This window comes from Vipera berus (genome assembly GCF_964194415.1).
Source record: "Vipera berus genome assembly, chromosome: 3".
In the NCBI taxonomy this organism is placed as follows: Eukaryota; Metazoa; Chordata; class Lepidosauria; order Squamata; family Viperidae; genus Vipera; species Vipera berus.
The window spans coordinates 78,898,181-78,970,269 of record NC_138204.1 but is presented as its reverse complement, the minus strand read 5'-3'; positions in this window follow the sequence as shown (position 1 = coordinate 78,970,269).

Genomic DNA, 72,089 nt, shown 5'->3' with positions numbered 1-72,089 from the left:
TTTCAGCTTGCAATTTTTTTTTACTCGAAAGAGGAGAGATTAATTGTTGGACAAGTTTTTGGAATTTTTTGAGTTTTAGTTATACATCACCCAAAAGACATTACTCTGCTCTTTTTGTGGAGTTGTTTTTTGTTTTTGTTTTTTTTGTTTTTGATGTTTTTGTGTCTGTGTGCAGGACACATTGATGGAAGGTGATATCTGGGAGAATTTCCCTCCCTTAATCAGCACTAACCTGTGGATTTTATGCCTTACAACAGGCTCTGAGATTGTTACTACAGGAAAGGAGGAACATATACACTGACTCCAAATATGATTATGGAATCTTCAATACTTTTGGAGAAGAGAAATGTAAAGGATTGATTAATAGCTAAGGGAAACAGTTGGCTCATGCAAAAGTTGATAAAAGCTGTGGAAGCAGAAAAGACAGAAGTTAGGCCAGAGTGGCAGAAGGGCAGTGAATGAATGGATAATAGAAGGGAGAAACAGAAAAGTGGTTTTTAAGTTGGTTTGCACAGATTTGTGAATTGCATGCATGAATTGTATGCCTTAACACAAGCCTTAGAATGCTGAAGGAACAAGAATGTACTATAGAAATATGGAAAGGGAGAAACATGGGAAGTAGAAGAAAGTGAGAGGTGGATGTTGCATGATGGGAGTCACGCCTGGACTATTTACTGCTGCTATTGTTTAATGTGCTAACCAATTGAAAATTTTGGAGTGGATTCATTTATCCCATACGCCCAAAGTTTCTATTTTAACCAGAGAAGCACAATTGGCTCAATTGATTTTTAAAATCCGTCACCGAACGAAAGCCTTGATTGGGCTGGAGATAGACACTCTTTTTGTGCCTATGTCTTTGCAAATTTGGGAATCATTTTTTCAAACCTTGAGTGAATTGCAATTTTCCTTAGCTGATTGGCATGGCAAGGTTTCTTGCCACCCACCACCCGATTATCATTTGCAAATTGTTCGCACTGTACCCATTGACTGGTTGTCACCCTTGTCTCCTCACCCCCTACATTCTGCTGTTACAGTTTTTGCAGATGGGAGCAAGGAGTGTAGCGCCTGTGCCTGGTTGGAAAATGGCCAATGGATAACCAAGCAAACAACACCCCAGCGGCCAGCTCAAAAAGCTGAACTGGCTGCTTCAATTTTGGCCTGTCAATTTTTTTCATTTCAACCTTTGAATCTTATTGTGGATAGCTTTTATGTTTATCACACAATTCAAGTGATTTATGGATCTTATTTATCCCCATCCATTCAACCAGATTTGTTACAACTTTTTTTAACCTTGCAAAATTTGCTTTTTGAACGCCAACATCCTATTTTTATTGCTCACATTCGTAGTCATCAGCCTTTTCCAGGTTTTTTGCTAGAGGGAAACAATGTTGCAGATCAGGCTGCCTCCGGACCTTCAGCCTGTTCTTTGCAACCCCTCACCCCCTGGGAAAGTCATTCATATTTTCATCAACATTCCAAAGCTTTGCAAAAGCAGTTTGGTATTACCGCTGCAGAAGCTATTGCAATTCGCCAGCAGTGTCCAACCTGCAGTAAACAAGCAACTGCAATCCCTATGGGTGTCAATCCAAGGGGATTGGAGCCTTGCCAAATTTGGCAAATGGATGTTACACAATATGCACCATTTGCCCCATGGAAGTATTTGCATGTTTCAATTGATACCTTTTCAGGATTCATCATGGCTACCCCCCAAAGGGGAGAAGCCACCAAACATGTCATTAATCATTGTATTCGGACCTTTGCAGTGCTGGGATGTCCAAAAGAACTCAAAACAGATAATGGCCCTGCTTATAGCAGTCAAGCCATGGCAGAATTTTGTCATCATTGGCAAATCACACACAAATTTGGAATTCCATATAATAGCCAAGGCCAAGCCTTGGTGGAAAGAGCTAACCAAACCTTGAAACATGCTTTAGATCGTTATAAAAATCAGAACGGGGGAAAATGAAACCCCAACCTCCCAGCAGTGCAAGAAACTCTTAATCTTTGCCTCTGCACTCTAAACTTTTCCAACTTGACTGGCTATCCCTTAACCACAGCTGCAGAGCAGCATTTTTCATCTCCAGTTGCAGATCAGCCTAAACCCAAAGTGTGGTATCGCCAACTTCCAGACCTAACTTGGAAAGGCCCTGCAGACCTTCTCACTTGGGGAAGAGGCTACGCAGCTGTTCAACTGCCAGACAAAGTGCTGTGGATCCCCGGTCGCCACGTTCGTCCGTATCATGCCTCCACAAACACAACTGCAGAACCCATTAAAGATGACAGCATGGTTTGTGACTTTTTTCAGCTTTAACACCACTGACTGATGCCACTAAAACACAATTCCATCTGAAAGCTTACCCCAGACGTCAAAGTTTTGCCGCCTACTCAGCCTGCAGCATTTCATTGTGCCTCCACTTCACCAGCTATCCCATCCCGTTCTTTACAATGGCTCACACCTTTGACATTGGTTCCAGTCAAAAATGACTCTTTTCACACTGTTTTTGCCCATCGCATGGACCCAGAAGGAACAACCTGTTGTTAACAACGAGTCTACCATCATCATCTATGTGAACTCTGTAGCTCATGTTCCTGTCCAAACTTGAAATGGTTTCAACTTTCAGGAATTACTTGGCTCCTGGTTTCCCAAATTACCTGGTTTACAAGCTATTGTAGCTTTAATTGGTATGATTGTATTAGGATGCATTATTTTACCTTGTGTCTTGCCTATACAAACATCCTCTTTTAGAATTTACCTCTGACTCAGAGACTGATGAACCCTCACACCAACACTCTTTGAAAGGAACACTGGCGCCGGCACAGGAGGTATCGAAGGATTTCTCTTTTTCCCGCGTAAGTGTCCTAGAAGAGAAAGTTCTGGACTACATTGAGGGGCCTTCTCAGTAATTGGCCTTAAAAAACAGAAAAGGAGGAGTTGTAGTTATCCTAGACTCCCAAAGACCTTTTTGCCTTCTATATTAAAAGTTGTAAAGTCCTACATTCCTGTCTCTGGTGATAAATCTCTGCCTTCTTCATTTACAATTGTATATAACAAGACTTGTCTCCTGTAATTGCCCTTGCCTCAAGATATGGTTCCTGTCTCCTGTAATTGTCCTTGCCTCAAGTTATGCCTTCCTGTGATAATCCTTGTCTTCTCTGTTAGCATTTGTATACGATAAGCTATGCTTTATTGTTTCCTGTGATGACTTTTGCTCTCTTCATTAGCAGTTGTATGCAATGAGTTATGTTTTCCTATGACCTTCCATATGTTGCTCTCTCATGTGTGTACTCCCCCCTCCCTGATGAAACTGTTCAATAAAAGAGTGCTGTGCAAAGCTGTTCGGGGGCAACACCATCCACCCCGGGCACTCTGTGCTCTCTCACCTTGAACAAACTTGTGTTGGTGCCTCAGTTTGTCCTAGGATCCTGTTCCTGCGCTATCGCAGTTCCCAAGTGTGACCGTCGGAACGTCCGGCACACTGGGTCGGTGGCAAAGGGCAAAATCCTTCCATATTCAAGGTGTTCACCCTTGCGAGGGTCCCTCTAAATTCTCACCCCTGTTACGGGGCTCTAAGAGTTGAGGCCGGAACCCTGACCGGTCGCTCGACGCGACAACAGAACTAAAGTCATTGTTCATTTTTATGAAAACAAGGCATGGCATCAGGCACTGTGACTTCCTTGATTGATTTTTGCTTCATTTTAAATCTGTCCATTTCCACATATTTTGCTATGGCATTCTGTACACTGAGTGGCATGAAGAGGATAGCAGGCCGTTGTCTATTATGATTTGGAACATTTCAGTTTTATGAAATGTTAACTTCTGGTTCCAGCTGCTTCTTACAGTCACACTTTTGTGAACCATCCCCTGGCTGAATTAAAACCATAACATTTTTCTTCTTCTTTCCTCAGGCAAGTGAAAGGCCTGGGTGCATCTGTGAGTTGAACAATATTACTTTTAATTGGGATAATAGTCTGCTGTATCTTTAGTCATGCAGGAACTTCAATGAAGTTTTAGTTATAGGAGAACCTCTGGGTCAATATCACAGTGGTCCAACAAATTTGCACATTTTCCTGCTGCATAGTAAATGCAATGCTTTGTCCTGTTTAATCAGTGAAAAAAGCTTCACACTGTGGTTATTTATAGAAAATGGGCTGTCTCCCCAAGGAGCTTTTCTTGAACCTTGATTAGAGTTTTGTTCAAACGTGGTCAGACAAGTACAATTTCTCATTTGGGGAATCAAAAATGGAATTTAAATGAAGTGAGAGTCATCTGAAGAATTATTTCTTTATTCCATTGCTAGTAAGGTAAAAACTCCTTTGAGTTTTTTAACTTCAGTTCTTGGTGATGTCTATGTTGTTTTCTGGGCAATGATAGGAAAATAGATTGCCATTGCCCTTTTCTGGATTGTTTCAGATTTCCCAGTGATCTACAGTCCTGGGTTTTCCTGATACTTTCTCAACCAACTATTAACTCTTTTTTGAGATCAGCCACAATCAGTGTTATGACCCAGGTGGTCAATGCAAGGCAGGCCTCTAAAGAGTTCTTTATTTCTGTTAAACAGATGTTCCAGCCAATGGTCTCCAACAACTGGTAAGGCTCCACCTGCACGCTATCTTGAAGGCAGCTACCTTCAGTCCCCCAAACAAAAGCCCTTATAGTACCAAGAAAGCCCATAGAGTAGGAGCATGCTCACAGGGTTAGGCACAGGACAAGAAACAGGTCCCAGAAAAGAAGTGAAGCAAAGGCTAAACATAGGCCACAAGACAAGGGAGAGGCCCAAAACAAAATGTGAAGAGCAATCTTCCAAGTGAGGCAAGGCAAAGAGCAACAAACATGAGTAAAAGCCGGGGGAGTGTAAACCAAAGCAAACAACCATTCCTGGCAAAGACTAACTCCCCATGGCTTTTCCTTAAGTTATTCCCCTCCAGGTGTTCTTTGTGAGGATATTTTTCTATGAAGTTCTGGAGGAAGCAACATAAATCTTTCAGAAGCTTCAAATTTTGCTTATCATCAGCTTCAAACAGAGCAACCAATGGCAAGGGATTGTGGTAGCTCCTCTCCAAAATATTTCCAGCAGACTACATTGCCTATTCCTAATGCAATCATTTCACAAATCGTTTCTGACAGAAACTGAGTTTATCCTCTCCAAAACTGTTAACTTCAGCCATCATGATCATTTCTGAGTATTTTGAGTCAGAGTCCATGCATCTGAAGAGCAAGCAGATTGGGAATGGTAAAACAAATGTGAAGGCTGCCCTTTGGAGGATGGGAGGTGGGCAAAAGAATGTACTCTAACCAGCCAAAGCAGTTGAGAAATGTGAGTGGAACAAACTGTGTTGACAGGCAGCTTAATCCTTTCCAATTCTGTAAAGTACAAAAGCAATCACCCCCTAGTCTACTTTTTTCACCTTCCGGAAGAACACTGTAGCTTTTTAATCACAAATAAAAAAGGCAGGTTCAGAAGGGCATCAGCACTGTAAACTAACAAGCATCCATTCTAAATCTCAGCTCAAATATGAAAAACAGTGGAAAGGCTTAAGCAAATCTACTTCCTCTCCTAGCAGGTTACTGAAACTGCCCTAACAGTTCTCCTCAACTGTGGGTTAAGCTCACCGACGTATGGACAACAATTGGAGTTTAATTATAAAACATTTATGGTTCAGAGTCATCCTTCCTTCTCTGAAACACTCTTCTGCTTTGCAGTTCCTTTGGTCCTTTAGGTGAATACTGGACTTGCCTTGTTCCTTCCATTGCCCAGCCTGATGCTGCTAACATTGGGAATAGAAGAATGAGATGGAGGAAGGATATGGTTGGCTTTCATCATAACCTCAACTCGACCTGTATATCATACCTTAATGACAAATGGAGATGTGTCACTCCCCATCATGGCACCTTTGGTACAAAAAAAACACCTTTCTAACTTCTCACGAGATCTCGCGAGAAGTTAGAAAGTCTCATGGAACTTTTTTTTTTGACCCACAAACATGTGGCGAAGGCTGAGAAGTGAATGGAGAAACGGAATGCAGCTGAAAGGCAGGTTAGTAAAAAAAAACAGTTGGGGGAGGCGAGGGCATCTGGGCGGGGGCAGCAACCTTAACCTGCGTGGCTTCGTCAGATGTCTGGCAAGGGGAGGGAAGCAACAGGCCCTGCCCCACCTGTTGCATGGAGTGCCCTGCTCCCGCCACTCCCCCCTAGCACCTTTTTTCCAGCTCCGACACGTCACTTCCTCCGCCACTGTGTGGGACTGAAAATAAAGTTCAATCAAGCAATTCCAACTTTGTGAGATCTTTTTTTTCCTGCAAGAAGTTGAAATTGATTGATTGATTGAACCTTTTTTTTTTTGCACATAGCAGCGGAGGCCTAAGACTGGGGCGACAGCACACATGCCCACAGAGAGGGTTCTGTGTGCCACCTTTGGCACGCGTGCCATAGGTTTGCCACTACGGCCCTATAACATTCCAGACAAATGGTTGTCCAGTGTCTCCTTAAGCACTACATTATTGTGGTTGTGGGGCTTGTGTGCTCCAAGGAGGATGAAAGCTATGCCAGAGGTTCAGTCATACTGGACAGATCTCATCAGAGGAATCAGAAGAAGCGTGTCTATCCCATAAGTAATACGGTGAGACATAATTTACAGAAACCCACACTGGATCAGTCATTGCTCAGGACAACAAGGACTGCACTAAGTGTGGAGTTTGTAGACTTTGGTGACAATGAACTACAAGACTCAGGGTTATTGGCTGAGCAATCAAAGCAAGCAGCAGCTCCTGGAAGAAAAATTGCTAACCTGTTGCAAACATTCAAAGACTGAAAACAAAGAAATGATGATCTGTTATTATAAATAAAATCCAACAAGAAAAGAATATCTGAAAATAGTATACCAACATCCAAAATTACAAATAATCTAATGCAAGAAAGAACTGGTGGTACCACAAAACAGAAAAAATACAAAACGAAGAAGCAAAAAATGTTGTGGAATTTTAAAATTTAAACAGACAAGCACGTGCCGCAACACTCCCAACTTAACAATTGTTGATAAGAAAGACAAAGAAGTCTGGCTACTGGGAATGGCAGCATTTGGAGAAAGCAGAATAGAAGAGAAAGAACTGGAAAAATCACAACAGACAGGGTTCTGCAAAATAGAAATAGAATGACTTTGGCAAAAGAAGGTAAAATAGTGCCAATAATTATGAGAGCTTTGGTAACAATCAAAACATCTGGAGCACCACTTGAATACCATTGGCATGGGCAATATTACCATCAGTCAATTGCAAAAGGCAGCTTTACTTGGAACAGCCTATAGTATATCCTGCAACAGTACCTTTAACATCACCAAACATCCACTGCTTATCCCAGGTCTTGGAAAAGACTGGACAAAAATGCCAAATCCATAATAAGAGCAAAAATATTGGTAATTCCCTGAAAATAAGACCCACATTTATTTATTTATTTCCTCCAAAAGAGGCACCAGGTCTTATTTTTTTTTGGGGGGTGTCTTTTCCATTCACCTTACGGCAGCGGCACTGACAGCCCCCTCCCAGCCAGCCCACCTCTTCTGCAGCCAAAGGAATAGCTTCATTCTGCATCTGAGAATGGAGCTCCAGCTTGCATCTTGCAGTCACAGGCCTTTCTGGAAGGCCTCTGCAGCCAAAAACTGAGCTACAGATTAAATCCATAGCTCAGTTCTCAGTTGCAGATGCCTTCTGGAAAGGCCTCTGACTGTGAAATGCAGGCCAGAACTCCATTCTCAGATGCAGAATGAAGCTGCTCCTTTGGCCACAGAAGAAGTGGCCTGGTGAGGCAAGTATCAATCCATGGGAGGCCTGCTGTAATGGTACGCTCCACCCCCACATCCTCACCTTAGCTTGAGTTTTAGGCATGCGCCTCGCCCCAAAACTAGGGCTTATTTTGGGGGTAGGGCATATATTAGGCTCACTCCTAAAAATCAAGCTAGGGGTAGGTCTTACTTTCAGGGAAACATGGTAGGTAGACAAATGCCAAATCCATCTAAACAACTGGCTAACTGTGTAACTAACTAACTAACTAACAACAACAACAATAACAGCTGCCTATCCCAGGTCCTTGGGAAGGACTTGATAGGCTGATAAAAATGTCAATAACCATTCATGTTGGCTTGTATTGAACATAAATGGCTTTGCCTTCAGGATGAAACCAATGACTACACAAGGTGAAAAATTGTGGCTATTTCATTTCCCCCTCCCGTCTATTACTTCTAACTTCTTATAATGCAAGAATATAATTAGAAGATATAATATGATGCCACATTACTACAATGTAATGTGTTCTTGTCACATAATAGAATATTATAACACTGTATTACAATGCTACATTTGTCTCTCTTTGTTTACTATGTACTTAAAAAATTTTGTCTTCCCATTGCACAGGCTGAGAGATTATTTCAGAATGCTGGGTGCATTTTCCAAGGACAAAATCTACGTAACCAGCCTAAGGGCACTTGATAAAGATTTGCCCAATGTTGTCAGTGCATTCTTTGACAGTAGAGGTGTGAAAGCACAATTCTGAATGTGTTAGTCTGACATGAGGATGTTGTGGTTTCCTTTCCCTACTCTTTTGCCCCTGGGACCTGTAACTTATTCAGGATAAATGCAAAAATGAAAGTAGTGGTTTTATCTGAGTTCCTGAAATAGTGGTAATTTATCACTATTGGTATAACAGCAAAGACGATATTGAACTATGAAATAACAAAATAAACAGGAGTCAATATTTCTTCATTTCAAGCTGGGAAGTACATATACAGGATTTAAACACCATACTAGGTTCAGAATATTATGTTGTTCACAAGGCAATAGTAATGTTGTTGGAACCAAGACAGAAGGGATATTGCTTTTTTCTTTTTAATATGTATGATTGCAAAACAAACAAAATCTATTTATCTAGCTATAGTATTTCACAGGCTTTGTGTGTGTAGAAAGACAAACAGATGCTATGTTAGTGTGTATATGTGTATAAATACATACATACATACATACATACATACATACATACATACGATAAAGGTAAAGGTTCCCCCGCACATGCGTGCTAGTCGTTTCCAACTCTAGGGGCCGGTGCTCATCTCCGTTTCAAAGCCGAAGAGCCAGCGCTTGTCCGAGGACGTCTCCGTGGTCATGTGGCCGGCATAACTAGACGCCAAAGGCGCACGGAATGCTGTTACCTTCCCACCGTAGTGGTCCCTATTTTTCTACTTGCATTTTTATGTGCTTTCGACCTGCTAGGTTGGCAGAAGCTGGGACGAGTAACAGGCGCTCACTCTGTTACACGGCACTCGGGATTCGACCCGCCAAACTGCCGATCTTCTGATCGACAAACTCAGCATCCTAACCCACTGAGCCAGTGTCCCTCAACATACATACATACATACATATATGTGTGTGTGTGTGTCTGTGTGTGTCTGTGTGTGTGTCTGTGTGTGTCTGTGTGTGTGTGTGTGCATAGCTGTGCCTGTGTGTCCACATATGTGTGTATACATTGTATATGTCTCTCTCTGTGTGTATGTATGTATGTATGCTGTATTTCCTTCAAAAGCTCGGTCTGAAAACTGCAGCAGTCCTTCATCCTATGTTATCTATAAGAATTATGGGATAATTTGAGCCTGGTTATTTGTGTCTCAGGTGTGAACTCTGGGTTGATCTGCTCGAGGATCCATTGGTTAGTTTTTTTGGTTTTCCACAGTATTCTCCGGAGTCTTCTCCAACACCAAAGTTCAAAAGCATCTATACGCTTCCTATCCTGATTACAGAGGGACATCTGAGTATCTTTTCAAGGCCTTCCTAGCTAGTCTGCTGAGTCCTTGTCTACAGTGTATTTCCTGACTATTTGTTTCTTCACTGTTGATGGTTGATCCTAAAAGGTAGATCCACCACTTTGATATCTTTAATGTCAATTCTAAGGTTGGATGTTCTACCTGTTGTTGTTAATTTGGTCTTCTTTATATTTAACTTTAGTCCCATTATTTTCACTATGATCTGAGTTTTAGTATCAAAGCCTGAAGATCCTTTGCATTTTTTTGGCTACCAAAGTAGTGTCATCAGCAGAGCACAGATTATTGATATTTTTCCCTTCAGTTTTAAAACCATGTTAATCTTCAAACCACACCAGCAGTGTGTGGCAGCAGCCAAAAAAGCTAATAGAATCCTTGGTTATATAAACGGAGGAATAGATTCAAAATCATGTGAAGTATTAGGGCCGCTTTATAAAGCCTTAGTATGACCACACCTGGAATACTGCATCCAGTTTTGGTCACCACATTACAAAAAAGATGTTGAGACTTTGGGAAAAGTACAAAGAACAACTAAGATGATTAAGGGCCTGGAGACAAACATGTATGAAGAACCGTTGCAACAATTGGGTATGGCCAGTCTAGAGAAAAGAAGGATGAGGGATGACATGATAGCAGTATTCAAGTATTTGAGGGGACTGCCACAAAGAAGAGGGGGTCAAATTATTCTCCAAAGCACCAGAAGGCAAGACAAGAAACAATGGATAGAAACTAATCAAGGAGAGAAGCGACCTGGAATTAAGGACAAACTTCCTAACAGTGAGGACAATTAACCAGTGGAACACCTTGCCTTCAGAAGTTGTAGAGGCTTCATCACTGGAGGTATTTTAAGAAAAGACAGGACATGGTATATGGTCTCCTGCTTGAGCAGGGGGTTAAATTAGAAGACTTCCAAGGTCCCTTCCATCTCTATTCTCATTCTTCCAGTCCAGATTCCATGGATATATTTCACATGTAGGTTGAATAAATAATGGGAGAACATGCAGCCTTGTCATACTCCTTTGGCAGTAGGGAGTCAGTCTGCTTTACCACACACTGTCCATTTTGTGGCTTCCTGAGCTGTGTGAAGATTCTCATGAGAACAATGAGAGGTTTTGGGATTCCCATTTGAAATTTATTGGGGAAGGTTGTGTTATCACACAAGATCACATAGAGGGGCTTAGGCCTTGGAAAGCTTGCTGAAACCTGCTGATGACAATAAACTAAGCAAGCACATAACTGGATGGCAACATTCCTGCAACTATGAGTAATAAGAACTTTCTGTTAAATAGACACTGAGAAACTAGAGTAAACTAAAACTAAAACTAGATAATCAATGAAATATGTACAGAAAATAAGATTTACATTTGCATGTAAACATATAAAGATGCTTATGTAAACTTAAGTGAAAGTGGGTTTTGTTTTTTGTTTTGATACTGGTATTTCTTCCATTACTGATTTGTTTTGCATGCATAACAGGACTCTACATGTCAAGATTTGAACAACATGCTTGTGAATCTCTGTGTGGAATCTAGACTGCCTACCACAGGGTATATTTTATTATTTGAATAGTAGAAGAGTGGAAAACATATATGCCTCTCCAATGCAAAAACCCAAATGCAAGGCTCTTAATAAGCAGGGAGACAACCTAATATTGTGGTTAGTGGTCCTATGCCTCAAGCACAAAGCCAGCTGGGTGACTTTGTGGCAGTATCTTTGTCCCAATCTTAGGAGGAAGGTAATAGCAAACCACTTCTGAAAAATGTTGCTAAGGAAACTGACTCAAAGGCACACATGCATGCACACAAAGACATACAAGCTATAATGACAGCTATGAACTGTGCACCATTTAAACTCACATACACCCCTCCACACACACTCATGCAGTTCCAGCTTTGGAAATTAACTGCTGATGACAATATTGGACTTTATTTCTTTTTTATAGTCCCATATTTTTATGATAATGACATCTCTTGATATACTCTTCCAAACAATTATACCTCGCCATCCCTGGAATTATGTAGATTCAAAAGTCATCCTTCCTTCTCTTGGTTGGATTTTGAAAACAGGGCTGGCGCATAAACAAAGATAGTGGGAAAACAGCCAAACAGATTAATTTACTGTAAATGTTTTTCTTTTTCTTTCTGGAAATGGGGTGGTGGGGGAGAGCAAATATCAAAAAGCAGGCATTTAAGTTACATACTTGCCCCAGGCAGGTCTAACATGCATGCAGAGTCACTGCTACTATCATAAGCACCACACCACAGGAAACTACTAACACTACCAATGTCCAAAACAATCTCATCTTTCCCGCATCCTCGGTATAATTGCTCTAATGAACTCACACAGCATTAGAAAAGTTTCCAGCGTACTGTAGTAATTCACTATTAAAAGCAACTGGCTGCATACAATGGAGTCCTGTGTTTCCATCCTATTAAGAAACCATTTCATCACTACCTGGGTAGTAATGGACAGTATGGAGTAAATGACAGGCACTTGCAGGTGGAAAGTTATCTACAGCTGGCCATAAAATAGGATATAATTCTTGTCAGAGACAGATTAAGACCAGAAGGTATACTTCATTCATAGTTTTAAGTCTCCCTGAAGGCTTATTAAAGATGACTAGTTTTGCTCCTGCATCAGGTTTAAAGTCTGCTTCTTGAATGGTGTCAACAAACCAAGTGGTCACATTAGAATAAAATTATTGCAGTAACCTCTGGCTTGAGAGAGTTATATGTCTGTATGTGTACATTTCTATCTGACCAGGATGAAACAAAACACCACATTCTAAGCTTGGAAATGAAATCTAAATGCTGATTTATTTCTCTTCATCTATGTTCAAATTCACATCTTTGCAGAATCCTGAATCTCCAGCCATTCTCTTTCTTTAAAGACCTTGTATAATGACAAAGGTTGGGATCCAAAAATGTATTTCATGAGTGGTAATACTTTGTCTTCATGGACTAGGAAGCACTATTCCTTTCTCACTTATATGCTCCCTTGTTCAGTTTTTAAAACTGTTCCTTTGTGTCCCCCAATCCCTACAGACCATTTTTAAAATATACCTGGAAATTTTAAAAAAATAGCATAAGAATGATGTCCTGTTTCAGAAATGAAATTCTGATTGTATAATATTTGATTATATTCAGTGCTTTTCCTGGCTTTACTCTTAATTTTAAACACCAGTGCCCCTTATTTGAGTCAACATTGGACTTAAAATGAGTGTTTTTTTCAATATACAGTAACTTTTGCTGGCAAGCATTATTCACAAATTGAAACAAAGGGAAGAGAAGAAAGGTGGAAAGACAGATGAACAACTTAGTGTTCTTTTCACATTTTCCTATTTTTTGGAACTGCTTTTCCTCTGCCTTTTTCCTAAGACTGAGAGAATGGGACTGGCTTAAGGTAACTCATCTGGCTGCGTGCCTAAGGCAGGACTAGAACTCACACTCATTAGCGGACTAGAACTCACACTCATTAGCGGATTAGAACTCACACTCATTAGCGGACTAGAACTAACACTCATTAGCAAACCAAATGAAGCTAAGACTGACTGGGAACCAAGGGCAAGCATCCCGTTTAGTGTTGTGCCAAGAGTCAAGAGGTGCTGCCATATGTGCCCAAAGGATTGGAATCTGTTTCTGAAGAGAACTAGATGAAGACTTGAGAAAAAAGCAGGAGAAGAGCTTAGTCATCCAAGACCCTGTCAGGTAAGGATCAGAATGATTGTATTACGACCTTTAGATTGTGAGCAAACTAAAACTGAGAACTAGGGGGAAAAAGAAATGTGAATGGTGAAACATAGGTCATAGGCACAACACACAATACTGTGTCTGCATTTGGGCCAAATGAGGAACCGACATCTACCAGGTTTCTATCTGATTTCATTCAATGGAACATGCATATAACTATGCACTTATGCTTGAAATGTGTGAAACCTACGACAATTAGGTTTTCCAGTCATGCACAGTTGTATGACTCTAATGTTGCTATATTGTGCTCAAACGTTGGGTGTACAGACTTGTAGTACCCACCAATTAAAGGCTAGCAACTAGCATGACTCAACTGCATTCACAATACATTTGAAGAGCAATATGGGATATAGTTTAATTACCTAATGCCTCTGCATGCATTATAACATGGTGAACATCAAAATACTTTGCACTAAAGACCAATGGCCTTTAGCTGATGTTTTCCATGCATATAGCTGACCATATGTCAGGCTTATATACCATTTTATATGTATTAAGTAGAGAACTGAAAGCAAAGCACTCTCCCTTATTTGTGCCTCTTTCTACTTCAAATGTTAGCTTAATATGATCTAGCTTCCTCTAAAAAGACCTTTGAGAATAATGCCATTAAATAAATGGCCATCATCAGTTTATGCAGTAAGTGGATCAATTGATCTGTGAGGTAGCAGTAAATCATGACCCTTGTATTACAGATAATACATTTATTTGGTCTTCAGCTTTCCCCTCTTACAAAGATCCTGTGTCAATGGGCTGGATTAAACATCTTATGGACCGTTCACTGTTGAAACACCTGCTGGGAGATAGGTGATCTGGGACAACTCTGGCTCAAATAATACATTGAACATTCTCAATCATCCAGGTAGAGTTGTCTGGAAGTTGAGTCATGGCAAGGGGACTTTTTTTTTATTTGAAACATTTCACTGCCTATCCGACCAGTTTCTTCAGTGAAACGGAAGTTCTGCCAGATCTTTATTGAGTTATAGGAATTGTAAATAGTGTGGTTGTACATAAATCGGTATAAATTTATTATAATATTGAGAGTTTTCTTTGACTGTTTGAGCCAGATCTGGAAATTGATTCATGGCAACTGGACTATTCTTTTCTTTTCTTTTCTTTTCTTTTCTTTTCTTTTTTCTTTTCTTTTCTTTTCTTTTCTTTTTTTCTTTTCTTTTCTTTTCTTTTCTTTTCTTTTCTTCTTTTCTTTTTTCTTTTCTTTTCTTTTCTTTTCTTTTCTTTCTTTTTCTTTCTTTCTTTCTTTCTTTCTTTCTTTCTTTCTTTCTTTCTTTCTTTCTTTCTTTCTTTCTTTCTTTCTTTCTTTCTTTCAATGTTTTGCTGCTTATCTCAGTAACTTCTTCAGTGAAGCTGCTTGAATAAGCAGTGAAACGTTTCAAACCAAAAAAGACAAGACCAGAAGTTAATGACTCAGCTTCCAAATCTGGCACAAACAGTGGACTTATCCTATTACTGTAGAAGACGTCTCCATGAAACAGGACATCAATCTCATTTGCAGGAAGGAGCAAAAATCATCAGTTAGACTTTGTTTTTGATGTTTACAATCTGACCACTTTGAACAGATGGTCAGATTATACTTCCCTGCTTATTCTTTTACAGTAAATCTTCCTTCTTTCAAAGCCTGGATTTGAATTCCAAGAAGAATGAATCACTTGGTTTCTTCTTGTATCTTGCTGGGTTATGGGGTTGGTATCATTTTATAATGAGAAGGAAGGACTCACTGGAGAAGAGCCTAATGCTGGGAAAGATTGAAGGCAAGAGAAGAAGGGCATGACAGAGAATGAGGTGGCTGGATGGAGTCACTGAAGCAGTAGGCATGAGCCTAAATGGACTCCAGAAGATGGTAGAGGACAGGAAGGCCTGGAGGAACATTGTCCATGGGGTCGCGATGGGTCGTACACGACTTCACAACTAACAAGAACAAAATCATTTTATAAATGTCAAAAATATGAGTCAGCAATTATAAGTGATTCATTGCACTTTAAAAAACAATTGTAGTTTATAAAAACTATATTTTTTCCTGATGTCTTATTTGTATTGCAATGATTTGACTGTGATCCCAACAGTGTGAACATACCTAGAATGATATTTGACTGTTCCTCTACCCTGTGATAATGAGTTTGTGAGATCTTCTTCAATTTCAAAATTAGTTTGTCATATGCTCACTTATCACATGCTAATTAACCAACTTCTTTTAATCCCAATTTTTAAATTTGGCCATTTACCCATACAGTAGTAGAGACTTTCTGTAACAACAGGGCCAGATTAATCATTAGGCTTTGGATTTTACAGTAGCCTAGTATAGCATTTGTATTGAAACCAAAACTTTACCTACATTTAGGCAACATATTTGTTTCTTTGCCATGCAAAAGAGATATTAGTAAAGGTAAAGATTTTCCCCTGTCCAGTCATGTTTGACTCTAGGGGGTGGTGCCCATTTCTGTTTCTTAGTTGAGAGACCCATCATTTTCTGAAGTTGCTTCTCTGTGGCCATTCATGACTATATGCTGAGGCACACAAAATGCTGTTACCTTCCCACCGAAGTGGTATCTATTTATCTACTCACATTTCCATATTTTTCTGACTGCTAGGTTGGCAGGAACTGGGGCAGGAACAGGAGTTCATTTTGTCATATGGTACTTGGGTCTTGAGCTACTGATCTTCTGGTCAACAAGCCCAGCATCTTAACCACTAGACCACCACACTCCTTCTGAGAAGAGATATAGCTGAGTTCAAATATATGTCAGGATAAGGCCAACCAAAAGGGTCAGAGTGCTTTATGCACTTATTTCTAGTGTAATCTTAACCAAAACCAAAACTTCATTTAACCAAACTTGCTTCTTCGCAAGGGAATCTGAACACAGATAGCCTCACTTTGTTGCTGTAGATATGATTACTCTTTATTTAGGTGAGAAGTCTGTGTCTGGAAGTCTGTGTCTGAATTTCCAAGTGGAAATTCAAATGACTGGTTTTTTTTAATCTAATAAAATTAGCCAAAATAAATGGTCAGTGGAATAGAGTTGCAATTATGCCACTTTCCTGATATGAAAAATATTGTAAAGTAGAATGGAATTTTACTGGAAAATTGTTGTTCTTTCATGCCTTAATATCAAGGAAGAAAGCAAAAAAACCGCCTTCATCTTTTTCCACATCATACATCATTTGATGAGCCATCTTACTCATCTTTGCTTTGAGCGAAAAGATCTGAAATATTATACCAGTGCTGTGTAAGAGAATTGTGCCATTTTTTGTTATCATTTAAGTTGTCCATATCTACTCTTTACTGAGTTACAGGAATTGTATGTAGCACGGCTGTACACAGATTTATGTAATCTATGGCACAGTGATAAGAATGCAGTATTGCAGGTTAACTCTGCCCACAGCCTGGAGTTTGATCCTTCTGAGGTCAGTAAGATGAGGACCCAAATTGTTGGGAGCAATATGCTGAAATATTTCACAGTCCAGAGAGTGCTGTAAAGCACTATGGGGTGGTATATATGTAAGTCTAAATGCTATTGGTATTGCTATAATATTGATAGCTTTCTTTTTCTTTCCTTTCTTAATGATTTCCACAATAGAATTTGACTTTTCAACAACAGTGGTAGACTGAGTCAACATTTTCATTACACCCCATTTACAAACAAAGAAACAAACAAACAAATGCACAAACAAACAAAACAAATTCTCTTCTGAGGAGCTTGCTGCTTCCAAATCCTGATCTTCTCATTTTTAATTAGATATAGATTCCAAAGAGGACTTCTCCTCTTAATCCTTAAGGTTCTCTGGAATCTTTAGTCAAAGTTAAAAGTTCTGCTCAAGAATTTCTACCTGAACCCTGCTAACTACATACAGTATTTGTCAACATTATCTGGAATATTGGTAAGATAGGATTTATTTACTATTGCAGAAACCACACTGATTCTATACCAGCAAGATTTGCCTTTTTTACATTTGATTATCTTACTAATTACAAGGGTCTTTATCAAATTATTGAAAACTAACCAGCTGTATAACTTTCTGGAGTTTATCAATCAAACTACAACATTACTTGTTACCATTTGCCTTATTTTCTAAAGATTTGCTTCCTGCAAGTATCCATCCAAATACTAGCATTTAGCCTATATCTTCACTAAGGAGAGACATGATAAATCAGTTTAGCTTACCTGAAATTCTCTTTCCTTCAATGCTTCTTTGCTTTTTATATTATCCAAATGTCCAATTGCCTACTTGGCCAGTTTCCAGTTTGTAATATATATATTTTTAATTAGTCAATGTTATTAAGGTCATGTGATCCTCAAAATAGCAATCTTTCTGCTTTTCTTTAATATTGGCTTACATTTATATAGCACATGATTTGTTCCTTTTATTCCAAAACTATTTTTTTTTATTTTCTGAGGGAAGCTTTACTTTATGTAATAACTTCCTAGAGACTGTTTAAAAAACCATGGATTTAGAAATTTTTCTATCTTGGCAGTTGGCCTTATTCCCAGGTAAGTATGCATAATACTGCAAACTAAATTTCCTTACTAATGAAACGTATTAATTGTCTTACACATTTCTCATAATTAACCAAACATCTTTTTCATCCCGGGATCAGCTCTCCTTGATACAGTAACATTTTTTATAGACATAACGGAAGTTATAAGTAGAAGTTGCTCAGTATTATTTAAATTGGCTCTGGCATTCCAAAGTTTCTAACATGATTTTTTTTTCCAGAGGCAATAATGATGAGGTATCTGAGAAAAAGCCACCCAAAATCACCACCTTTATATGCCACCTCAGCGAAATGAGTGGCATATAAATTTAATAAATAAATAAAAATAAAAAGTATTCCTCAGCTAAAGGAAAGATGTGTAAATTAGTGCAAGAAGTTTTATATCAAAATATATTTTACTCTTTATACTGTTTCCATCTTCCCTTAAATTATTAACAGAATACACAATGGACTGAGAATCAGCATCTCCACTTGATAATTGATAGTGAAGCTGAAATGAAATTAATCAAGCAAGAATAGAAAATCCTTTACCCAAACTTCCTCAAACTCCAAAAACAAGTTACCCAGACCCAATCCACATATCAAAGGATAAGGTCTGCAAATATAAATACAGTTAATTAAATTAGGTCATCCAGACGAATTGAATGTTCACAAGAATACATACCTACACAATCACATGCACACATACCTGTGTTTCCCCGAAAATAAGACCGAGTCTTATTATTATTATTTTGCCTCCAAAAGAGGCACCAGGTCTTATTTTCGGGGGATGTCCTTTATACTCACCTCCAGGATCGACAGCCTCACCCAGCAGGTCCACTTCTTCTGGGGCCGAAGAAGCAGCTTCATTCTGCAGCTGTATGCCAGCCTGCATTGTGCAATCAGGCCTTTCCGGAAGGCCTAGGCAGCCGAGTACCAGGCTGCAGAAGTGTTGCAGAACTGAGCTATGGATTGAATCCATAGCTCTGTTCTTGGCTGCAGTGGCCTCCCAGAAAGGCCTGTGACTGAGAAATGGCTGCAGAAGACACCGCAGAAGAAGTGGGCTGGCGAGGAGAGACCTGGCTGCAAGATGAGTGGATGTGGGGAGCATGGGGCAGCTCTACACCCCCACCCATGCCCTAGCTTGATTTTTAGGTGTGTGCTTCTCCCCAAAACTAGGGCTTATTTTTGGAGTAGGGCTTGTATTAGGCCCACCCCCCCAAAAAAAATCAAGCTAGGGCTTATTCTCGGGGTAGGCCTTAATTACGGGGAAACACGGTAGACCTGCCCCTCAAGTGGCACCCTAGAATCAGCACACTTCCAAACCCCAGACAAACTCCCTCTATCAAAGTTTGCCGCTATACCCCACTGATCTGCAGATGTCCCTAAAGGCAACTTCTTTGCTTTTAGGGATAAACATTTCTTTTTTCCTCAGAGCTTTCTGGATCTCATTTTTATTTATTCATGCATAAACCCAGCTCAAGTTGGAACGTCCAATTATTCTTCTGATATTAGATATAAACTTAATTTATTCACATGACAGGTGGACTGAACGTCATGTCAAACAAAGTTGGTAGGTACGTATTCTTGGGTCCTAATTAATGAGTTTTTGCATATTGTAGTTCACTCTCCTTTAATGTAGAGAGTGTCTAGAGCAGGGGTAGGCAACCTTGTCTCTTTTATGACTCATGGACTTCAACTCCCAGAATTCCTGAGTCAGCTGAGTCATAAAAGAGCCGAAGTTGCCTACCCCTGGTCTAGAGTTTCAACAAGAGCTACTGTCTAGAACCAGAGTTAGTCAGCATATGACCTTAAATATAACTTCTTTGAAGTAGCCGAAGGACCGCTCGGGACGACAGGCTAGTTAAACAACAAGTTTATTTGGAGCAAGACAAACAGAGAATAACTTGTCCGGCTTTTATAGCCGGCAGCTGGTAGCGAGGACCAATCAGATGTATTTATTTTGGCGCCGTGTCAGGCAGGGACCAATCAGCGACGTCTTCTGTTGACAGCTCCGGCTTCCGCGTGGTGTGGTGTTTTGACAGCCGCGAGCTGTCAGTGGCTGCGCCTGCGCAGTGTGGCGGACGCTTTGACAGCTCAGTCTTCTTCATGGTCCGGAGTTTGACAGCTGCGAGCTGTCAGTGGAGGCGCCTGCGCAGTACGGGGAACTTTGACAGCTGTCAAAGTTCCCGCGTGTATTCCTGTCAGGCGGCTTTCCTTATATATGCTTTGACGATGCTTTTGTACTGTTAACATATACACTCAAGGGAATGTTTACATCATGTTACATCATATATGATACACCCCTTACCCCTCCCCTGGTGCGTTCCTTTCCTCTTGGATGTTTGACCCTGCCCACTGATAGTCCTTTAGGTAGGTGGGTGGTCTTCGATTCCTGGATGATCGGCGAAGGGGTGGTGGATGGTCTGGTTCTGGTTCTTCGTTTTGGTGTTCAACTTCCTGGTTTGGGATAGGCAGCATTTCCGGTGGGGGTTGTGAGTCGGCGTTGGTTGGTTGCTCGGAATTGTGTGGCGGTTGTCTGGGTCTGAGCTGGTCAATATGGCGGCGTATGTTGCCCTGTGCCTGCGTAGCTATGAGGTATGAGATGGGTCCTGTTTGTTTTATTACTGTCCCTTGAACCCACTTGTTTTTATCTGTGTATGATCTTGCCCATATTAATTGACCAGGGTTGAGTGTGCGGCCGGGGTGGGGGTGCTGTTTTTCTTCTGGGTATGTGTCGGGGTGCAGTCTGTCGAGACGTGTTATTAGCCTCCTCCCCCATCTTAATTCCGCCGGTGATTTGCCCATCGTGGAGCATGGCATTGTGTGTTGTGACAAGAGGAACTGGCTGAGTCGCCTCTGCCAGTTCCCTTTAACGAATTTTTTTAATGCTTCTTTCGTGGATCGTACCATAATTTCAGCCATTCCGTTCGACGACGGGTGGAACGGCGCCGACGTGACCAGCCTAATACAATTCTTCGTAGCGAAGATCTGAAATTCACGAGAAGTGAATTGAGGTCCATTGTCGGAAACTATGGTGTCAGGTAGGCCGTGCGTTGCGAATATTTTTCTTAAGGCTTGAATAGTGGCTGCGGACGTTGTTTTTCTAAGGGGCGTGACTTCCAGCCATTTGGAATAGCTGTCTACTGCTATTAAGAAACTTTGGCCCTGGATAGGTCCTGCAAAATCTATATGTATACGTGACCAAGGGTTCCTTGTAGTCTCCCATTTATGGATCGGTGCCTGGGGGGGTTCGCTCCTGGTCTCCTGACAGGTATAACACCCACCCACATACTTTTCAATTTGTTTATCTATGCCAGGCCACCATACATAACTTCTAGCCATTGCCTTCATTTTTACAATTCCAGGGTGCCCTTCATGTAAAATGTGTAATGTTTGGTCTATGTTTTTCTCTGGTATGATGACCCTATTTCCCCATAGCAGGCATCCTCTATGTGTTGAAATCTCGTTTTTCCTGTTATAATAAGGTTGGAATTGGGGTTGTGGGTTTTGAGCTGGCCACCCTGTTGTGGCCCATTTGAGGACTCTGGCAAGTATTTTATCTTTTGCTGAATTATTAGCTATAATGTTTGCTGTCAGGGGGCATTCTGGAAGCTGAGAGATTGCTAAAATTAGGCTGGCTGGGGCTGGATCTGAGTCCCTGGTTTGTATGGGCAGTCTGCTGAGGCAGTCAGCATGTCCTAATTCCTTACCTGGTTTATGTATTAGTTGATAAGAATAGGCTGCTAAGAACGTTGACCATCTTAAGATTCTCGGGGAGAGAATTTGTGGTGTAATTTTATTCCAAGTAAATATGCCTAGCAGGGGTTTGTGATCTGTAAATATCGTAAATGGTCTTCCATACAGATAATCATGAAATTTTTTGACCCCTGCTACTATCGCTAGGGCTTCCCTGTCAATTTGTGCATAGTTTCTTTCAGCTTTGGTCAGAGTGCGGGAGTAGAAGGCTATGGGTCGTTGTGTGCCATCCTTGAATAGGTGACTTAAGACTGCCCCAATTCCGTAGGGAGAGGCATCGCAAGCGATGCATATTGGGGTGTCTTCTCTGAAAAGGGTGATGGTTGAGCTTTGACAGATAATCTTTTTTAACGATTGGAAACTATTTTCATGTTCCTTGGTCCAGGACCAAGTTGTACCCTTGTCGAGGAGCCTATGGAGAGGCTCTGCAATAGTGGCTTTGTGGGGAATGAAAGCATGGTAAAAGTTTAACAGTCCCAAAAAGGATTGAAGCTCTTGCTTATTCCTAGGGCTGGGTGCGGTTTGAATAGCCCTTAGTTTCTCAGAGGTGGGGTGGATGCCCTGGCTATCGATTTTATACCCTAGGAATTCTGTAGAAGTGACTCCAATGGAGCACTTTTCCCGCTTAAGTTTGAGACCGGCTTCTCTGAGCCGGATCAGCACAGCTGACAGCCTGTCAGCTAAACTAGCTTCATTTTCTCCGGCGATGAGAACATCGTCGAAATATGGGCAGACCCCGGGTATTCCTTTCAGGGTCTTTTCCATGATACCCTGGAAGATACCCGGGGCTGCAGATATGCCGAACTGAAGCCTCTTAACTTTAAAAGCACCGCGGTGGGTGACAATGGTTTGCGCTTCCGCGGTGTCGTCTGTGACAGGCAGCTGTAAATATGCCTGCGAGAGGTCAAGCTTGGCGAAAATGGTGCCAGAGCGGATGGAAGCAAATACGTCCCTTACCGCTGGCACCGGGTAAGCATGGGGGCTGAGGGCTAGGTTGACTGTCGCCTTATAGTCAGCGCATACTCTCACTTCGCCATTAGGTTTGATTGGGGTGACAATAGGGGTCTCCCAGGTTCCCCCATCTGTTGGCTCCAGTACCCCTAGACTCACGAGTCGGTCAAGCTCGTTTTCAATTTTTTCTTTGAGGGCAAAGGGTACCCTCCTAGCTCTTATTTTAATTGGTTGGATTGCTGGATTTAATTGCAGGGAAATGGGGGGACCTGTATATTTCCCTAAAGTGCCCTCGAAAACGTCGGCGTACTTTTCGCAAACGGCTTCCAGGCTGGGTGTTTGAATGGTATTAACCCCAGATAAGGCGATGCCTAGTGGCGTGAACCAGTTAAGCCCTATCAAGTTGGTACGGTTCCCTGGCGTAACTAAAACCTCCAGGGTGCCTTTGAACCCCTTATACTGTACAAGGACCTTGGCTTTCCCTTCCAACGGAATAGGGGTTTTCTGGAAGTCTGCAAGGTGAACCTGAGTTTGTTTCAGGGGAATTTGTCTTCGGCCTTTCTGACAGATCTCCTGATAGGTAGTTAGCGAAATTAAGGAGACCGCTGACCCTGAATCCACCTCCATGTGGCAAGGCACCCCCTGAATTCTGACCCAGACCTTAACCTTGGAACTTATGCAGTTTACCCTATCGATTGTCTCAACCCGGTTGCCTGGTGGGGTTTCCCTGTTGGCCTGGGCAGCTGGCCTACCTGGGGGGTTTGCCTCCACCTCATTGACGTTGTCCCGGCCCTTGCTGCGGCACACCGGCTTGATGTGGCCAGTCTTCCCGCAGTTGTGGCATTTTGCGTTCCTAAAGCGGCAGCTTCCACGGGCATGGTTGCCCCCGCAGCTGGCACAGGCGGCTCGTTGCACGTAACGCGGGGGTGGCGGTGGAGGGTCCCTGACTCCTCGGCGGTCCGACGTTTTTCCCCTCCTCGGCTGTCGGTGCTCCATCCTGCGCTGTAGGGCTTCTCCATCGGTGAAATCTACCGACTCTCCGCTGTCGCTGAAGGTTGCGCTTTCCTGGTAGACGGTCGCCGGGGTCTCTGGGGTCGTGTTCGTCGGCTTCTTTTTGTGGCTGTGTTCATATGCCATGATCTCCCTGGTCAGCTCAGCCAGATTCATGTCAGGTTTGGACGTCAGTTTTTTTTGTAGCTTCTCGTCCCTCAGACCGATCACCACCTGGTCCCTGATGCGGTCTTCCAGGTCGGGGAAGCAGCAGTTCCGCGCGGCGTGTCTGACCCCGGCGATGAACTCGTTGGCGGGCTCGTCCTGCCGTTGTTTCTTTTGTGCGAATTGCACCCGCCAGTACAGTTCCGAGCGAGCCGGCATGTAGTACTTGTTCAGCTGGTTCACCAGGTCCGCGTAGGAGACGTCCGTGATGGGCACTGGGCTGAACAGCCCGACGGCTGCGTCGTACACCGGGGGCCCGCTGATGTACAGCAGGGCGGCGGCCTTTGCTCGGTCGTCAGTAATTTTACTGACGAGGAGAAATCCTTCAACTTGGCCGAGGTGTGATTGCCATCTCTCGGGATGGCGGGTATCAAACTCCCTCACACGGCCGAAGTTTGCCATGTCGTCCGGTCCTGGGTTGCTCCGATGGAAGTTAGAACTTCCGTGTCAGCTCTTGCCGGGAACTCTCTTCCTCGGCCGTGACTTCAGCTCCGGAGCGATCCCATCCTCGTCGCCAGTGAAGTAGCCGAAGGACCGCTCGGGACGACAGGCTAGTTAAACAACAAGTTTATTTGGAGCAAGACAAACAGAGAATAACTTGTCCGGCTTTTATAGCCGGCAGCTGGTAGCGAGGACCAATCAGATGTATTTATTTTGGCGCCGTGTCAGGCAGGGACCAATCAGCGACGTCTTCTGTTGACAGCTCCGGCTTCCGCGTGGTGTGGTGTTTTGACAGCCGCGAGCTGTCAGTGGCTGCGCCTGCGCAGTGTGGCGGACGCTTTGACAGCTCAGTCTTCTTCATGGTCCGGAGTTTGACAGCTGCGAGCTGTCAGTGGAGGCGCCTGCGCAGTACGGGGAACTTTGACAGCTGTCAAAGTTCCCGCGTGTATTCCTGTCAGGCGGCTTTCCTTATATATGCTTTGACGATGCTTTTGTACTGTTAACATATACACTCAAGGGAATGTTTACATCATGTTACATCATATATGATACATTCTTACTTCTTAAATTTTGTGTAAAACTGATTTGAACAGTAAGAACATTGGTACAAAGAATAATCTAGGCGTTCTCTGTGTATCAAGAATTTCTTCAGCAAGAGGCAAATTGAACCAGTTGGTATAGGGGTTTGTAAATCAGGGCAAACACAGATAATTAATTTTCAGTGACTATTTTGAAAATAATACAGAACTGGAAACTCTCGAGAGACTAATACCAGCATCACTACCACCTCTATCTCCTCATTATTTTTTATTCAAACATTGATCATTTATATTTGTTGTGGAACCCAACAACATAGATTGTAACTATCAAGTCTCCCACCCTACCCCACTCTCAAAATATAGCTTCCAGTTCCTTAGTGTCAGTTATATAAATTAACATGTATTTTTTTTTAGCTTTTATTGGTGGACAGTAAACATACATACAGAGGGACGCGGTGGCTCAGTGGGTTAGAACGCTGAGCCTGTTGATCAGAAGGTCGGCAGTTTGGCAGGTCAAATCCCGAGTGCAGTGTAACAGAGTGAGCGCCTGTTACTCGTCCCAGCTTCTGCCAACCTAGCAGTTCGAAAGCACGCAAAAATGCAAGTAGAAAAATAGGGACCACTACGGTGGGAAGGTAACAGTGTTCCGTGCGCCTTTGGTGTCTAGTCATGCTGGCCACATGACCACGGAGACATCCTTGGACAAGTGCTGGCTCTTCGGCTTTGAAACGGAGATGAGCACCGGCCCCTAGAGTCAGAAATGACTAGCATGCATGTGCGGGGGAACCTTTACCTTTACCTTTTAAACATAAATAGTAATATAGAAAAACATTTCTGGAACAAAAATTGATAAAAAAATATGTAAAATCATTTTTCTTTTCATTTGTAGCATGGATATGTTACAGTGCTTTGAAGGGGCACACGTGCTTCCAAAAACTTCCATTTTCAGATTTGTTTTTCCTTTCTTCTAGCAAAAAAAATGATTATGTTTCCATTATGAATTTGCCTAAAAGAATGAACCTGCAATATGGATTGTGCTAAACCTTGAAGCTAGAATTTTAAATGGATCCTTACCCATGCTTGGAACTGAATTCTGATTTTAAAACTTTCACAATAAGGGCATGCACTCAGGTGGATATATTTTAATTTCATAAATAATGGGCAAGGAATGTTATAATTATCCTGTTTTGCGCCTCTCTCCTAGCCCTCAAAAAACACCACCAGTCATTTAAAGCAGTATTTGCAGGATTGCTATTTTATTTCCTGCTAGATGCAGACTAACCAACACAACAACCAATGACAGTTTAGGAGTTATAACCATGGTTTTCTGCTACACAAATGAGGCATGACAAAATTCAGGCTCCCCATCCATCTTCCCCTTTTGCATTAGAGATGAGATTAGAAGCATTCTCCTCAATATAAAACCATTGTATTTCCTATATTTACTTTGAATGTAGGAAACTGGGATGTATTTAAATTATGGCTTCAGACAAGAAATGATTTCATCCAGGCATATTGCTACTAATCATATTTTAAATCAATTGTCACTTGCCACATTTGGACATCTATGAAAAATGGGGTTTGCAAAAGTTGTCATTTTCTGCCCATCAGAAAAAGGCAATAAAATGGATGATAAGATAACATAATAGAAACATAATGGTTTCTTTTACTTCTAAACTGGGCCACTGCTGCATCATTATACTGTAAGCAGTGCAACTTTGCTATCTTTAAATATGAAAACATTAGCAGCAAGAGCTTACCTCCCATTCAGACAGGCTATACCATGAAAAATTCTTGATCCTTCTCTCTTCTTTGGTATGGGTTTTGTAATCTGTCAGTCAGACCACCCATATTCCATATATAGTAATAGCAATAGCACTTAGACTTATTTACCACTTCACACTGCTTTACAGCGTTCTCTAAGTGGGTTTACAGAGTCAGTATATTGTCCCCAACCATCTGGGTCCTCATTTTACTGACCTGGGAAGGATGGAAGGTTGAGTCAACCTTGAGCCGATGAAAATTGAGCTGCTGGCAATCGACAGGATTAGCTGCAATACTGCATTCTCTCCACTGTGGTACCACAGCTCACTATGCCGTGTTGACCTTAGAAATGACCTCCTTGGGTAGAGTTATCAGATGTCTGGTGCTTCATGCCGTGGTGGGATTCAGATATGTGAACAACCGGTTCTCTGTGTGGATGCTGCTTCCAGAAGTCCGTTCTGGTCCTCGGCAACAAAAAATTAGCTACCAAACTGGTGCGAACCAGCTCAATCCCACCACTGGCTTCATGTCAGAAGCACCAAGGCATTTCTGGGTTGAAAGGATTCATGGGTGACATCACCATTGCCCAGAGCGGTTGCCCAGTCATGGGCTTCTTTCATGTCCCTGTTAATATGCCTACTGGAAGTGGTACCTATCTATCTACTTGCAATTACACGTTTTTGAACTACAAGGTTGACAGGAGCTGGAGCAGCACTCAACAGGACTCATCTCTCAAACACAGACTTGCTGATCATCAGCTCAGAATCCTAACCACACGAGCCCCCCCAGCTACCACCAGATGTCTGGCAAAAGATGAGCATTTTTTTTTCCTTTTTGTCCTCATAGTCTTTATGTGGAAGGCATAGCCTTAAAATCAAATAATATCCAATTTTTGATATTTCATCCTAAACAGCCTTCCTTCCTTCCTTTCTTTTTCTTTTTTCTTTCTTTTCTTTTCTTTCTTTTTTTTTTTTTTTGAGATGCAGCTCTTTCCTATTACAGGTAGTCTTCAGCTTACAGCCATTCATGTTACAACACTGAATAAAATGACTTACGACCGCTTTTCATACTTATGACCATTGTAGCAGCCTCATGGTCCCATGATCAAAATTCAGGTACTTGGCAACTGGCATGTCTTTATGACAGTTGCACAGTCCCTGGGTCATGTGATCACCATTTGTAACCTTCCCAGCTGGCTTCTGACAAGCAAAGTCAATGGGGAAACCAGATTTGCTTAACAACTACATGGTTCATGTAATGGCTGCAGTGATTCAGTTAACTCTGGCAAAGAAATTGTACAATGGGGTGCAACTTACTTAACAACTGTCTTGCTTAGCAATGGATATCTTGGACACAACTGTGGTGAATAGAATAGAATAGAATAGAATAAAATAGAATAGAATAGAATAGAATAGAATAGAATAGAATAGAATAGAATAGAATAGAATAGAATAGAATAGAATAGAATAGAATAGAATAGAATAGAATAGAATAGAATAGAGAGTTGGAAGGGATCTTGGAGGTCATTTAGTCCAACCCCTTGCTCAGGCAGGAAACCTTATATTATTTCAGACAATTAGTTGAGGACCCAGATTGTTGGGGGCAATTAAGCTGACTTTGTAATAATGCTGCTTCGGGGGTGTATGAAAGCCCTAATAAGCAGGCATATACATAGAATGAAGGCTACTGCTAAGCTTGTAAGCCGCCCTGAGTCTTCTGAGAAGGGCAGGATATAAATGGAATTAAAATAAAATAAAAAAAAATAAATCTCTTCTTAGTTAGAAGTTTCTCCTTAGTTCTAAGTTGCTTCTCTCCTTGATTAGGTTCCATCCACTACTTCTTGTCCTGCCCTCAGGTACTTTGGAGAATAGCTTGAATCAAGGGCTGTCTGTAACCCATGAGTGTGAACTCGATTGTGTCACATGATGTATTATGATGTATTGTGACATTTTTTTTGCCTTTATGGAGCTGGGGTGATGCATCTGGCACACGGGCTGCCAGTTTGACACCTGTGCTGTAACCTGTCACCACACATTAACAAGCTCAACTTTTGACCTTAATTAGTTGACTAATATGCCTTCAGACAGGTTTGTGAACCTTAATCAGTTACAACTGCAGCCTTTTATCTCCTAAGCACTCTAGCATATGCCTGACATCGAAAAACCAGTCTTTCTGATGGCAGAAAACTTTCATATACAGGTAGCCCCAAGTATTTTTTATATCTTGTTTCTCACTGTAATTTTTGCCATAGATGCCAAGAATGTTATGCAGGTAGTGTGCCCTTCTCACTCACCTCTCATTTATCCTTTGACTGCTCAGACATTTGGTTGTCTTAGCAATGGAATGACGTAGCCAAATCACTGATTGGAATTCATCATCCTTTGCCATATGGCAGGGGTGTCAAAGTGGCAGCCCACAGGCTGGATGCATCGTACACAGGCCACGCCCACCCCGCCTCCACAAAGGCAAAATACATCATGATACATCACAATACATCATGTGATGTGATTGAGTTTGACTCCTGTGCCATCTGGGAACAGGTTTTGTAAAGCGTCACTCAACCATTTTTATTATAATAGTATGCCACACAGGTATCCTGGTGACATGCTGTTTTGTACATACCTTGTAGATACTATAGCAGGGGTCTTCAAACTTGGTCCTTTTATGACTTGTGAACTTCAACTCCCAGAATTCCTTAGCCAGCATGCCTGGCCGAGGAATTCTGGGAGTTGAAGTCCACAAGTCATAAAGGGGCCAAGTTTGAAGACCCCTGTACTATACTGTGGAATGAATAAACTCTCTGCAGCTGTGTTAAGCTGTGTTCAAGGTAGTCCAGACAAGATGCACAACCAGGAGCCTCAGCATTATTTTTATGGTAAGGTTACATTAAATAGGGTTCTGCTAGATTGAAAATATTTCTCTCCTCTTTTTTTTAGTCTCTGGAAAAGTAGGGAAGTAGTTTCCTTCTGAAATCTTCCCATGTTTATTCCTCTACCTGTAGATTGAGATGCCTCTTATCAGACCATTGCCCTGGCTGTAAGACTGTCTTCCATCTCTCAAAGTCATTCCTTGATATCATCATATGCTACCCCACAGGTTAAAAAGGTAGGCATGTACTCCAGGCTTCAATAAAATATGATGGAATATCATGGTATTCTATCATAGCAATAGCAATAGCTCTTAGATTTATATACCACTTCATAGTGCATTACAGCCTTCTTTAAGCAGTTTACATATTCAGTATATTTCCCCCCAACAATCTGGGTCAACCTTGAGCAGGTGAGAATCAAACTACCAAACTACTGGTAATTGGCAGTCAATAGAATTAGCCGGCAATACTGCATTCTAACTGCTGAGCCACCACGGCTCACAAGTAGTACTGTAACCTCCTTTATTGCTGACTTTTATTCATATCATATCTCAGTAGTGTTTTGAATTTGGGCAATTGCTCAGGGCCTGTTTCTGGCAACTCACTACTGTATTTTTTGATCCCACACACACCAGTTGTATGCAATCTTTCATCACTTCCTGGCCTCTGCACTGATAGAAGCTGGACACAAAATGGAGAGGTTTTATTATTGAGACCTGCAAACCTTTGTTTTCTGTCCAATGTTGTAAAGAACACATTGACTCCTGCCTATTGTAGTTGTTGGTCTTTGATTTGTACAAAGGTAATCAAGGCACATCTTCACCAATGGTGCATGTTAGTTTTCAAATGAATGAAGTTGTGCTATTTCCTGGCATGCTGCAAATTATTGAGAGAGATGGGGAGAAACCCTGCAGTTTGTTCAGAGCAAGTTGTTATGATTTGGAACAGTTTTTGGAACAAAGGATGCATTCTAAAGTTTTTATAACTGGCACATTCGAAAAGACAAACTGGGAATTCTCCATCTGAGATTGCAGAGATCTAGCTTCTCTTAGTTCATCTCTCCTTACATGAAAATTATCTTAGCATATTGGGGAGGTGCATACAATGCCTTTAGCCTGTTTTTGTATTGAGAAGTCATGTCCATAGAGAAAATAATAAATGCTGTTATTAATACAGTGCATAAAGTAATTGTAAAGATGATTTACAATAGTGCCAAAGTTTCCCGCTTTTCTAAATGAAGAACAAAATAAATAATTGTGCAAAATACAAGGACAATATGTAACTCTTGTTTATTATGTTATAGTTCTAATACACCATCCACTAATAGCTCCATCATTGCCTTGACCTACAGTAACAATGTTGTCATGTTTTCATTGTTTTTAGTTTTTATTCTAGTCATCAAGCTAACCAATGATCGATCTAATTCTGAAATCCCTCCAAATAACCTCCGGAGTCTTTATGCCCAGACACTCACCAACATATGTATAAATAGATAGTAAACCAGTTGATTGTGCTTATCATTCTTACTAATACCAGTCTGCATCTGAAATCACAAACAAAAATGGAGCTTCATAAGCTTTACTATTTGTTTCATTACAAAGTTAGAAATAATGCTAATGCGTTCATTCTGCATGACATAACTCAGGTATTTTATTGTTCCCTTGTTCATGCCCCATAATAGAAAGACAGCTGAGATCAGTGTGATATTAATAATCCACTGGTCTCTAAATTTTACCTTTCTTTGGACAAACCCTTATAGTACACCTCAAGAACTGGGCCACATTGGAGATGAGCATCATGGGTCATAATATTCCTTTTTACGTGAGATTAGTTCAAGGACCAATTTCCTCAGTTCCTAGTTTCTTCTTTTCTTCCTGATTGAAAAAAAAAACCAGTGTGTCCATTAACAGATTTAATCTGGATTTGGAGAGTAGTAGAGTCATTCACTCTGAACTTAGATTTGCTTTGTGGCTGTATAAAAATATTTTTTTAAAAAAATATTTTAATATTTTGGAAAATGGATCAGGGGCTGGTATGGTCCATTTAAGACAATGAACACTTTTTAATCAGCACCCAGGGTTCACTCAACTATGCTCTTTCTGTGGAAAATGTTGAGAGGCCAAGTTAGCATGAGAATTACTGTCATAGCTCTTGGCCTCTTCATTAATCATGGCTTACACTCTGTTTCCTGTAATTAAAGAGTTCCCTTCGCTCTCTAGAAAATTCTTTTCAAGATATAATTCTATGAGTGTTTCTGATTGTTTCTGAATAACTTAATACTATTCTTCTTCTTTTTTTTGGATTTTCTATATTTGCACTGTGTCTTCGGAGAAAAAATAGATTTATTTTTAGGAGCTTTTCTACTTTCTTCTTTGACTGTTTTTTCAATATTTGCTTCTGTGTGAGCTAGCATAAAATGCTGGTTTCTTTTCATCACTGTTACTTGGAGCTACTATTTTAAGCTTTGGCTAATTGGCTCTCCTCAATTTCTGACTTCTATTTCATTTAATTTCTCAGAATAGGAGATTTTTTTCATATCTCTGACCTTGAAGGAGCTTAAAGTGCATGTTGTTCTGGACCGGGATTTAATAAAGCATATTTTGTGTCTGAGTGGACTATAGAAATCCAGCCAACAGTGGCTTATTCTGTAAGTTTGAAAGTACATGTCTATCCCCACTACACACAGTTTTACAGTCTGTGAAATATTCCTTCAGAAATAGTTCTCATATCCCCATTCTTCCTGAGGACTCAGTTTATGCTTATCTGACCATCATCTTATCTGCATTTCTTCTGGCTATATCCTATGGTCGTTGACACATATCATTATTATGACTTATTGCAATCTATGCTCCATTGTTCTTCTACAAGATCCTGTTATGAAGAGTGCTAAGGATCTTAAATGTCCCTGGTTTATACTGATATTAAATTTATTAATAAAAACATTTCATTGGCTATTGTTCATTTTGTTAAAAAAAAATCTCTCTTTTCAACCTAAAAGTGTAGTATTGTGTAGGTATTATTTCTGAGTAGAACATATGTATTTATGAAGCCATGGGATCATATGAATACTATAAATGGGTTTATATTATACATATAGTCTGACATCTCATTTTTAATGGTCTGGAACCATAAATCAAATGAAAAATGAAATCTCATTTTTACAATTTGAACAGCATCTATGAATATTCTGTCATACAGTACTATGTTCACATTGTACACATGTTTTTGTATATAGATTTTGTATACTCTTTTAGATGACACACACACATATTTAGTATGAAGTTCTATGTAGTGTGCCTTCAACTTTTAGTAAATGTATATAATATTTCTACTTTTATGAACCACATTCTTTTCTTCTGCTTCCTAATTAGACTAAACAGATACTCTTTGCTTCATGACCTCAAGAATAGTTTTAAATTATCTTCTTTCTTCAGCTTCATTTCTCTTGGAAGCCTGGAGTTGCAGCTCACCTTTCCACATACAACTTGCATGCCAAAAACATTATCAGAGTTGAGACTCTATTGATCATATTTCATGTTATTTCTGTGGTATGCTTGCCACCATATGTAGTCTGTGAAATTTTTGCAGATCTTTTCTAATGGTGGGCCTCCATAATAGTAGCGAGAGCTTGTTGGAACAGCTTTCATTTAGTTTCTCTGACTATCCTTTAAAGGAACATTATTATTGATCTAAACTTGTGCTGCTGCTCTCCTGATAGATCTTCAAAAGAAGAAGACAAATTAGTTGCGTCTTTGATATCAACAGCACTAGTCACAGAACTGTCATGAACATAAAAAGAGCCATTCTCAAACATGAAAGATCCACAGATGTCAGTGCATGCTGGCAGGGGAAAAATCAGGGGGAAAGGACCATGAAATTATTTTATCTATCTTTTTCTGAAATTGATCACCAGAAAATAATTTGTACTAATTCATTTCAGAAATGAGCAGGATCGATTATTATGCAATCTTCCACAACCGCTTTGACCTCCAGATGGGCAGATTTCATTTGCCAGCCAGTATGACTATTGCTGCAAATTGAAGTTCGCCCATCTGGAGGGCACCCAAATTGGGAGATGCTGCTATAGTGCAAGCTGGAATTACAAAGAAACAGTCTCTTCCATAACTAATCTGTTCTTTAAAAAGAACTAGCAGTGGATAATTAAGTATTTAGATTTCTGCACCACTGCTATCATATTTAATATGAAATCTCTTAAAAAACAATGCAAAAAAAAACCCTAGGCAGTCATGTTCGTCCAGTATAAACAAATCATGTTCATTGGGAGGATTAATTACAAATTAAAAGGCACATTTTTTCAAGTGTTGGGTTTTTTTTAAAAAAAGAAAATCCTAAAACTTTTAAAATATGATTTTATATGGTATCATGCTGATAGTAAATCTATCAAAACATTATACCCCAATAAGAACATATACAAACTGAAAAGGCTCCATTTTAAAACATTAAGAATGAAGAAAATATTTGTAGCTCGGGATTGAACAGCAGGGTCCTTGATGTTTTATGAGCTTGTTTCATTACCAGCTAGGTAACATCATCAATGATGTTACCAAGTTTATTAATGAAACATCTGCAAGAAAACCACCAGAGACCACCAAGCACCCAGCAATGTTTACAGTGTTGAAGCCTACCTTAATGACACACTGATCATGCTGAAACTGATTGTTAAAATGACATAATAGAAATAGCGCTTAGCAGTGCTTTTTTTGTAAAAGAAAAAGGTGCCAGAACTCACACATGTCATACAAGCCACCTTGCCTACCCTACAAGGTTCCATCCAAAAAAGGTGCCGGAACTCTGTTCTGAGCATTCTATGAGAAAAAAAGCCCTGGTGCTTAGACTTATATACTGCTTCATAGTGCTTTACAGTCCTCTCTAAGAGGTTTACAGAGTCAACATATTGCCTGCAAAAATCTGGGTTCTCATTTTACCAACCTTGGAAGGATGGAAGGATGAATCAATCTTGAGCGGGTCAGAAACAAACCTCCTGGCAGTCAGCAGAATTACCTTCAATACTGCACTCCAGCCACTGCGCCACCACAGCTCTAACAAGAACCCTGTCACATGGGTTGGGACTGAAGGGGAATGACTGGCCCAAAGTCACCCAGCTGGCTTTCATAGCTAAGTTCCATCTGTCCCTGTCTTTGGGCCAGTCACTCTCTCTAAGTCTAATCCACCTCAGAAAGTTGTTATTGGCAAAATAAAAGGAGGAAGGTATGTTGGACATGTTTGCCACCTGTTATGATAATGATAGATAGATAGATAGATAGATAGATAGATAGATAGATAGATAGATAGATAGATAGATAGATAGATACAGGGCTTGACATGTGTGAGTTCCGGCACCTTTTTCTTTTACAAAAAAAGCACTGGATAGATAGATAGATAGATAGATAGATAGATAGATAGATAGATAGATAGATAGATAGATAGATAGATTTTATTGATGCCATGGACTGAGGGTTGCTCATAGTCACAAATCAAAATCCTGACTAGATTGACCGGCATAGATCTTTGAAACCAAAAAATATCAAGCAGTACCATACTTCAGTTGATCATATCTAAAATGAGCTACTTAAATATTTATTTTTAAATTCTGAATGTGGGAAATTTAGCAATGGTAAAATGAGGCCTTTTAAAACATTGATTTTACTAGTGCACAAGAAGTCCTGCAGATAAAAACGTCTCGGCAAGAGAATGCATCTCTTTTCAATAAAGCTTTTTTTTTTTAACACAAGGCTTTACAACTAAACTATCTCATTATCTTGACATTTATCATACAACATATTTTAACAACAAGCTTCAAAAGAGACGGAAAGCCTAGATCCAAGCTAGTGACTTTTGGGAACTCTCTCTTTCTCACATACTTTATATCCTCTATGCTTTGACCGGTAATCTCTGCATGACCATGGCAGTTGAAATAAAATCAGCTTCTACGGCTCATGCTATAAGACGAAGCTAACTGTATTGTATCGTCTTTTATTCTGTTTTATCCATTTATAGCTCTGGCACTTCATAGCCCTCTGTGGCAATAGCTCTGAACATGGACACCGAACAAAACCACCTTCCTAATTCTGAATTTCTTTCAACTAAAAAGAAACGGATTTCTTTCAACTAAAACCTGACCCAGATTCATTCAAGAGAGCAGGACGCAGGAGAAGGGATTTTGCTCCTGGAATGCTCCTTTACTCTTTGTGTTCCAAATGTATTCTCATTTGAGCTATCCTTTAAGCGGCCTTGTGGCATGAAGCAAATCCTTGATCACTTCCAGTATGAAGGCTGAAAGAAAAGACCACCTGTTCCAAATACAGTTACCTGTATTCACACCATTCCTCGTTTTTCTCTTTCATCCATCAGCTTCCTTCTCAAGAGATTTGTGCTGTGCCATAAAACTAGAGGTAGTCTTCAATTTATGACCACTGCTGAGCCCCAAATTTTTGCTCCCATTTGTTAAGTGAATTTTGCCCCATTTTACAACCTTTCTGGCCACAGTTAAGTTACTGACATTGTTGTTAAGTGAATCTGGCTTCCCCGTTGACTTTGCTAGTCAGAAGATCGCAAAAGGTGAACACACAACCCCGGGACACTCATAAATATGAGTCAGTTACTAAGCATCTGAATTATGATCATGTGATCACGGGGATGCTGCAACAGTTGTAAGTGTAAGTCATGAGTCATTTTTTTCAGTGGAGTTGTAACTTTGAATAGTCACTAAATGAACCGTTGTAAGTTGAGGACTACCTGTATAAAGGATTTAACAGCCCCTGCCTGCCTGAAGAGTGTGCTAAACTGTAGCATACAGCTTTGCCTCCTCTCTCTCCTTCTTTCCTACTCGGGTACAAGGACCAAAATCTTGAGCTGCATTAGGATCCATGAACAGGTGGGTTGGATCGCCCTCACAGCCTGCTGAATTCCTAACCCTGACTGAGATAGGTGCAATTTACACAGTAAAAGGAGTCTGTTGAAGTGAATGGAACAATTATGAACGATGGTGCTCCCTTTGGTATTTATTTTAGATTATAGCATGGATTAAAAAAAAATAAACAAAAAAAATTATGGAAATGTAAGAAAATGGCTTTTCTACTTCAGACATTTAAAATGCATTTTTTAAAAAAGAAATCAGTGCAATAATAGACATACTGGACTGATTTATTTGTCTTTTGGCATAAATTTATATTCCAATATTCAGTAGGCAAACTTTGTATATCAAAAAGAAACCTTTGCAATTTTAGAGAGCAACCTTTTCCACAAAGAATTGCACCCACATTATCTCTAGGCCATTAACTGGAGGATAGGAATACATTTGTGCATAATTCACATTGTGTGTAATTCTTCACAGTACCAGAATCTTATTACTTCCTCAGCAAAATATAAATACAATGAAAGCTTTCAGTCATACAAAACACTTATAACCTTCATATTATTTTATTAAGACTGTAGAATTTTGCAGGCTTCTTTTGAAGGAGATCTTAAACTAGCCAAATACTCTTTCTTTAAACATACAGCTTATTCCACAAACCAGTATGTCCTTGCTAGATGACCACAACATGACCTCAGAGGTGAGATTGAGGGGCTTTTGATAGATCTCAGATTTTAAAATTTACCCAATCTGGACCAAACTGGATCAGACTTTTGAGAGTTATAGTCCAGGGTACACACAAAGTGTAAGATTAGAGATGGTTGTTTTACATTGTCTTTACATTCATAAAGACTAAATCTTATTTTACAATGAATAATCTAAATGTTGTAGATAACTAAGATAACTATAAAAGGACATAAGTAATACTGCAATTTATAAAACATGAGAATGAGAATATAAAGCAATAGCAATTGTAGCAAAGATGTATTTTTCTGTGAGTGGTGATTTCAGAGCAAACAGAGCTAATACATCACAGAATCTTGAGTTCAGATAAAAAAGCTGTTTGGGCTTTTGAGAATACTAAGATGGCTGTCAGTTCTTCTGCTAATAAGGGGTTGCCACAAAAAAGATGGAGTCAACGTATTCTCCAAAGCACCAGAAGGCAGAGCAAGAAGCAATGGATGGAAGCTAATCAAGGAGAGAAACATCCTCAAACTAAGGATAAATTTCCTGACAGAACAATTAATCAGTGGAACAACTTGCCTCCAGAAGTTGTGACTCCTCAAATACTGGACGTTTGTAAGAAAAGATTGGACAATCATTTGTCTGACGTGGCATAGAGTTTCCTTCCTGACCAGGGGTTTGGACTAGAAGACCTCCAAGTCCCTTCCAACTCTGTTATTCTGTTATTTTGCTATGTGTCTAAAACCAGGTATTTCTATAAATAGTGCCTTAGCTTAATTATTCTTTTTAGCTGTCTGTTTGATATCAGATAAATAAAATACACACATATCTAGAAACAACAATAACAATAATCACAATGCATTTGATTTTCTTTCTTCCCGAAAGATAAACTTTTGATGGATGATAAATAGCAACTGCTAGCAATCCTCAGTGTGAAGCTATCATGATTTTATATGAAATACAAAACCAGAGTTGTGAAACTGGTAGGAAAAAGACGTTGGCATATATGAGTCAAATATATAATAGCAAATCATTGTTCAAGCAACTGCAACAAAGCCCAGATTCTTTAGGAGTAGCTGAAAGTCAAACTAAATCTAACTGGATTGTAATCTAGCCCATTATTCCATACCGCTAAACATATTTGCATAGTCCTGCATTCAAAAGCATTAGTGGAAGCTTATGGGCATATTATGAACAATGAGAATGATTGATGGATGATGTTACCTAGTTGGGTAATGAAATGTTTTCAAGCAAAGAGACAAGGTCACAGACTCAACTGATTGGCTGATTTGGTTAGTTGGTTAAGCAGAGGTGGATGTAATGCTGGTAACCTATTGTTTTATATACATAACTAGTTTTGTCCACCGAAATAGTCATTTTCTGAATGGGCATTCCTCTGAATCCACTATCCATTGCAAGGGCCTCCACAGTTTAAGCTAAAAATTCCAAATAGGTCTCCCAAAACTGATCACTTTCTGCAAGACCGAGAATAATAATAATAATAATAATAATAATAATAATAATAATAATAATAATAATAATAATAATAATAATAATAATAATAATAAATCATCTTTGACTTTACAACCACAATTGAGCCCAAAATTTCTGTGGCTAAGTGAGACATTTGTTAAGTGAGTTTCCCTATTTTACAACCCTTTCTTGCTACAGTTGCTAAGTGAATCGCTGTGGTTGCTAACATGGCTGTTAAGTGGCTCTGGCTTCCCCATTGACTTTTCTTGTGTGAAGTTCGCAAAAGGTGATCACATGACTCTGGGACACTGCCACCCCCATTAATATGTGTCAGTTGCCAAGCATCAGGATTTTGATCACGTAACCATGGGGATGCTGCAATGGTTGTAAGTATGAAAAACAGTCATAAGTCATTTTTTTTCAGTGCCTGCATCTCCTTTCTACAACAGCTGGTGTGCCTAAAACTGGTGCATTCCATAGGCCTTCTGCACTGCAGAATTGTTATGCTAAGAGGTCTCTGTAGTCTCTAGGCTACAAATCTGGCAGGAACAGATTTGGTGGTCTGGAAGAGTAGCAATGAAAGTGGGGGCAAGGATTAGGATTAAGCTTTTCTCTTTGGCAACCTCAGTTATATTAGAACCATTAATGGGCAACCTTATGTACGTGTACATGTCTAGTTAACCCACGTATTTATGACTAAGGAGTTCTCCATGCGTGCATATTTGTCTTTGACTTACTTTTTGCCACCCTTGACCTAGTTTCCCAGGATGAATTTTACATGTTAGAGGCATAAATGTCCACTTAAAAAACTAGTTCATATTTTCATCGAAGACTGGAAAGCATCAGATGCCTGGAACTGGAAATAGCTACAAAGTGGCTTTATATGTAAGGCACTTAGCTGGTTTTATTCAGAAAAGGCTGCATAATTTTGACCCACAAAAGAACAAATGTGTATTTAGTCCTATGAAATTTTGGCCTTCTCCTATCTTTCTTTCCCTGATTTCAAGACCCACTTACCTTTGCTTCCAACAACTGCCCATCACACATTAAATAGATTTAACGTACAAAATCTTTGCTTCCTTTACCATATCCCCATTCTTCATTGTGCTTTAATATAATAATAATAATAATAATAATAATAATAATAATAATAATAATAATAATAATAATAATAATAATAAGAAGAAGAAGAAGAAGAAGAAGAAGAAGAAGAAGAAGAAGAAGAAGAAGAAGAAGAAGAAGAAGAAGAAGAAGAAGAAGAAGAAGAAGAAGTTGGAAGGGAACTTGGAGGTCATCTAGTCCAACCCCCTGCTCAGGCAGGAAACCCTATACCATTTCAGGCAAATGGCTGTCCAGTCTCTTCTTAAAAACTTCCAATGTTGGAGCATTCACCACTTCAGGAGTTAGGATTATTTTTGTTCCCTCAACTCATTACCTTCTATTTCTTTGCATGAAAATGCATAAACTACTTAGCATCCCTTAAGCTTAATTCTATCCAAATCATTAGGACTTTGTTTGCTCTGTTCCTCTGTATTTACCACCTCTCGGTTCTGTGCCATCAGCAGATTTAGTCATCCTGTAAAAGATGTCCTTTAGAAGGTCACTGTTGCACAAGCCAAATAACACAAATCATGTGTGGACATTCAAAATGCTTTAATGTGTAGTTTAAAGGTATACCTGCATTTAAGATTCCTTTCCTTGTTTCCCAGTGCAATGGTAAAAAAAAATACACCAAAAAATGGGAGAGCTGCGTACTGTACAACAGCCAGACACTAGGACATATATCTCTGATGAAATACAATTTTCAATTCAGAATTTGAGACCCAACAAAAGGGTGCTTCCTCTGCCAAGAATTGAAGATGGGGGTGGTGAATAATTAATCAATTGAAAATATCATATGTAAACTTACTCAAATGAATTCAAAGTTGAATTTGTCCATTTCTCTGGCACTTTTATGATGAGCTTTGAAGGGAAAATAGACTTGTGCTTCATCCAAGCTTTATGTATTTTACCACCAATGCCAAAGTAATTGGCAAGTCATTAATATGTTAAGGAATCTTACTATAAAAAGAGGCAGGACAAGGAAGGACATTGGTTTCATTCACACACACACACACACACAAAGACACAGAGAGAGAGAGAGAGAAAGAGAGAGAGAAAGTTCCAAGGCTGATATGAAAATCTGCCTGAAACACTGGAGTACCATTACTTGTCAGACTAAACATGGACATTTATGAATTAGAGAGAGCAACAGCAGACTGAACAATTGATATATCAGATGATTAGAAGACTTTTGTGCAGTGCCCTGTTTCTGTGCCATTATCAAGTGAAGCATTTCAGTCACTGCTGAATGATGCAAGGAGAAGAATTTCGCATATACATCTACATACGTATGCACTTAGACATGAAGCTGGCAGACAAGTAAAGAGACAGCATGGCTATTGAGAGACAGCAGGAGGTTCGTTTAGCTGAGAGGAAAATGAATTCTTTGCCTAAGTATTCCCCAAAGAAAGGGAAGACAGCATTCCTAAGACTGCAATACATTCTCCTTGGGGAAATAGAAATGTTAAAAGGTTTTACCATCATACTAGAGCAGATAATTAGGCAATTATGACTATTAACTTTGACAGAGCACCCGACTTAAATGCATTGCATGCCAGCATTCTGAAGGAAATACCAAGGGAAATAGTAAAATCTTGGGTGAATAATTCTGTGAGTGTCTTTATGACAAGTGAGCACCCGAGGTTTCAGCAGTGTGAATATAACACCCATATTTGGGAAAGGAGCCAAGAAGGTCCTAGAAACTACAGGCCAATAATCCTGAAGTTTGCATTAATCATTCCAAACGTTTATAAGAAACAGTGCTGAAAATAATTAACAGTACAGAATCTTGGAAAGCACAGTCAGCATAAAACCAACATTAACCTTCATAGCTCTGTTTTAACTCTGGAGTGCCCCAAGGGCACTGGTGGTAGTAGGCAGGGAAATATATAAATTGGAAAGAAAGAAAGAAAGAAAGAAAGAAAGAAAGAAAGAAAGAAAGAAAGAAAGAAAGAAAGAAAGAAAGAAAGAAAAGAGGGAAGGAAGGAAGGAAGGAAGGAAGGAAGGAAGGAAGGAAGGAAGGAAGGAAGGAAGGAAGGAAGGAAAAGAGAATGAGAGAGAGATGGAGAGGGAGAAGATTTACTCAGAAGTTACAAATTATTATTTCAGTGTTGCATTCCTTTATGAATTCTACTTCCCACCCCAAGACGATGGATATTTTTCCTCTTCATTTGTCCTTTGCAAGTGTTTGATTAATTATAAACAGCAGTTTGATAACATTTATATTGTATAGGTTATTTGTTCTGGATTTCTCCATTCATTTTGAGCACTCCTTTTAGAACAGCTAGGCTAAATGCTATGCCCACCTTTGCAAAATTGTTTAGTGCTTGTGAGAAAGGCTTTAGTTTTTCGCAGGGAAGAAAATTAATTCTACACATTTCATCTGCAGAGTGACACAATTGACACAATTAAGTATGCAAACAACCATTCTTCCTCTCTTTTATTTTCTTATGTTTTAAAGTTTCTAGTGATGCTTTATGAAAATTTCATAAATTCTCAGTAACATGGCACATTACAGCTCCCTTGCCAACAGGGCTTCATTTTGCTCACGGACTATATGACACTGGGACAAAAGGTGCCACATTGGAAGTTTATCTCCCACACATTACATCCTAATGTACTTTCTCTTTTTTATTATTCAGTAAGGCATGCGGTGGCTCAGTGGGTTAGGACGCTGAGCTTGTCGATCAGAAGGTCAGCAGTTTGGCGGGTCGAATCCCGAGTGCCGCGTAACAGAGTGAGCGCCTGTTACTCGTCCCAGCTTCTGCCAACCTAGCAGTTCAAAAGCATGTAAAAATGCAAGTAGAAAAATAGGGACCACTACAGTGGAAACGTAACAGCGTTCTGTGTGCCTTTGGTGTCTAGTCCACATGACCACGGAGACGTCCTCGGACAAGCGCTGGCTCTTCGGCTTTGAAACGGAGATGAGCACCAGCCCCTAGAGTTGGAAACGACTAGCACGCATGTGCGGGGGAACCTTTACCTTTACCTTTTAAGGCATGCATGGATTAAATGTACACCCAGGATGGCTCATATGTGGAAATCCTACCTTTGACATCCCATTCGTCCCTCACTGATTAGGAGGCCAATGCAAGTCTACAGTCCTAGGACATAGAAAGTCTCTAGTCTAGATATAACATCACACATATTTATGGAGGAAACAGAAACAGGAACAGAAATTCTGTCTGGCTTTACTTACCCCTTCAAGCAGAAGTCCTTTGAAGGAATTAAAATATCAAGCATGTATATAGATCAATTCTCTGCAGTACAGCCAAAATTTGAAGAGTTAAAGTAATAATATCAAACATGAATTACAAAAAGGTTGAGGAGGAGGAGGGGAAAAGTAATAGAATTTAACCAGACACTGACTGAAATGTGGAGTTTTTAGGAAAGGAAAGGAAAACAAAACATCCACTTGAATGATCATCTTATAAATTCAGAAGGTTTTTAAAGGGTATAAATTCATGAAAGGAAGGCTATCAATGGCTATTAGTTTTGATTGCTCTTTACTGCCTTTCTGTTTCACATTTCGTTTCACATGTCTCAGCAGATGGCAGCACCAAGCCATTCTTAACTGATTTAGCTAACTAAGCAGGGTCAGTTCTGGTTAATACTTGGAAGGGGGACCACCTTCAAAATTCAGGCCTGTAAGTTAGACTTGTAATTTGAAAATATAATAGAATGAGGCAGTGATTAACCACTTTGGTGTCATGCCAAGAAAACATCATATATGTGTCTTTACAAGTCAGCAAGAGTAGAATTTGACTAGAAGGTAATTGTACTATTTTTGAGATAAATATAGACAGGAGGCTTTTAAGTAGACCACAATGACACTCAACTATTTTCTCTGTGTTTAATATCATTAAGAAAATAAAAACAGATTATACTTTTCCATCTACATGATCACTACTGTGGTGAAACAAAATACTAACTTTGTAATGTAGGATTATGTTGTGAAGTTATTTAAATTAAGTGAACGTTGACTGAGCAATGAGGTATGTGAATATATTTTTATTCCAACAGGAGGGAAGAAAAAAATCTTTCTGAAAAAAAACCCCTCACCTTGAGTTGGTAGAGAACTATTTTATTATTGAAATATTTCTAAGATGCAAATCAGTTTTTGGGCAGCCATAAAGTCCTACATCCATCAGGCAGATTTTTTTAGCCAGCTGTGGCCAAACTGCACAGCTATTTTGGGGAAACACTAAGGAAGACAACATGCATACACTCATATTAAAGAATAGCAATAATAAACAGCCCCCAGTGAAGTACTATCTTGATGTGATTATGGGGCTTGTATGCTGTGAGGAAGATGAGACTGAGAGGTTCAACCATACTGGACAGGTCTCATCAGAAGAGTCAGTAAGGTAAAGGTAAAGGTAAAGGTTCCCCCACACATGCGTGCTAGTCATTTCCAACTCTAGGGGCCAGTGATCATCTCTGTTTCAAAGCCGAAAAGCCAGCGTTTGTCCAAGGACGTCTCCGTGGTCATGTGGCCAGCATGACTAGATTCCAAAGGCGCACGGAACGCTGTTACCTTCCCACCATAGTGGTCCCTATTTTTCTACTTGCATTTTTATGTGATTTCTAACTGCTAGGTTGGCAGAAGCTGGGACGAGTAACAGACGCTCACTCTGTTACGCAGCACTCGGGATTCGACCCACCAAACTGCCGACTTTCTGATCGACAAGCTCAGTGTCCTAACCCACTGAGAGGAAGAGTATTTCTCCCATGAACAATATGGTGAGAAATTTACAGAAATCCATATCAGTTCTCTCATCACCCATGTCAACTAGGGCTGTGCTAGTTGGATGGAGTTCTTGAACATCTGGTAACAAATGGACTACAGAACTCAGGACTATGGGATGAATAACCAGGAACAGAAGTTGGTTTCCACTGCAAGATTCACCACACAATATCCAGACTTCACAATTGTTGATAAGAAAGACAAAAAAGTCTGGATAGTGACCAGGAGATAGCAGAATAGAAGAGAAGGAACTGGAGAAAATAACAAAATACTAACAATTGCAAATAGAAGTGGAACAACTGTTTCAAAAGAAAGAAAAGATAATACCAATGAGGTGCCTTGGACGCAATCTTAAAACATCTGGAGTGCCACTTGAACACCATTGGCATGGGCAATATTACCATTGGTCAGTTGCAAAAGGTATCTTTACTTGGAAAAGATTACACCCTGCGTCAATACCTTTAATATTAAACAATATCTACTTATCCCCAGTTGTTGGGAAGGATTTAATAGGTGGACAAAATGCCAAATCCATTCTAAACATCTGGATGACTATGGGACCAATCACAACAATAGCAAAGAAAGTATATGCAGAGGCTATTGTATCTATTATTATTGTACTTGGGTTACTTAGCAAGGACCAGTATGCAAGTAAGATCATTTACTCACAAGAGTATTTAAAAATTACGCACTTCAGAACAAAAACAGACCACAAGAACACTGGAACTCAACATTTTGTGGGACAATGTTTTCTCTGACTGGATTGTCTTTTGCTTTTCACTTTTGTTCAGCTATTTTCAACAGCAAATAGTCAATAGAAATATTTTTGCCTCATTTAACAAAACGAGAGGGAGAGAGATAGAGAGAAAGAGAGAGAGACAGAGAGAGAGAGAGATCTTCACCTTAAAGAGAAAACAGAAACAATAACAATAACAACAATGGAATTACATCAATATGGCATCTTCAATAGAGAATTTCCTAATGGGATTTAAAGCTGATATCTTCAGATTTGTTTTCTTTGTACTCTTGTATTCACTGTAGGGCAATTTTGGCTTATTCCCATGCCTTATTGAATGTCTGGGTCTATTGCCAAATTATGCTGCTTCTGATTTTTTTTTCCCCTCTCATTTCTCTACGTCCCATTATTTTCCAGTCTTTTACCACTTTTCTTTGTTTATTTTTATTCTCCTTTTGTTTAAGTAATATAAAGTTATATGATCCTATTTAGCTGAGAGGGAAAAGCTATAGAACCATATCAAAGCCATGTGAAATGTTCCTTTTTTATGGGTTTTCTTTTTGTTTTTCTTTGATTTGTTTTATCATGCAGCATTTTCCTTTTACATTTCATGGTTTTTCTTTCTTTAACTATTAGAGGCTTGCCTTCATTATTAAGACAGCTAGTCTGGAGCAGTAGTTAAGATGCTTCCAACAAAATTAGCAAGGAAACTGCAGGGACTTGTCCAGGTAGCCATCAAGAATGAAGACTCACTTAAAGGATTCCTTCCCCCCCACTCCCCACCCCCCCACCTACGCAAGGGAAAAAAAACCTTTATTTTGCATTCAGGCAGTGATGAAACTTTAATTTACAACTCTGTAAACAAAAGGAACACGTTTATTACAGGAATGCTTTGTACTATGTAACTAAAAACATACAATTTGAATCTTATATTATAAAATATTGCTACTTGAGTGATACATATTTGTGGGCCAAAGGGCAATATTTACATAAATGAATTTAGTTTGCCTTAATGTGAGATGATTGAAAGAATCAAGAAACTATATAAAGTTTTAAACTACACCAAGCATTTAAAGAATGATTTTTGGTATCTTACAGGAGACAGATCTAGTAGAGCAGGGCTGTTCAAACTTGGCCCTTTTATGACTTGTGGACTTCAACTCCCAGAATTCCTCAGCCAGCATGCTTGGCTGAGGAATTCTGGGAGTTGAAGTCCACAAGTCACAAAAGGGTCAAGTTTGAAGACCCCTATAGTAGATGAAGATAAAAACTCTTTGGTTACAGATTGGCCCTTTGACTAATGCTTCAATCAGGTTGAAAGAAAGATTGATAAACTTGTCTCTTAACAGGTTCAACAAGTTATAATTGACATAAGTGGTCATTTCTTAATTCTAGTTAATAAAGCTTGATTTAAAGCTTTATCCAATTTATGATCAATGTTTATGATCCTCAGCACAACTCCTCTGCCATATTTAATGTGTATTTGCATCACATAAATGATATCTGTTATGACCACATTATTGTAGCAGGAGATTTTAATGGGACACTAGATCCTGAATTATATAGGAATACACTCACTTGTTAAAGACCCTAATTAGTGAGAACTATAAATAGATCATATAGGAATGCATTAAATTCCATTGATTCCTGATGTTTGCTGTATCCCAGACAACGGGAGTATGCTTCTCCTCAGTGACAGATTTGAATTTTTAGACATTTTAGCATTATTCTGACAAATTCAAATGTATATGACTGATAGTTATATATCTCAGAACATAGATCTAATATGCAAGCATATATATATATATATATATATATATATATATATATATATATACATATATATATATATATATACATATATGTGTGTGTGTGTGTGTGTGTGTGTGTGTGTGTGTGTGTACAACAAGCAACTGACTAAACTGTCTAAAGCTGGTATTTTAAAGTTTCTGTATTACATGACAGGAAATTTAAAGCTGATGAATTCTGAGATATTGGAATATTTTAGAGCAATGGCTAGCCTTGTAATTTCAAACTTGAGTCTTACAAGGCTCATATGCTTAGTTGCATTATTGGATGAACATAGTACAAAAACCCTATAGAATGAATACAGTGCTAATTTGAAAAACAAACTGAAAACTCTTTTAACACAGGTGGCTAGACGTCACACTACCAGCACATATAGGAAAACACAATATATTCATGTTGGCTATTTTTCAGTAGTCTCATTTTACTGGATATTATCAAGAACAAATTTATTGACCTTGGAATGCTTGGCTCTTCTGCCAAGATTCAGGGTTGAGGAGTCCTGTCAGGAATGAGATCAGCAAGGATAAGGAGGCTTCATTTATACCAGGTGGTGATGAGAGCATTTTAAAGTTAAGTATCTGTTTCTCAAGTCTAATTGCATTAAAGATGTGAACGATCATTCTACTTACACAGGTCTCATATGAAGAACAGAGGAAAATAAAGTATTGATAGTGTTGATAGAACTCAGAATTGAAATGAGGGGTCATTGGTGCTCTCTGAGCTTGGTTGTCAGTCCATCTAGCACTGATGATGACACTTAGTTTGGGTAATGAAATGTCTACAGGAAAACAACTAAGCTTAGAAAGCTCCAAGGAACCTTCAAATAAAGTATGTTCCAAATATGGCCCTTTCATGAGTAAAATAAATGCTAGCTTAATTCTGCACAACATACTCAACCATGATATAGAAATATAAAATCATATAAAACTTCTGTGCGTCATGCCCTAAGGGAAAGAGGTATACACCACTAACCAATTCCACCTTACCCAAAATTTCCCAGTTCTGATTGTTTTACAAAATTTTAATAATAATAACAATAATAACAATAATAACAAGAAGAAGAAGAAGAAGAAGAAGAAGAAGAAGAAGAAGAAGAAGAAGAAGAAGAAGAAGAAGAAGAAGAAGAAGAAGAAGAAGAAGAAGAAGAAGAAGAAGAAGAAGAAGAAGAAGGAAGGGACCTTGGAGGTCATCTAGTCCAACCCTCTGCTCAGGCAGGAAACCCTATACCATTTCAGACAAATTTCATTCACCACCTCTGGAGGCAGGTTGTTCCACTGCTTAATTGTTCTAACTGTCAGGAAGTTTCTCCTTAGTTCTAGGTTGCTTCTCTCCTTGACTAGTTTCCATCCGTTGCTTCTTGTCCTGCTTTCAGGTGCTTTGGAGAATAGCTTGACTCCCTCTTTTTTGTGGCAGCCCCTGAGATATTGGAACACTGCTATCATGTCATCCCTCACCCTTCTCTTCGTTCCACTAGACATACCCAATTCCAGCAACCATTCCCTATATGTTTTAGCCTCCAGTCCCCCAATCTTCTTTGTTGCTCTTCTTTGTACTCTTTCTAGAGTCTCAACATCTTTTTTACATTGTGGTGACCAAAACTGGATGCAGTATTCCAAGTGTGGCCTTACCAAGGCATTGTAAAGTGGTATTAACATTTCACATGATCTTGATTCTATCCCTCTGTTAATGCAGCCTAGCACTGTGTTGGCTTTTTTGGCAGCTGCAGCACACTGCTGGCTCATATTGAAGTGATTGTCTACTAGGACTCCGAGATCCCTCTCACAGTTACTACTAATGAGCAAGGTATCACCTATACTATACCTGTGCATTTGATTTTTCCTGCCTAAATGTAGAATCTTACTTTTTTCACCATTGAATTTCATTTTGTTAGATAGTGCCCAGTGTTCGAGTCTGTCCAGATCCTCCTGTATCTTAAGCCTATCTTCTGGAGTATTGGCTATTCCTGCCAGCTTGGTGTCGTCTGCAAATTTGATGAGTTCCCCATCTATTGCACATCTGCACCCCACATCTGCAGATAGGGGTGGTTCATAAGAGGAAGGGTATTCTTCATAAGCATTGTCCTGTAGAAACCCCAGACATACACCAAAACCAGCCATGTTTTCAAGTAGTCTTCCTTACTATATGAACCAAAGTGGTACACTCATGGAATTTCAGTGGTGACAATTTATCAGGACAAATAGAAAGGGGGGAGGGGCATTTCTGACCAAATCAAAGGCTGTCTTTGAAAAAAAAATGTGTTTATTTTATTTCAAATAAAATCATTCCAAATATGGATAGAGAGGGAGCACAAAATAGGGAAGAATGCTGGACATTGGGTGTCTATTACATGTCCTTGTGTTGAGGCATCTTGATAAATATGTTGTGGCATGGGACACCCCATCTTCTCCACCTCACCAAGAAATTAGGTTGCTAATAACAGCCAAACCTGGTTAAAATTTCTCTATCTTATTATTCTATACCTGGATAGTTTGCAATAAAGGAACACAAGTTATAATAAATGTATAAATGATTTTGCTTCTCCCCATAAACTTTATGTTCTTCCACTAGCAACTGTGCTAGCTCAATAGCTGGTAGTATTGTATTTTTCTCCCCATTGGAGACAATTGAGGGGATAAATTACCTAATGGCACCCAATTTCTCTTATAGAAAATAACAGGGCAAAGAAAATGGTAGCAACTCTACTACAAATCAACTTACCATCACTGAATTTAGTTCGGCCAAGAGCTAAAATGTGAATAGAGCTATAATGTAAGACCTACCCAAAACATTATGCATGCTACAGTCTCATATGTGTGGTTTTCTCAATAACAAGTCAATATAAAAGCAAACCCACATTCTGGAAATTCAGAAGAATGGAAGTTAATGATGCATGTTCGCGCTTTTTGGAGGGAACAGAGGTGAAGAGATCTTTTTCTTATTCCAAAACCTATCGTTGTTGAAGCATGGTAGGGCCTAACTGATGTATTTTGAAATCCCTTCTTGGGTAGTTGAAGAAAGCACTGGTGGCTCAGTGGGGGGGAGGGGTTGTCTGCCTTTTCTCAGAATTGGTAGAAATGGAAACAAAATCATAGCTGAATAAAAATGGCTCTATGAACTCAGGAAATAGAAAATGTGCTATATTGAAGTCCCTTCATGATTTCTCTACGTATGAGCATCAGATCATTTTGACTAATTTTTAACTTGTGATGCAATTCTAGCCATGCTTGTTAAAAAATATACCTAGCTGTAATAATCTTTAACAAATTTTTATTTATTCATTTTTTTTAAATCCCACCTTTATTATTTTTATAAATAACTCAAGGTAACAAATATATCTAATACCTTTTCATCCTTCTCCTACTTACCCCATAACAACAATCCTGTGAGGTGAGTTGCGCTGTGAGAGGGTATGTGGCCTTAAGTTACTCAGTGTTCTGTTCCAGCCTACAACCGGCCCTGTTTGTGTATCAGGGACAGCCCCCTTTTCCTTTTACAGTCAATAGGCTGGAAAAACCCAACCCAAATTTGTTTACAGTTCAAACAAAAAAGCAATAGAATAAAAGAATTCAAAATATCAAACAAGAGTTAAACAGATGTAACAAAGAATAGACCAGGACCCTCTGAGAATGTCTTCAAACGGTTGCCTTCAGCAACCAGCCTCACCCACACCTTTGCCTTTTATTATCAGTCCCAAGGCGTGGCTTCTCACTGCCTTCTCCTCCTCTCACTGAGTTGCCTCATTGATTTTCTCTGTTCTGCTCTGCTGGATTGCCTTCTGCTTCTAGCATCTCTGAACAGATTCAGCTGTGACTCATCTAAGTCTGACACCTTGTGCTCACACAGCTGAGCCTCATGAGGAACATGACTGGAGGGGCCAGGCTGAGAGTCCTGCAGTGCATCAGAACCTCCCTCCGACACTAAAGGCTCTCCAAACCCCTCCTCCTCCTCCTCAGATTCATCGGACTTAGCTGCTGGGAGCACAGGCTGACACTGAATCAGAACACTCAGCCACTTTTCACACATAAGGCAGGAGTAGATTCATGATCTTTTGATTTGTACACTGGTGCTTAATAGCTAGACCAAATGCTAGAAAATAAACTAATCAATTAAAAGGGGTCTTTCGATCGAGATTCCCAGATTGTTTATTTATTTATTTATTTATTTAATTGATTTTATATACCGCCCTATTCCTGAAGGACTCAGGGCAGTTTACAGGGCAAATTAAAACAATACAAATAAATACAATTAAAATAGAATTAAATTAAAACTAGCCCACAATTAAAACAAATTAAAATTTAAAATTTAAAGTTAAATTAAAACCCCCTCAGTCCAGGCCAGAAAGATCAAATAACCAAGTTTTCGGGTCCTGGCGAAACGAGCGAAAGTCCGGGGCAGTCCGAAGTTCTACCGGCAGTTCATTTCCTAGGGCAGGCGCGCCCACAGAGAATGCCCTCCCCCTTGGAATCACCCACCGGCATTCCCTAATCGGCGGAACCCTAAGGAGGCCCTCCCTGTGGGAACACACAGGACGATGGAAGACTGATGCTGGCAGCAGGTGCTCCCTGAGATAATCCAGACCCATGCCATTTAGGGCTTTATAGGTCATCACCAGCACCTTGAATCTCACCTGGAGGGGAACTGGAAGCCAATGCAGCTTGCGGAGAAGAGGTGTTACATGAGAGTATCGGGAAACTCCCATTACTACTCGCGCTGCTGCATTCTGCACCAGCTGAAGCCTCCGAGTGGTCCTCAAGGGCAGCCTCATGTAGAGAGCATTGCAGTAGTCTAACCGGGAGGTCACAAGTGTATGAGTGACTGTGCGTAGGTTATCTCAGTCCAAATAGGGTCGCAACTGGCTCACCAGGAGAACCTGGGAAAAAGCCCCCCTGGTCACGGCTCCTATATGATCTTCCAAACTGAGCTGTGAATCCAGGAGGATGCCCAAGTTACGAGCCCTATCAGCGGGGGGTAACACCTCACCCCCCCATCATTAACAATGGACAAAAATGGTTCACCCGAGATGCCAGTATGCACAGCCACTCAGTCTTGGCAGGATAGAGTCAAAGCCTGTTTCTCCCTATCCAAACCCGAACCGCCTCCAGGCAACAGGACATCACAACGAGGGCATCACTGGGTTGGTTCGGAGTGGAAAGAAAAAGCTGGGTATCATCAGCATACTGATGATACCCCACCCCAAAATCACGAATGATCTCACCTAGCGGCTTCATATAGATGTTGAACAAGAGGGGAGAGAGGACCGACCCCTGAGGAACTCCACAAATGAGAGGCCTCGGGGCAGATCTCTGCCCTCCCTTCAACACCGACTGCGAACAGCCCAGGAGGTACGAGGAGAACCACTGTAGAACAGTGCCTCCCACTCCCAGTCCCCTAAGACGTAACAGTAAGATACCATGGTCAATGGTATCAAAAGCCGTGAGAGGTCTAATAGGACTAGGACAGAGGAACAACCCCTGTCCCGGGCCCGCCAGAGATCATTCACCAGCGTGACCAATGCTGTCTCCGTGCTGTACCTGGGCTTGAAGCCCGATTGGTATGGGTCAAGATAATCGGTTTCCTCCAGGAGCAGAGGGAGCTGATGTGCTACCACACTCTCAACAACCTTCATAAGAAAGAGAAGGTTGGAGACCGGATGATAGTTATTCAAAATCACTGGATCCAGGGCAGGCTTCTTGAGAAGGGGTCTCACCACCGCCTCCTTCAAGGCGGTGGGGAAAACACCCTCCCTCAAAGAAGCAGATATTACTGCCTGGAAGCAGCCTCGTGTCTCCTTCTGAGTTGAATAAACCAGCCAGGAGGGGCACGGGTCCAATAAACAGGTGGTAGAGCTCAGCCTCCTCATAATCCTGTCCACCTCATCGGGGGTCACAGGATCAAACTCAGTCCAGATAACACTCTCAAGACCGCTCACTTCTTCCACGTCAGACTGCCCAGTCAGAGTCCAAACTCAGTTAGGTAATTTATGAAGTAAAACTGTTTATGCAGAATATTTCTCTGGACTGCATAGTGGTAAAAACAGAAGGTAAAAGATGATAGAAGATTATTATAAGTTACTGAATGAGAACAATGCAGGATACATAGATGATACTGAATCAAACCCACGAAGCAACTAACAAAGAACAAAAAACACAAGTGATAGATCTGCTAGATTGATGTTCTTGGTACCAGTACTCATCCGACTAAAACAAAGGTGAGATGGGACAAATGAAAAAATGAAGAAGAAGAGAGGTGAAAAAGAATAGGAACAAAAAAGTTTCAAAACAGCCTCAGTTGGAATCATCGTAATTGACAGCATATATAACAGTCTTGCTAAATTCTATTAGCCTGTTTATTCAGTAGAAATAATTTCTGTATGACAGATGAAGAATAAATTATTTTACTTTCCACACAGATCCATCATCCTGCTAAAATAGATTTGTAATGAGGCAAATTTTTATCAGAATTTGGCTACATTGTTCTCCTTTATCTTGAAATCATGTTAGTCTCTCTCTCTTTTTCTCTCTGTATTGCCATAAGCCTACTCCATTGCCCTATCCAAAATCTCTATTTTTTTCTACCTCCTGGTTGTACTGTCATCTCATTAGCTTTCATAACTCTGGAAAGAGAACTTTCAAAAGAGTATTTGGATTTTTTAATAAAAAAGGGAAGGGAGGGAGGGAGAGAAAGAAAAAATAATTTGTACATATTAGATTTACACAGAGCAAGGACACCTGGATGTACAGCATGTTAACAAGACATTTTAATCAGTTTGCAGAAACAAATGTGAAATCATAGATGTCACTGCTTTCTCCTATCTGAAGACAGTATCTTAGGATGATTATGCAAGCATGAAAATATGCGGTAATGTTGGCAGGCTTATATTCCCCAAGGGAGATGATGAAAAATGAAGGTGCCTGGTTTTTTATATCGTTTTCTCTATTGAAAAATCCTAGCCTACAGTCCATTATCAGTTGTTCGATGAAATAAGTGATGTAGAAGTCTTTAGCCGATTATAGGTATCCCTGTCATTAATTTCCTTTGGAGCATCAGGGACAGAATAATGAATGTGCTGAAAAAGAATCTAGTCCCTACCCAGGAAAATATACATTTATTTAAAAATAAAAATAAAAAAAATCTCCAATCTTGTTAGAATGCTTTGCATTAAAATGTATAGTTGATGCAGCTGCATTTCTGTTGTAATATGCCCAACTCCAAAGCTACCTGTATTCCCCTGGGTGCCTTGGGTATCCACCTCATTAATTATTCTTCCTTGAAAGAGGTTTGTTTTCCGGCTGTGTTTTATTATTATTTTATAGCAATAATATCTTAGAAATTGTCAGCCAAAGTGAGGATTCTTAAAGTTTAGAACAGAAAAAGTATTCTCAAACTTTGGATCATTATGCCTTGGGGGGGAGGGGGAGAGAGAGAGGGTTGTGAACAAATTTGAGGAATGTCATAAGTAAGGGATAGGTTACTTGCGTGCCGATCAATATTTTTTTTAGCATTTGTTTCTACTCTGCCTGGATTTTGGCATCTTGCTGGTCTAAGTAAAACCTGGAAAGTGTTCTGACATGCCTCCAATGCTGGATGCACAAGCAGCATAAAAAGCCCCATCCAAAGTTGAATCATTATCAAATTGGCTTTGGAGCCTGGTCAGGTGGTAGCAACTAAGATACAATTGAATCTAAAGTCTTTTCTTTTGAAATTAGACAGATAACTAGAAAAAAGCCGTGGAACTTTCTTTTTATATATGACAGCAACAGCATGATTATTATATGTTCAAAGGTGGAAAAGTTTGGCATTACTGTCAATGGAGGAATCGTTGAAGAAGATGTTGAAACTTGCAGATAGCTAAAGTGACTTCCTTGATTAGAGAAGATTCAATATGTACATTTATGACTGATGAAGAACTACTTATAAACTTTTTGCATGAAACAGAAAAAAAAATCACTTATAAATTGTGGGTAGGTATTTATTTATTTATTTATTTTATTTCAATTCCATTTATATCCCGCCCTTCTCCGAAGACTCAGGGCGGCTTACAAGCTTAGCAGTAATTGAGTAATCTTATTTGTTACTTGAGTAATCTTATCACCATACCAAAAGATTATCAGAAGATTTTTTTTTAATAGGGAGTAAAATAATTTTGCAATCATACTGAGAGGAGATTGAGAGCTTCTTTCTGTTTCTTTTTATCTTTTCTTTCTGCAATTCAGTCTTTTATGTTTTCTTCCTCTTTTTCTGTCTTTGTTCTCTTTATTCTCTATTAGCTTGTATTAGTTTTTAATGTTCTATTTTAAACTTTTTTAAATAAAATTTATATATAAAAAAGTAATTACACCAAACTAAGCAAGCTCATCCTTTTCATTAAAAATATGGTTTTAAATTTGATTGCACTACTGCTTTTTTCCAATAAAAGTTTTGTTTTATAAAGTTCCATCATTTTTAACCTTATCTCTAGATTAAAATGTAATTATGAAATGTAAATTATATGTTTTATTACCTACCCTTAATCCCAATAAAATCATTATTTTAATTCTTGGGGGTAGTCCCACAAATTAATTTATCATCTTAGAAGATCATGGAACCAGATGTTTGAGAAAAAAGAGGTAGAAAAATGAGCACAATAAGAAACAAACACTAATAGCAGAGTCAATGCTTAGGGGAAAGGAGAGTTTAAAATATACTTAAATATCATATCTGGCAATAAACTGATATGTGAATTAGTATATAATGGTATCTGCTCAGACTCTTTTCTTTTTGTTTTTTTGGGGGCTTTTGGCTTCACCTTTCTGGCACAAACTGGATATGACTGTAATTTTGCAATCTTTTCATCTACTGCAGACATGTCAAACACAAGGCCCGGGGGCCAGATCCGGCCCGTGAAGTGGTTTCATGCGGCCCGCGAAGCCATCCTGGAAACAGTGAGGGAACGGCCCCCACTGCCTTGGCCCTGGCCCAGAGACCCTCCTTCTGCCAGAGACCCTCAGATCTGTCCCACTCCTGCTCAGGCCCCCATAGGCACCCTTGATGCAAACGATGTAGAGCTGGCCATGCCCACCCAGTAGGCCATGCGCACTCTAGCCATGCCCACCCAGTAGGCCACGCCCACCCTGGCCATACCCACCTGGCCCCCTGAGGGCAACCGCAATGCTGATGCGGCCCTCAATGAAATTGAGTTTGACACCCCTGATCTACTGATAACAAATATCCCATCTAAGGTACTATTGCTGGCTTCAAAAAAAAAGGCTACTGGTATCAAAAAAATCTCCCTTCATGAAGCAGAAAACAGTTGAGAAAAGACATCTTTTATTGAAATTAATAGGGAAAAAAACCCGTGGTAAATCTTACTGGTATTTTCCTGTGCATCAGAACTGGAAGTTGTTCCCTTCAACGAAGATCTCCAAGAATGTAGGAAATTTTTTTTAATCACTATTGCCTTTATAAATTAGTTACACAAATGTATATAGCTGCCCAACTCACACATAGGTGACTTTTGGTGGCTTACAGCAGGAGTTCCCAAACTTGGGCACTTTATGACTTGTGGACTCATTGATAGTATTTATTCTCCTTCTCTTGATAAACTTTTGGAAGATAGGACTAATGGAAAACATTGTTCTGACAGTCTGCCTTCTTCTGCAAAATAGTTGTTGACAAGAAGAAAGGAGAAAATTATGGATTTAGAGATAATTTTTACCTTGAAATTCTACCACCAGACTTCCTGGAGGTGAGGTAACTGAAAATTTACAAGATACTAGGCAGAACTGTACAATTGGCAGCGATGTTTCATATTAACACCTCTATGGTGTGAGATGCACTTCCAGTTTTTGTTTTTCCTGAAGGCAATTCAAGGTACAGTACTGGTAATCACCTTTAAAGGGCCTTTCCATAAAGACATCTATCTGTCCTACCAGGTCACATGGGATAGGCACATTCCTAGTTCCTTTCCCTAAATGTCACTTTTTTAAAATTTGCATTTATTTATTTGTAAAATTTGTAAATATTTGTTTGCAAAATTATTTGTAAATTTGTAAAATTTATTAGCCTCCCATATTACAGCACAGTAACTGTGGGATACTTACTATACTAAAAGATGAAACTGAATAAAACCTAATAGAAATACAGTAGAATAAAAATCAACCAAGCTAAAAAGATGGTGGGGGGAAGTATGATGAGAAGGGGAAGGGGGTGGGATCTGTTGTTGATCTATCAACCACCTCCAAAGATTGCCCTCTGTTGGGAGATAAGAAGCGTGTTTTTTCCATGGCAGCTTGTGCTCCATGAAGTTCAGAGATCTCTACTCACCAAGCTTCCCAATAAAGCTTTGAAGACCTGTCTCTCCCCCCGCCCCCCAAGCATTGGGAACATGAGAAATTTGATTTGGTACCAGACTTTGGTTTTTGATGTTTTAATGTTTTAATCGGTTGAATTTTATAGCTTTGATATGATTTTATATTTCTTTGATTGGCAGCTGCTCAGAGTTGGTTGAAAGATGGATGGCTTTAGGTTTAAACAAATAAGACAGATAAATGATTCATACCTATACAAAAGGAGTGAAACTTTAAACAATAAGCCACACCCACAGTCCATGCTCTTCCCTCTCTCCCTCCAATCATGGATTCTACACTGAGCTGAGCTTATGTTTAGGACACATGTAGTAAGTAACAACACATGCAAAAATACAGAGGTGTCTTTTTTGCAAAATACAGATTGTGAATGAATGATCCTTTATTGTCAAAGTACAACCATGTATACATTGAGATTAGCTGAGCCTCCCTTTATGCTCCCACCCCCCAATTCACAGTGACAACAAACCCTCCATCTTATTACACCATGTGAACTAATTGCACCACACACTGGCCTCGCAAGTCAATTCTGCATAAAGTTTATAAAAATTATTTCCCGTTCAAAAGCCTAACAGCCCATTGATAAAAGCTGTTTTTCAGCCTGTTGGTGCGGCTGGCTATACTCCTATATCTCCTACCGGATGGTAGGAGAGTAAAGAGATACCATCCAGGGTGTGAGTCATTCCTGAAAATTTTCCTCACTCTTCCAAGGCAACGAGCCCTGGCGATGTCATCCAGTGGTGTCAAGGGACAGCCCACAATGTCCTGTGCTATACTCACCACCCTCTGTAATACTTTCCTATCCGCGGCTGTCAGACCAGCATACCAACCACAATACCATACGAGAGGATGCTCTCTATAGTAGACCGGTAAAAGAGGGTCATTAGCCATTGTTCTACCCTGTTCTTCCACAAGACCCTGAGAAAGTGAAGCCTCTGTTGGGCCTGTCTAGCCACCTGGGTTGTATTAACTTTCCAGGTCAGATCTTCGCAGAGGTAGACTCCCAGAAATTTAAAGGAGGAAACTCTCTCCACACAGTCCTCCCCGATGTAAAGTGGGGCAGGTTCCTCTTTTTTTCTCCGGAAGTCTAGCACCATCTCTTTCATATTGCCGATGTTCAGGTGCAAGTTGTTGTTACTACACCATATGGATAGTTTTTGTACCTCTGCCTTGTATCCTGTCTCATCCTCACCTGTAATAAGACCCACCACAGTCGTATCATCTGCGAACTTAATTATCGCAGTGGATGGGTCAGATGATACACAGTCATATGTGTATAAAGAGTACAGATAGGGGCTAAGCACACAGATTTTATAGTTTCTATGCCACTACAATTGTACTTTGCAGTGTATGCTTTGCAGTGATTAAATGCAAATACAGATATGATATGAACAATTAGCAATGCATGCTTACAATAAATAAGCCTAGCTGTTAAAATAGCAATAACTATCAACAAATTTAAGATCCAGAAGCTTGATGGAAGGTTATTATTTAAAATGTCTTCCTAAATTAGGAGGGAGCTATCCTAAACTAAGTGTGGCATGAGGGGAGCAAACTATTCCACAAGATAGAGTTAGAAACACTAGCTAGATAGAGTCACTTTCCATGGTTCCTACCACTTTATGGGAGGTGGAAACCCACAGCTCACTTTGCCAACTCAGATATATAGATGGTTAGTACCTAAAGTAATTAGGACCAAACCCTTGAAGAAATGTATAACATGTAGATTTATAGCCAGAAATATTTATGTAATATTGCAACCATTTAGTGAACATAATGATTGTTATATAATTTTAAATATTGCTTTAAACAGAAGAATGAATCAGAAGTTGCTGAAAGTGAGAATGTCGTGAAATCATGTGTTTTTTTAATATACGAAAAGAGTGCAGGTAATCCTTAACTTACAATCATTCATTTAGTGACCACTCAAACTTGCAACAGCACTGTAAAAAGTGTCTTGTGACCAGTTTTCACTTACAACTGTTGCAGCATCCCCATGATCACATGATCAAAATTTGGACACTTGACAAGTGGCATGTATTTATGACCATCTGCTGTTATTGTCTGTAGCAACTCATCATTAAAGATGGGAGGGGGTCTTCCCAACCCATCTGCTTATCCCAGACCCGCTCATAAGAAAGATTCCATTTTTCCATATTTATACCATCAGTTTAAAGTTGCCAGGGAACTGCCTAATTCAAAAATCTTTATAAAATTAGCATTTTTATCATTCACACTTCATTTAACAATAAGTAACAGGCTAATTTATTCTCAGAAATAAATAAAGGAGCTAACTATTATCCAGATTTCAAGTAACCTGTTTCCTTAATTTGGGTATATATATATATATATACCACCAATGACTAAATAGCCATAGTGGCTAAGAATCCTAGGAATTGTAATCTCCTTTCTGAAAAGAAAATGTTTTCTAAGAATTTTGCTTTATAAATTGTTTTTATTAACAAAAACACAACAAATATGGTATCATCATTGTAAGGGATTTCAGAAATGGACTATTGTTGTAGTTCTATAATCACACATTTTTATAAACATTTTATGTGACATTATTGTAGCTATTGTTATGATTAAATATAACTATATTTGGAATTATACCTGAAATAAGATCTATAAATCTACTGTTGGATCGTTTGACATATTTTATTGTTAAATGCACAAATTCTAGTGGAACAATATATTGTATGAAAATTAATGATATTCAAGGGAAGAAATGCATTTCTGGTTGGCAGTCAAATAAATATATACTCAACAAAATGATCAGAGTTAAAAATTCAATAAAAACCTTCTGAAATTAAATTACACATCATAATAGTTTATATAATATAACTGCATAATAGATATCTTAAAAATTGGTTCATGGCAGTGAGAGCTCTGATAGTATTTGCCAGAAAGGCAAGACTAATAACAAAGGAATAGCATGTTTTGTGCCAATCCTTGGGAGGAATGTACACAAAAATAAATGCACTTTTTGAAGAGACAAAGCTTACTTGCAAGATTGATGGAACAGCATTTAGATATAATTTAAGTGACTACTTATTTTTCTTTCATGAAAATGAATTCCAGCAGTTGTGGTTCTAAGATGCATTTCTAGGAATGGAGAAATTTTGCTTTGGAAAATTTTATTTCCACAAGACCTACCAATCGCTCTGCCTTTATATTATGTATCATTATGCATATGTTATTTAATTACTGTTTATAGCAATATTATTCAGTTATGTTTAATGATATTTGATATTCTTATATTCTTACATTTTCAATTTTAATGGTAAATAACAAAAGAAAGTGTACATGAACGTCATGAGATGTCCAGGGCAGTTTAATGGACAAAGTTTCCAGAAGTCACATTCCTAAATGTATGTTAAAAAAATCACATCTGAAAAAAGCATACATTCATCTTATAAAATATTACAGTGTCTCTTCTGCCTAAATAAATATCATACACTGAAAATGATTAATTTCTCATGTACTGTTGAAAGTTGGCTTCCTTTGTCGTGTTTTCAAAATTTATAAGTCATATTTGTTCAAAAGGAGAGTATCAAAGTAGACTTTTCAAGCATTCACAGAGGTCTAAACTTCAATAATAATTTTGAACTTTTTCAAAGCCTTGAAGTAGGCCCAAGAGTTCTGCACAGTTAAATCTAACTTTTATGGTTCAGACAGATTTTGACAATTTAACATGATAATAAAAAATGTCATACAATTGGAAAGATTAAATAAAACATTTTTTCTGTCTTGGTTAGCAACAAATATAAATCTTAAAGCCATATGCTGCTATTTGGAGAATGATTAACTTGGAATAGTGTGTTCTGCTGGCCCTGTTAGCATTTAGTTAAGAAGATAACATTTGTAGAAAATGATCCAATATCGGTACGAGTGACACATGCACAGAAACAAACAGAGATGAGACGCACAGAGAGGGAATATCCACTCTCTAGAATGATGGAAGTGATGGAAGTATCTGATATATCTACTATTCAGACTTTTTTTGAGATGTGGAAGACTGCATCTTTCTGCACAGGTTTTATGTCTATTTTCAGTAGTGTGAAACCATGTAATGAAGGATTCCATTAGTCCTTGACTTATTACCAGTTGCTTACCAACCATTCAGAGTTACAACAGAACCCCCCACAACATACTTATGACCTGGAATAAAAGTTCTAATGTCCCGTCCCCCTCCCATGATGACATTTTGGGAGGTCAGCAACAGGTCTGTATTTATAGCTGTTGGTAGCATCCCACAGTTACATGAGCACAAATTACAATATATTTTTCAGGTGTGGGAAATGAAAATATTGGCTATTATTCTTTTATGCAAGGTTTAGGCTCAGGTAAACTAAATCAGGCCTCATGGACCAAGTATTGAACCAAAGTTTGTGCTATGTTTAATTTTGCAGTTTTGCAATTGTTCTTTTCTTAATATGATTTTGCTAAGCTTGCTTGTTTCAAATATATTTAGAACATAAACTCTGGAACAGTAAGAAATAGGGAAATGAAAGTAGCTGATGGATGCAGGTTCCAGTGTACACGGGTATATGTGGAAAGTTACGTTCAGCAGAAGGTTAGCAGGAAGTCAGTAGAAAGTCAGCAAAAGTCAGCAGTCCATCTGACTGCAGTCTTAGAATGGGAAAGGGTATGAAGAGTTGGATCTGGGCCTGACTGATTTGCCAATGGCCTATAGCCGTGGTGGTGAACCTATGGCACCCGTGCCACAGGTGGCACACAGAGCCCTCTCTGTGGGCACGTGCCCCATCGCCCATCCAAGGCCTTCAGCTGGGTTTTATAAAACCTTTTTGGTTTAGGCATCCGCCACTGTGTGAAGGTTCAATCAATCAATTTCAACTTCTCACAGGAAAAAAAAAAAAGATCTCGCAAAGTTGGAATTGATTGATTGAACTTTTTAGTCCCACCCAGGCTTCTGTTACCACCACAGCCACGCCCACCCAGTGGGCCATGCCCACCCAATGGGCCATGCCCACCCGGCACCCGACAATACATAAGTGGGTTTTGGGTTGCAGTTTGGGCACTCGGTCTCTAAAAGGTTCACCATCACTGGACTATAGCTATCCATTGGAGTTGCTATGTCAGTGGACCTCATTGCAATGGGTTATTAATGTAAGTGATGCTGTGTTATTATGCATGCTACGTTTCAAATTATTAGCAAAATAAACTTCTGAATCTTAAAGTAAGAATTATTGTTTTGTGTTGCTGTCTTGTATTCTTTTCATTGGGGTTTTTTCATGACAGTTTTTGGTGCGTTGGCTGGGAAGAGACGGTTGCTGGAAGACACCTGTTGTCCAGCTGGGATTTTTGACCACTTCCTGGCTTTGGGCCACAGGTAACCAGCCTGCTCTCTCCAAGCACTCACAATCTACTTTGGATCAGAGGTAAGAAAAAGGGCCCTTTTCTTGGGACCTTAGGGTAGATAGATAGGGAAATTGTTGTGATTTTGTTAGTTGGTTAAGCCTGTCCTCTTAATTTGCCAGTAAGGGAAGGGTCATGCCCGGACTTACTTTGAGGACAGACTGAGTGTGTGTAAGGGCCGTACCTCACTGGCAAAACAGTCTGAGCTTGGTTCATGGCTGGGACCTGGTGGGGATCTGGCTTCCTGAAGGGCCAGGAATGAAGAACCAAGCCAACTTTGCTCCTTTGAGGGAAAGTTCAAGTATAAACAGGACCCTGTACTCCTATTGGTGGGGTGTCACCTACAACGCCCTGCTCCTGCTCCTGTCACAATATCCTCCCTTCCCTCTCCCTCTACCTTCTTCTCCTTCCCCTTCTCCTACCTATAAAGATTTTGTTTGAGATATTTCAGCTTCCCTGAAGATTGCTCCACCCAAGGAACCACTACATCTTTGTTATACCTTGAAGATTGGTGATAACTTTGCTCCTTGTTGAAAGGGATCATTCCAGATTTCTCCCTTACTTCAGTTTCCATCAAAGAAAGCCTTCATGGTACCCAGGGAGTTCAAATACAACAAAGATCTGGTGAAATGGTACTTAGGAAGGCCCTAGCGATTTGTTTTATTTTAATTTTGGGGCAAGGAAGGGATTTTTGTTACTTTACAACTGGCAAATGGGATATTTATCTTTAGGTCAGATTTGTTGGTGTTAGTGGCAAGAGAGAACAGAAAACAGAGAGTTGGACAGTACAAAAATGTAATAAATAAATTTCCAAACAAAACAATTGATGGAACCTACAATATTAAGGACCTAAATTCACTTTGCAATATGTCATGTTCCCATTTCATTAAAAACATACAAATGAAGAAACATGACAAAGAATAAATTGAAAATCAGGTGGAAGAAAGAATTTCATGGATCCTAGTCTGCTAATCCAGGAAATGCAATTGCTTGCATACATTATCAATTCAGCAGAGTATAATGTCAGATCAAAATACTTTCATACTACTCAGTATGCATACAGGGTTCCTGAACTGCATATTTCATGAGATCCAGTGGAAGTTGAAAAGGTCACTGGGAAGGACCATATCTAAAAGGAAATTCAAAAGGAGAACATTACAGAAAAATTCAGAGTTTTAAAGTAGATCTTCCATGGTTTGGTTGCCAAACTTCCAATGATCATCAGAGGCGAGTGAGTCAAGATTTTCTACATCTATTTGTTATCATCTCTTGTTTGGTTGGATTTTTGAAGACCAGGGATAGTAACATTGTTTTAAGGAATACTTATTCAGGATGCTTACCACTAACTAAAATATGCAGGCAAAGCCTGAAAGAAAACAAGGCCTGGCATCAAAGAAGGAATGTCGTATAGCAAAAAATATGGCCATTGCACAGAGCAGTTGTGTCTGCATCAGACTTTTTAGAACCAGTAGGGTGACAGGCATAACTTGTATGCAAATTGCCCAATTAGGCATAACCTGCTATTCAAGAAGCATTTGAGAACGCAACAAAAGAGAGCAGAAATCATTCTGAAACCAGCAATGTGAGTTTCAAATTGGTTGCAAATTATAAATACAGAACACTATTTTTGTTGTTCTTAGTTTATGTTCTGGGAATTGTCTGGATCCCATGTAATATATACAGTTCTAAAAATGTCAGGAACCCTACGTACATAATAATAAGGACGTGCCATGCCAGAGTTCTGGGAAAGAACAAATGCTTTCCCTCTGGCTGCAGTCTCATTGGAAAGGTCAAGGTTTCCATATATGTAAAGCAGAAATCAGTATCCTATGCTAATCCTTAGGGACATGAACTTTCAAGGACCCAAGTGCCTTCTCTGACATGCTGAGTGCACTGAATTTATATTGATTACAGTGGGAGGCCACTGAGATTTGAAAACACACATTTCTTCTTCTATCAACTGCCAAGTAGAATATTTCCTTTCCTTTCCTTTCCTTTCCTTTCCTTTCCTTTCCTTTCCTTTCCTTCCTTTCCTTTCCTTTCCTTTCCTTTCCTTTCCTTCCCTTCCCTTCCTTTCCTTTCCTTTCCTTTCCTTTCCTTTCCTTTCCTTTCCTTTCCTTTCCTTTCCTTTCCTTCCTTCCTTTCTTTCCTTTCCTTTCCTTTCTTTCCTTTCCTTTCCTTTCCTTTCCTTCTTTCCTTTCCTTTCCTTCTTTCCTTTCCTTTCCTTTCCTTTCCTTCCTTTCCTTTCCTTTCCTTTCCTTTCCTTTCCTTTCCTTTCCTTTCCTTTCCTTTCCTTTCCTTTCCTTTCTTTCCTTTCCTTTCCTTTCCTTTCCTTTCCTTCCTTCCTTCTTTCCTTCCTTTCCTTTCCTTTCCTTTCCTTTCCCTTTCCTTTCCTTTCCTTTCCTTTCCTTTCCTTTCCTTTCCTTTCCTTTCCTTCTTTCCTTTCCTTTCCTTTCCTTTCCTTCCTTTCTTTCCTTTCCTTTCCTTCTTTCCTTTCCTTTCCTTCCCTTTTTCCTTTCCTTTCCTTTCCTTCTTTCCTTTCCTTTCCTTCCTTTCCTTTCCTTCTTTCCTTTCCTTTCCTTTCCTTTCCTTTCCTTTCCTTTCCTTTCCTTTCCTTTCCTTTCCTTTCCTTTCCTTTCCTTCTTTCCTTTCCTTTCCTTCCTTTCCTTTCCTTTCCTTCCTTTCCTTTCCTTTCCTTTCCTTTCCTTTCCTTCTTTCCTTTCCTTCTTTCCTTTCCTTTCCTTTCCTTTCCTTTCCTTTCCTTTCCTTTCCTTTCCTTTCCTTTCCTTTCCTTTCCTTTCCTTTCCTTTCCTTTCCTTCTTTCCTTTCCTTCTTTCCTTTCCTTTCCTTTCTTTCCTTTCCTTTCCTTTCCTTTCCTTTCCTTTCTTTCCTTTCCTTTCCTTCCTTTCTTTCCTTTCCTTTCCTTTCCTTTCCTTCCTTCCCTTCCCTTCCCTTCCCTTCCCTTCCCTTCCCTTCCCTTTCCCCTCTCCCCTCTTCCCTTTCCCCTTTCCTTCTCTTATTCTTTTGCTTGGCAGGGAATATTGAATTACACTTTCTATCCAATGGAGAAAAACTGACATTAACACCTGGAACTGCTTGGATTTGCTAGGATTAAGGTCATTCTGCCACCTCTCATATACTAATTTCTCTTCCAGCAAGCAATGCATTATACCAGGTAGCTGGTTCCCCTCGAACCCCATAAGAAAGTAGTAGGTTTCCCAGACGCAATAATTTAGCACACCTGGGAATACTTAATTTATTAAAATTAAGGAGGTTGTCATTACTTGATGTCCATTCAGTAAGTCCAATTCAGATGCTGTCACCCAATTTGATAAGCCAGTCAAAGCTCGCCGGAATCCCTTGTCTCAGTCTCCTCCCAACCAAAAGTATGGTTCGCAAATTTTTACCAGCAATTTTGTTGGTCTTAGCTTCAGAACCATGACAGTATGTCCCTAAGCTTTTTTCCAAGATATCATTCTACTTTAAATACAGCCCTTGGCATAGTTTTGGCCCATCTTCATGTTAAAACTTAACAATAGTTTCTTTGCCACTGTGAAAGTATAAGGAACACATTGTAATGTGCTTAATTCACTTCATGTCCAAATATCCTTAAATGGATGAAAATTTAGCAAGTGAGTGCAACATACAAATCTAGGTAAAGGAGAATAAAAATTATTCAGAGACTCAGGAATCTCTGGAATTTTACCTAATTATTGTAGCCATATTATATTTGAACTCATCTCCTTTTGAAGCAGTATTTCTGTATATTTGCTCAGGGAGCAACACAAAATACTTTCCAACAAAGTCTGGTTAGTTAAGCGATCAGTTCTTTCCAGAGGATTACGTGCTGCTTGCATTTTAAGTGTGCATTTATTTTCTATTTGTTAAATCATGTTTCTTTATTGGATAAATTGAACGGCTTAGATATAGCATAACTGTAATTAATTGGTGTGCTTGCTTCTTAAGAGGGCACAAACAACTTGTGTTATTAAATAGTGTCATGTCAGATTTAATGGATGTCATTATAAGGGTACCTTAGGGATCCATCTTTGGTCCATTGTTATTTATGATCTTTATAAATGAACTGACAAGTTGGCAAACTGAGTGCAGCTTTCATTTTTATGCTGATGACACAGTCCTGTGCAAGCACTTCTTGTCATCCACTGAATGTAAAGCTGACCTGATTAGAGATTTCCAGCATTTCAGCATTACCTTGGTATCATGTGTGCCAAGACAATGTTATCTGTAATGTCCAGATTGCAAAAAATGCTTGCCTGTTGCCTTTTATAATAATAATAATAATAATAATAATAATAATAATAATAATAATAATAATAATAATAATAATAATAGGGACGCGGTGGCTCAGTGGGTTAGGACGCTGAGCTTGTCGATCAGAAGGTCGGCAGTTTGGCGGGTCAAATCCTGAGTGCTGCGTAGCAGAGTGAGCGCCTGTTACTTGTCCCAGCTTCTGCCCACCTAGCAGTTCGAAAGCACGTAAAAATGCAAGTAGAAAAATAGGGACCACTACGGTGGGAAGGGAACAGCGTTCTGTGCGCCTTTGGCGTCTAGTCATGCCGGCCACATGACCACGGAGACGTCCTCGGACAAGCGCTGGCTCTTTGGCTTTGAAACGGAGATGAGCACCGGCCCCTAGAGTTGGAAACGACTAGCACGCATGTGCGGGGGAACCTTTACCTTTTACCTTTAATAATAATAATAATAATAATAATAATAATAATAATAATAATAATAATAATAATAATAATAATAATAATAATAATAATAATAATAACAACAATATTCTTGTTTATTGTATTTAGCATTTAGAAGAGCTACAGCAGAAACTCTTCCTCTGTCTTTCTTTTAGAAGCTCTTTTATAAGATAATTCTATCTTTGTGTTATGAGTTTTCAGAAAAAAATGACCGAAGCACCACAAAGGGTACAAATTACTCCTGGAAATTTATGATATGAAAATTGGAAGTCATATGTGATAAGAGAAAAGAACATGGTGAGGGAGTTTCAAAAGAAGAAATTGGAGGAGATGAAGGAAATGGAGAAAGAAGGAACTGATGGAAAAGAAAGGAAAGGAAAGGAAAGGAAAGGAAAGGAAAGGAAAGGAAAGGAAAGGAAAGGAAAGGAAAGGAAAGGAAGGGAAGGGAAGGGAAGGGAAGGGAAGGGAAGGGAAGGGAAGGGAAGGGAAGGGAAGGGAAAGAAAGAAAGAAAGAAAGAAAGAAAGAAAGAAAGAAAGAAAGAAAGAAAGAAAGAAAGAAAGAAAGAAAGGAAGGAAGGAAGGAAGGAAGAAAGAAAGAAAGAAAGAAAGAAAGAAAGAAAGAAAGAAAGAAAGAAAGAAAGAAAGAAAGAAAGAAAGAAAGAAAGAAAGAAAGAAAGAAAATAATTCTGTGAAACACCTAAATAATTAATGCTGGTGATAGATAGATGGTATTACAACAGGAATAATTCCAGAAAATGAAAATAAAAAGAGCATTCTCATTACAAGAACAAAGCAATACAGTAATTAATACTATTTTAAAAATCTTCAGAACTATGTACAATATATCTCCAGTCCTAAAGATAATGTAGGAAATGACCAGACTGAGCCTGAGGGTGGGGTCAAACATTGCATAAGTCATGAGTCCCTGCATGCCTGCAAGAGATCTAAGTCCAGTCCACCTTGAATGTCTCTCTTATCTCTTGTTCATTTCCCTTAACCGCCAATTGGTGAGATTCTCGTTGAGAGCTTAAGCTTGCAATAAATCTTCATGCTCATTTGAACTGCCTGAATCTCTTGACTTCCCTGTCACTTGACGGATAAGTATGTAAAGCAGACATGTCAAACTCGCAATGTCACGTGACTTCGCGCAATGTATCAGGATGGTTTTGCCATTGCCGGCAATGGGGTGGGCGCGGCTTCCAGACGACACACCCGGCCCACGGGCTGGCAGTTTGACACCCCTGATGTACCAAAGTATTTTCACACAGGAAGATATTCTTACAGACTAAGGCAAGCAATTAGAAACTATTTGATTAATATAATGGATACTAATTAAGAATTGATCTGGCTAGAAAGCCAACTGGGTGAACTTGGGTCAGTCATGCTCTCTCAGCTCAACCCCTCATAGGACTGTTGTGTGGAAAATAGGAGGAGAAAGGTGCATTGGATATGTTTGCTGCTTTGACTTATTTGTAAAAATAATAAAGGCAGAATATAAACAAACAAACAAACAAACTATAACTAAATGGCTTGTTCAAAATTCTACTTTCGTCATCATCTTCCTTCTGCTCTTCTTTTTCCACCAATGCTGTTTCCTATTTACCCATCAAAATACTATTGACTCAAAGAAAAATGTACTTTATTTTCATAAATCTTATTTTTTAAAAAAGAGAAAATAGTTTACTTTATTTCAATATAGTTTATAATGTGTGGGAAATGGGAACAATAAAACTGGAGTAAAATTCATGATTAAAGATTAATCAACATTTTATTTTTTAATCATAAAATTAATAATTATTCCATTAATTAATTAAATTTATAATCCTATGCTCATTATACTGTATCATCTTAAGAAATAATTATTTTTTCCCATAAAACTCTGTATATTAATATTAATATCACCACTATTTTTCACTGTTCCAAAACTGCATGCATAAAATCAAAGGAAAAAGAAAAGAAAAAAAAATAGAAAAAAGAAAATAATAGTAAAATTATTTTTAAAACAAGAAAAATCAGGAAAACAATATTAAATTCCATCCCAAAGTATTCAACTTGTGATTGCATTAAAATATTTATTAACATTGAAATTGCTTCTAATTATTATCTTTACATCAATTGTTTCCCCTAAAAATCCTACAGTGCCTGCATTTTCCTTGTTACATGACAGTAGACATCCAGTATATAGGAGCCATTTAATCAAAATTCTGTTCTGAATGTTCTTGTTACTTTTCCTACTCTGCAATTTCAAAGCCCAAATTCATTTTCTGTAATATTTGTGCCCAAGACAAAAATTACCTACTGGTTTCAAATCAATATTTTATGAATAATATCAGGTATAATTTGTAACAGATGTATTGAATTATTTCTAAGGTGAGCTTTCCTACTTAGCACTTCCTAACATCTCTCCCATATTAACATTAGGTTTATAAGCTTGGCCAGTCACTTTTCTCAACCCAAGGAAGGAGGCAAGGCAGGCTACTTCTAAAAAACCTTGCCAAGAAAACTTCAGGGACTTCTCTAGGCACCAGGAGTCAACACTGACTCAACAGTAGATACCTACTGTACATATATAACTCAGTTGTCCAGGTTGCATAGTAAATTGGCTTAGCCCTTTGTAACTCCTGGTCCAAGTTAGACAGTCCAATGTGTCAAGCCACTTGTGGTCCAACAGCCTCTATACCAACTTCTTTCTTTTGTTGACCATGTGAAAAGGAGAAGCACTATCAAACACTGGCCATCTTCATTCTGCTTAAAAGAATCTATTAAGTTTATTGTTAAGAGTCTCACTAAAGTTACAGCCAACTGATGGAAGAAAACATAATGCACAGTTATGCATCATTTGTATATTTGACCCTATTAGTTTAGTATGATCACAGGAATGGAGCTGTCAGAGTGAAATCTTATAAACATGGATCGGCACTAACTACTTCCCACATAAAATGTTTGAGGGAACACCTTATTTGAGGGAACACCTGCTGCCGGCATCAAATGCCCTTCGCCCAGTGCGCTCCCACAGGGAGGGTCTGCTCAGGGTTCCGCCGGTGAGAGATTGCCGGCGGGTGACACCCAGGGATAGGGCCTTCTCAGTGGGAGCGCCTGCCCTCTGGAACCAGCTGCCGGTGGAGCTGAGAACTGCCCCTGACCTCCGATCATTCCGCCGGGGCCTGAAGACCTGGCTCTTTGAGCTCTCGGGCCCAGGCTGAGGAGAAATTTTTAATTGGGGTTTTAATTGTGTACAGGGTCAATTTAATATTTTTTAATTCGGTTTTAACTTTTGTATGTTGGATTTTTTAATTCCCTGTAAACCGCCCTGAGTCCTCAGGGAAAGGGCGGTATATAAATGTAACTAAATAAATAAATAAATAAATAAATAAAATGATTCTGACTTTACGGCTACCATTTTCAACATAGTAAAAGCTGGGAAAGGAAGGAAAGGACAAAATGCTTTCTACCCAAAAAGCTATCCCCCATAACCTTCTTGTTGAACAAGTGTGGAAGACAGACATTGTAAATCCATCATGGTAATCCGATTCAAAGAAGCATTAGTACTTAAAGTCTTAGACCAGTTGTAAAAGTAGAATGATATTGGGGGAAGGCACTCTACCTTCCTGCCTATTTAGTACATAATTCAAGCTACGTCTTCAGAAAGGACTCAGTAAAAACAATGGGTCTCCCCCCCCCCCTTTAAAAGTCTATTTCCAAACCAGCTGCAAAAGGAAGAGAATAGAACGGGAAGAGAGGTTTTCTCAGTGCAAATGGACTACAGAGGGAAAGTGTTTTCTTAAAAGTTGTTCTCCCTTTTGTTAATCCGCAAAAGCATTATGCCAGAGAAAAGTAGAGGACTGAACAACCAAGCAGATTGCTTGTAGGCTAGTGAAAAGACTTATCATTTCTTGCATGAAAATACTCCATGACGGATGGTCGATCTTTGAAGAAGCTGACCTGTGAACAAAAAAAAAAATCATTCCAGGATGGAGGAAAGAATATATAAGTGAGATGCCCAAAGGTTTTCAGTGGGAATTCTCTTCATTCTATCAATAATATAACCTTACAACAGTATCATTATATGAGGAAAGGTTATGGCTACAAGATCTACTTAGTGGTAGCAGATACTTTGGTTTTTTTATGTACACTAGTACACTGTTTGCATTGTACTTCTTCGTTAAGTGCTTAATTAAAGCTTATTTGCTTAGCACATATTCAGCAATGTGGTACCAGGCCATAGACAATCAGACAATTTATTGTTTAAAACAGTTTGCATTTAAAACTATTCATTTGCTTGATTTTTTTTGCCTGCTGCAGTTGAAAGGTTACAAATTATATTATATATTATTTACATATGATATACATTTTATGTATATATTTTATGTCTACTTATATAGAAAGTCTGGGGGTTGTTTAAAGTCATTGCTTCTTTAATATAGGAATTATTATATTTTCCTATTTCACTTTCTATAAACAGGCTTGTAAAAAAGGAATTTATTTTCTATAAACACCCAGTTACCAACCACTCTGTTTTTCCCCCACTCTAGTTAGATCACACAAACAGATTCAAAGGCAGTTCCCTTTGGTCATTCTTCAAATTTTCCAGTGTGAATGCCAAAAAGGATGTAGGCACATCAGAAGTAAACCAACACAAGGCATCAGAAGATGCT